We start from the raw sequence: 72,089 nt of genomic DNA, 5'->3' as shown, positions 1-72,089 counted from the left end.
TAAATATACTGATCCCAAGGATATTGCCAATATCCTGGCAGATCGATTCAGTGCCAACTTCACCCCCCTCTCACCCCATAAATGGCCCATCTCAATACCAGAAGATTGCCAAATTCCGGTAATAATGGCCACACAGGTAAAAAACGCACTCTCCAAAGCTAAGAATACAGCGTCCATGGGACCAGATGACATCCCAGGCTGTGTACTACATGAACTACAATATGAACTGGCACCTCACCTAAGTGTCATGTTTAATCATAGTCTCACCTCAGGTTTCGTGCCCACTGAGTGGCGCAGAGCTACAGTTATCCCACTCCACAAGGTGGGAATCCACCTTGGATCCCGGAAACTACCGTCCCATCAGTCTGATGAGCCTTATCTGCAAGGCCATGGAGCATATTATCATGGAACTTATAAATAAAGACATTGGCAACTTTCAAACACTGGACCCCACACAGTTTGGGTTCGTGAAGGGCCGATCTTGTCTCCTGAACCTGATTGACTTCTTTGAATCAGGCTCTAGAGCCATGGACAAGTGTACAGGGGTCCATACAGCCTATCTAGACCTTGCCAAGGCCTTTGACACCACCCCCCACTCTGGAATCATAGCTAAACTTACTAAGCGGGGCATTAATCCCTATGCCACCCAATGGGTTGCTAACTGGCTTACTGATAGAATCCACACTGTAAAAGTAGCCGACTCCAAATCCAGCTCTAGACAAGTGACAAGTGGAGTACCTCAGGGTTCAGTCCTGGGACCGCTCTTGTTTGGCATCTACTTCTCTGAAGTACAGGGAAACACTAAAGGACTCTGGCTAACAAAGTTCGCAGATGACTGCAAACTGGGAGCCATTATTGAATCCCCAAATGATGTGGATACTCTACAAAAGGGCCTTACAAAAACAGATGCTTGGTGCCAGAGCCATGGGCTCAAGCTCAATGCCAAGAAATGTATAGTTATCCCCTTTGGGAAAAAACATGTATCCGTGAATTACCATATAGGTGGCAGTACACTAAACACTGAAAGTGTGATAAGAGACTTAGGGACATAGGTGGACAGTGGTCTCACCTTCGATAACCACATCACCACAACAGTCAGGAAATCCTTCTATGTGGCACACCTCATCACTAAAGACTTTCCATCCAGAAAAAAGGAGGTCATTGTCCCACTGTACTCATCCCTCATTAGACCCATTATAGAATACAATGCCCCATTTGGTAAGTACCACTCAAGACATCTGCAACAACTGGAAAAGCCACAGAAATACCTCACTAAAAGAATCACAAGCCTAAAGCAGATGCCCTATGCTGACCACCTTAAAAAACACCAGCTATACTCTGTTGCATATCGTCTACTCAGAGGCAATCTCTGCTTAACATACAAGGCCATGTCAAACCCAGAGCTGTTGGACATGCTACACTTAAAGAAATCCCAATCCCTCAGAGCCACACACTCCAAGGATCTAAACTTTGTCATCACAATAAACAAAACATGCTGGAGGGATAGGTTACTGACCCAGAGACTGACTCCCCAGCCTCTGGAATAGGTTGCCCATACATGTCAAGCAGAGTGCCTCTTTGGCCCTCTTCTAAAGGAACCTTGATGATTGGATGGGAGAAAGGAAATTCACCCCGGGGATCACATCAGTCGCCCTGCTAGACATGGGTCCAGGGAAGTAAATAGTGTGGGAAGAAATAGCCAGGGAATTGTTATGGCTAGGCTTCTATAGGCCCTAGGTCTGATAGCCTAGGACCAACCTATGAACCTATCAAGAGATGTATGCAGTACGACACAGGCACCTCTTGCAAAATATGTACAATCAGGAAACAGCATCACCAACAAGGGGCTGGACCACAGTTTCATGGACCAAAGTCAGAGCCAGCAGCAGTAGCAGCAGGTACAGATGTGTAATCTGAGTGAGAACTACAAGCATCAGATGGTACTGGCAGATGGGAGCATGCACACTATGCCCTGGCTCAAAGGATAGCACATACAGTCACTACCTAGCTCAAAGTCTAAGATCCCACCCACATACAAATAGGAAAATTGATGTCTGTCAGACACCAAAAACTTTACTTAACCATGTAATGGCTGCACTGTGACAGGATCAGACAGGGACAACCCCAAGGATGCGATTTGTACTTGCACTAATGACAAGGTATGCATGGAATCTGTAATGAAAAAAAATATATATAACTGATTATTCTCATATCGAAATATGTGTATGTTCCTAAGCAAAGCATTTTGTGTGAGGTGTAGAGTTATGTCAGTAATATCTCTTCTGCCAGATTTTTGCTATATTCACTTATATATTACAAACAATACTGTGCATCAAGCATTTCAATTGACCATCAACTATGAAAAATGTAACAGGTCAGTTATACCCTTATTTGCACAATTATACTAAGAAGCAAGACTGAGTTACCTAAAGCTCCTAATGTTGTAATGACAATACTAACTGAAATACAATGATGTTCAACAACTGAGGCAATCAGTCACAAATGAGTATGAAAAAGAAAGCAGCAATGTTTATTCTGTAATGCATACTGATAAATGCAAGCTTGTGAATAAGCAAGTATTTGTTATCGACAGTGGGTATCAGATATATATGCAACCCTAAGTTACAAAGACATGTGCAAAGGACAGGGTACAGTCATCATCATTTGCACAAGGTGGTGGGGGGATTAAGAGGGCAAGGCTGACACCAAAGAAGTGAGTGTGTGCAGGTAAGAAACACATATATCTATCATATTATACAGTGTTCAGGGCCAGTAACAACAGATGTACAGCACTCAGCAGTACTGATTACATAGTTTGCATGTGTGTGAAGTGGTATGGGCAAGTGAAATTATTTTTTCTATGTCTGTGTGTGCACATGAAAACCATCAAGCACTGTGTTAGCACTATGTCTTGGCATCTTGAACAGATGTGAGCCATGCATAGTAGAGTAGTCAGTTCAGCATCACTGCACCTGACCCAAGAACCACCTCTGCCAGGAGTTGCACTGCTACTTCTATGGACCTGGATAGAAGTCAGGGTACTACATGAATATGAGCAATGTTTGCTGGATGAGCTCTCCTCACAACTACATGCAAGATCATGACCTATGGCCTACCACATCTGAGTGTGTACATAGCAATCACTAATAAAGAAGTGCATGTGGTGTCACTACAGGAGAGGGATATTGCACAACCACATCTGCTAACACCAGAAGATGTAGCTGTTCTACGGCCACATGGATGCCCACCCTCCCCCAACAGATGTTTCATTACAGACACTGCCTGATTCAGTTTGTCATTCATCCTGTCCAAGGAGCTGCCCACATGGTTCAGGGAGTCGCTCAGGTCAGAATGAACAATGTTTAGTAATCACACTATCTCTGCCAAGGCCTTGGTGGAACATGTCTCTGCCTCCACTACAGCCCCACATATACATTTGGAAGCACCAAACACCATCATCAGTAGGAGACTGGGCAGAAGCCTCCTCCAAGTATCCTCTGGCACCATGTTCAATGATAACAATAGGAGAACAAACTGACTTTGCAACTGGAGTGACCACACTAGTCTGATCAACTGGATCACCCTCAACCTGTCCTATATCAGATGTCTTTTTGTCATGGGTATGCATAGACTGAGTCTAAAATATGGGCAGGGGATGAGGGAGCTAGAACCTACGTGTCAGATTGACCCTCTGCACCCTTCATCGCCGCCATCATCATCAGAGTCTACCAATAATCCAACAAAAAGTGGTAGGAGTTCCACAGTACCACTCTCAGGATTATCTATGATAACAAGCAATAGACACAGCAAACAGAAAAAGGGACAATAAAACTGATCACATATTTTCCTATAAAAAATGTATGTTGAACTTTAACAGATTATAAAGCAAGACAAACATTACTCTGATATAGACCTAAATATACCTTATATACAATAGTAACAATAAACAAATGTGTGCTTATCATGTACAGGTGGGCTGGTAGCCTGCAAAACACAAGTCTCTATATGTGAGGAATGAAAAAGAAAGAAGTCTGCTAAGTATCACAATGCAAATAAAACAAGGAAAAAAAGAACAATCCTCTCCACAAGTGCAGATTAAAAATGTTTTCATACAAAAATGTAGTGAACAGTTGCATCTCCCCATCCCAAAATATCCTCCACTATTTCTTTATGACTGTGGTCTGACTCACAATTATTACTTACTCTATATATGTGCATACACACACACACACACACACACACACACACACACACACACACACACACACACACACACACACACACACACACACACACACACACACACACACACACACACACACACACACACACACACACATATATATATGTGTGTGTGTGTGTGTGTGTGTGTGTGTGTGTGTGTGTGTGTGTGTGTGTCTGGAATATATATACTGTATACAGTATATATGGGTTCACTTTATAATCTCAAAATACTAAAATCCCGAATTTCAGTATTTTGAAACCATAAAGTCGAACGCCCCAAATCCAGAAACTACAAAATCAAGAAACACAAAATCACAAACAAAAACACACCATACACCACACAACACATACATCATTCAACCCACACCACAACAAACAAAACACACAAACACAAAAACACAAACAAACAAACCTACACTACATATAAGCAGCAAGCCCCCCTGCACCCCCCACACCGCCCCTACTTATATATACTAACTCTGTGATCACACAAACAGACACAGAAAGGAAACTCATACCCGCACATTCTGCAGTCCCTCGCACACACACAAACATCACACATATACAAACACCAACACATCCAGCACTAACACATCCATACTTTCACCTGCCTACCCTAACCCACACGTACAACTGTCAAACACATTCACACACTCAAACTCCCACACAAAACCCTTACAAAACACTTACTTACCTTAAATTACACCGAAATCCACACACAACACCAGACACCATCCACTCACGACACCGCATGCAACATACCGTAAAGCCACAACCACAAATTTGAGATATTCGGATAAGTGATTATGCACTTTCGCGATTTTACAGGTTCGACTTTATAATTTTGGGATACTGAAATACGGGATTTCAGTATTTCGAAATTATAAAGTGAACCCCTATAGTAATGAGATGTGCCACATAGAAGGACTTTCTGACCACAGTGGCAATGTGGTGTTCAAAAGAGAGGTCACTGTCAACCTGTGTTCCCAGATCTCTTATAACACCTACTGTGTTCAGTGGGCTACCATTGATGTGGTAATTCAAGGGACCTGGGTTTTTCCCAAGGAGGTGATGACACACTTTTTGGCATTGAGCTTAAGGCCATGGTTCTGACACCAGTCGTTGGTCTCAGTGAGGCCTTTCTGTAGGATGTCAACATCACTTGAGGAGTTAATAATAGCTCCCAACTTGCAATCATATGCGGACTTTGTCAGCCAGAGTCCCTTTCTGTTGGCCTGGACTTCAGAGAAATAGATACCAAACAGGAGAGGATCCAGGACCAAGCCCTGTGGGACTCCACTCATGACTGGTCAGCAGTCTGACTTGGAATCAGCTGCTTTCACACTGTGGGTTCTATCTGTGAGCCAGTTTGCAACCCAGCTAGTGATATAGGGGTTAATGCCTAGCTTAGTGAGATTTTCTATGATTCCTGAGTGGGGAATAGTATCAAAGGCCTTGGCCAGATCAGGATAGGCTGTATGAACCATCTTGCCTTCATCCACAGCTCTGGTGACTGACTCAAAGAAGTCTACCAAGTTGAGCAGGCATAATCTACCCTTCACAAAACCAAACTGCATTGAATCCAGGGTTTGGAGATTCCCTATATCCTTGTTTATTAGGTCCATGATGATGAATTCCATAGCTTTGCATATCAGACTAATCAGGCTAATGGAGTTATAGTTCCCAGGGTCTGTAGTCACTCCTCCTTTGTGGAGAGGGATGACTGTAGCAGTGCACCATTTGGTAGAGACAAAGCCTAATGTGAGGCTGTGATTGAACAGGGCACACAGGCGAGGTGCCAGTTCACTCTGTAGTTCATGTAGAACACAGCCAGAGATATTGTCAGTTCCCATAGAAGCTGTATTCTTGGCCTTGGACAGTGCTGTTTTAACCTGTACAGCAGTAATACTGGGTGCCTGGCAATATATTGGTATTGTGATTGGTCCTTTGGGGGGGGGTAAAGTTGGCACTGAATCTATTGGCCAGTATATTGGCAATATCTGTTGACTCAGTATAGGAGGTACCATTCTGCAGTAGCTCAGAGCAAATCTGGGTATTGCCGTGGAGATTCTTTACATAACTATAGAAGGCCTTGTGGTTGTCTTTACTATCTGCTGTAATTCTATTTTCATTACTAGCTTTAAAGGATTTGATGAGGGATCTCAACTTTTTGTTGAGGCTGATAAGGGAGTTTTTCCAGTCTTGGGACTTCACCTTATTCTGCATCAGTTTCCTCCTTCTGTTGTAGAGTTGTTTAATGGCAGGGGACCACTAGATATGTTTCCTTTTTTTGGAGGAGAGCATCTTGGTTCTATTGGGTATGGCGAGATCCATGCCTTTGTGTTGTGTTCGTACAGTGCATTGGTGTATGGTTCAGTGGTCTTGCAACTATTCTGCATTTGCATGGGTGCCATGAAGTTAGCCACCTCTGTTTTTAGGAGCCCAAAGTTAGCTTAGGAGAAGTTTTTCATGGTGGTTACCTTTGCGGGGGGGGGGGGCTGCGGATTTCCAAGGTGATTCGTTTGTTGTTGGATCTAACCAGGGAGCAGTTGACTATTAGTGTAGAGCAGTGGTCACCCTTGTTAGTAATGACCAGTTCAAGGATGTTGCTACCTCTAGTGGGGATAAGAACGAGTTGGTCTAGGGCACTGTAATTAATGAATTCCAGGAAAAGCTGGGCAAGTGTATCGGTACATGAGTATTTTTCCCAGTTAATGGAGGTGTAGTTGAAGTCACCCAGTGTGAGAGTTTTAGGTTGGACCCTAATATTCTCCAGGGTGCTGAGGAACATGGAGTGTGAGCCTTGGGACATGGTTGGGGACCTATAGCAGGAAATGACCTGAATCGCTGTATTACCCAATGTTAGCCGCACTTGAAGTATCTCAGATGGGTTATGTTGGGCTACCAGTCTGACAATGTGCGCATCCTTTATTAATATGGAAACACAACCACATTTGGAGCTTTGGTCCATGTTCTGGGGCCGAAAGCTGTGGAATGAGTTATAGCCTGGTAGTGCAGGGGTGCTTTCTGCTGCCTTGAACCAGGTCTCTGTTACAGCACAAATGTCGATGGTCTCCATTTTAAGGAGTACTTCGAGTGAGTGCATTTTGAAATTTAGACTTCTAGCACTGAGCAGCATGACCCTCAGATTGCATTTGTTTGTAGCTGTTACAGTGGTAATTTGTTCTTTGGAACATCACCTAAAAAGGTCATTGACCACCTGCTGCCATATCCTGTGTAGGGCAGATTGGTCACCTCTACCTCTACCTAACAGAAAAGCTCCATGATGATGTAAGGCCTGAAAAATTACCTCATTTTCTGCATCACTATATGGTGGCTTGTGGGGTACAGATTCCTCCTTGTGTGCCATATCCCTGTATAAAATGAAAGAAAAAACAGACACACACAATTACATATATAGTACATCGACAAGATGGCTGTGAGCTCAGTTATGTGAGACTGTGTGCATCCAACATGCACACAACAGTTTAAAAGTTAGTACTCCCTATGACTACACACAATTTAGTACAGCCCCTCCACAAAAAAAAAAAAAATTAAAATCAGATATCCAAAACAATCTATAACACTTCTGTAATGCAAGTAACACAGGTTTAAGTGTGTCATACATTTCAAATTAAAAATAAAAAAGTAGCAGCAGACATGTAAGACAATACTATTATAACTGCTACCTCCACTGCTGTGGAGGTCAGTCCAGTAGAAATCCACAAACAACACATTTTTCTTTCACTACTATTACAAGCAGAAACCCCAGAGCTTCCTACAATGCTAGAATACACTCATTTTCAATAACTGCAAATATCAAATTAAATACAAATTAAAAAGTAGGTCATATACCATGTTCTAAAGTACATTTTGTAATACAGACATGGCAATGCCAAGAGAAAGGGATAAAAGAAAAAAAAAACAACAAGATAGACCCCAGGATTCATTAAAGCCTACACTGTTGTTTTTCACTGTGTGCATGCCCCAGCACAATCCGCACACTGGCACAGAAAGTTTTAGATTCAGCAAGCACCGTGTAGCAGCGTGCACCCTCTCACAAACCAGGTAAACACTGAGGTATGCTAATTACAGCATAAGCAGCTGAATTGCATGATAAATCAACCAATCCAACATGGTGGAGCTATTCAATAAGCTGCAAAGTATCCGTGTAGACTCCCTGCTAGGTTGTCCTGTGTAGTCCAAAACGTTTGGAATACAGCCACAGAAAGGAGTCTACTTAGACAGAACAATTTCAACTGCTGCATTTACAAGGTAAGTCTTGAACCTAGAGGGGATTGTGTAATAATAGGAATGAATGGCATATCCTTGTATCAAACTAATAGAGCAACACATCCTTGTTTGTGCCATAACAGTAACTCACCTTTACTGCCCCCTACACAATAGAACAGTCTATCCTTGTTTGTGCCATAACAGTAACTCACTTTTCCCCCACAAAATAATAGTCTATTCCTGCTTGTGCCATAACAGCAATTCACCTTTGTCTCCCCCACCCATAAAAGAACAGTCTATCCTTGTTAGTGCCATAACAGTAATGCACCTTTGCTCCCCCCACCCACAGAAGAACAACCTATCCTTGTTTGTTTCATAACAGTAACTCACCTTTGCACCCCCCCCCCAAAGAACAGGAAAATGACACATTTTGCAAACAAACCATCTGTGAAATGCTAAAAGTTCTTTCAAAGGAACTATCCCTGAAACATTTGTAGACATTTATCACAATGAATTCCATTTTCCTGTATTGGCAATCATGTATAGCTCTGAAATGGCTTGGCAACCATGCCCATGCCGTCAGTACATTTCTAAGTAATGCATACAGATAAAAGTGTGAAATTGTTTGCTTCAGAATTTTCTTAAATACATTCCAGCATATGAGTATGTAGCTGAACAAATGGAAGTATACCTTCTGAAGTTCAGTCCTTCTCTGTGCAGATATATCTCAAACTAACAGCATTTCTTCACTCTTCTCCACTTAAATAAGTCTCCTCACCATCAGTTTGCCTTTTTATATGTGTAAATTCAGGCTGTCAGCACGGTGGATATGCAAATGAGTTAACTCTCAAAATTGCTGAATCCCCAAAAATTGAATCCATGTAGGGATGCAAACATAGTGCAGCACTCCTTAAGTGTTGGGGTTTAATGGATTGCAACTGTGAATGATTAATGTTTGGGAGAAGAAAAACACAACAGCACTGCTAGCTGCCTTACTTCAACTGGGTATGTCACATTAAATCTACAAAGTGTTAGATGTAAGGTTGGAAATGTAAGTAAGCAGCACAAGTCACAGGTTGTGTTCCTTAAATCCAACCTAACCTTCATTTATTGGCAACTGCATATGATATCATTTCCATTTAATAGCCTCACACATTTTAAGTCTAATTATATAGAATGGCTTATACATGGCATGTCTCAGATTACTGCTCAGATAAATGAAGAATGGCCAGCAAACACAGAAATGTAAGGCAGAGCTGCATTTTTGCAAGCAATAATAATGGCAGGTAGCATGATCACTAGGTGCACTACATCCAAAACTAATACATGTACAAATAACACTTGCAAGGTTTGATATCAGTGTAGATACTGTTGCACTCATGTGCATATTGATTTAAGTTTTTGTTCCAAAGCTGTTTGTGTGCCAAAGAGGGATAAGGCACCCATCTTGTGTTCTGAAGATGCATTGGAGTGGGAGTTCTAATCCAGACCTATATAGAAATATCTCATGTGTATTAACCTTTTCTAGTGTGTATGTCATAGATTGCTTTTCCTCATTTCAACTATTTTTTCCTTTTTTTTTTTGGGGGGGGAGGCACTGTTTCTGCGATGGTCCACATTTAGCACAAACATGGGAATCAGAAAAAAAAATGAATGTCAGATATGGCTGTGCTTACCCATTTGTGAGTAGCGGCAGCATGCAAACTGGACAACTGGCCAGACTGGACCCAGACAGTCAAAAACAGAAACTAGATGCATTCAATTAATACTATTTGGCATTGCACAAACCCGCTAAGTGAAGTTGTACAGCGGTTAACAGTGAGACCTTAAGAATGATTAATAAAAGCAGGTGTATGTGTGGGGCTGGAGTACAGATGGCTCTGAGTTCTAGTACAGGGTGTGCAACCTTTGTTTTACTGTTGTGACATTGCAGTTTATAACAATGAAATGCAAAATAGACAAGTGTTTCTCAACCTTCTTGTGACAACAGGTGTAAGTGTAGGAATAAGTGTAGGAATGCCATACACATAATCCTGGGTTGGAATACAGGATATTCCATACACTTTTACTGTTGTTCCACTTCCCAATATAGTCATTCTCACTTATAATACTTCAGATAGTGGAGCTGTTATTAATTTATATGTATGAGGACTGACACAGTAGTATTGTGTCAGTTATTTCATTATTTATCTATGTATTTATCGGTTTACAATCACATAGTCGATCACACTGTGTGGGATCAATGTATGTGTGTAAATCAGGTAGCAGAACCATTAGTGCGAGTACTATATTGTCGAACCTTACAATAGCAAACAGCTGCTATAGCAAGGTTTGACAGTGTATTGCAGATCACACTATAGTGGAGTTTGGGAAATGTACCCTTTCCTCAGTGTAGTGCGATCTCGGAGTTTGTATATATAAGTAGGGGGGGTGTGGGGGGCTGGGGAGTGCAGGGGGGCTTGCTTCCCTGGAAAACATGTTAAAATATGTTTAATGGCTAAGAGAATTCCAGTGAAGTTGAAATGTTTGACATTCGACTTCACTGAAATGCTCAGTTCGGCATTTATTGTTGTTGGTGTTGTGATTTCCGAACATTTTCTTTGGATATATGCACTTTCGGCCACAGTAGTGTCAATCATGTGATAGTAAACCATATTTATCTATGTATTATCTCATTTATTATCAGATGTATGACTGAAGATATGCTGTGTATTCTATTTTTGTAAGTATATTTCTGCTATCTGGACTGGCATGATCTTCTCATTTGCCTAACATGCATACACAACTGCCTGTATATCCAATAACCTTGAAATTGCAACTGCAATTATGTAATGCCTCACTGCTTGCCACTGTTACGCTCCACTTACCATCACACAAATACTGTGCTCAGCGGTACACACTGCAGAACACCATGTTTATGAAATGGTACAAGTGCAGCACAACAGTTTCAAACAGTACACTCCCAGTAAGCACAATAACTGGAATTAGCAGGAAAGCTTCATTCTCCATTGCTCTAGGTCTGTGGTAGACATGACAGGTGCTTATGGGGAAGGTGTCAGGTTTAGGGCACAGTGATAAGGTGTCCAGGAGTCTAAGATTTTTATTGGACTACTAGTTAAGAATATCATTGCCAAGCCTCTGCAGGGGGACTATTCTGTCTCCCAGTATAAATCAGAAGCTTGGGATAGTTTAGCTCTGGCTGTAACCAGTACCACTGGTATATCCCACTGTTGAACAATGTAGGCATCACTACAATGATCTCTGGAGGAGGAAGAGGCATACCTTTGATCATTGGATTGGGGAATTTAGGACTGTGGACTTGTAAGATTTAAAAGCTGAATATAGGCAAGACTGGTATTCATAATGGTATTCATTTTTGTTCTTTTTTTTCCACAGCTGCATATGATCGTGAGGTAAATGTCTGAACCCATGGGGCCAGATTGTCAAGGATGTGGGAAGTATGTGGTATGTATGCAGCAGAATAATAGTTATTTTAGCATTAAAAGTTAAAAATAGCCTTTTCTGGTATTTTATATAGTTGTATCAAGTTGGACATGCATATCCCAACTGTAAAAGCAAGTATGCATGCATTAGTCTGTAGCACAAGCCAAGAGTCCAGTATTACAATATAAAATTGAGCATGCATATCTCAACTGTAAAAGCAAATATGCATGTATTAGTCTGTAGCACAAACCAAGAGTACCATATTATACTTTAGTCAGAGGCTGTGAGTTCAAATAGCACACCTCCCAGCTAGCAATACTGTTACGTCTGCAATTTATATTTAAATTAAATTAAAACCTTTATACCAGTGGCACAAATGCCCTGCTGTAAATTGCAATCTATACAATTGGAACATGCATATCAAGGAGTACTTGCTGCAATCTGCAGTATAATGTGCATCTCTTATGAGCTGGTAGTCTTAAAAGTAAAAGTTAAGATAACAGAGTCAATTAATTGTATCAATGCATTGTACATCACATATGAAGATACTAATTTTATCTCTTTTTTTCCTTCTCACCCCAACTCTTATCTTCTCTTTTTTATTTTATTTTATTATTTATTTATTTTTTATTATGTGTCATCAAAATGGGTCTATGTCATTCATGTGTACCTCATCACTAAATACTCCACAGCACAGTGAGGTAGACCTGCCCACAGGAACCACCTGCCCTCCCTCAACAAGCTGCAGCACTGTTACCCAGCACATGGGAGCAAACCTGGCAGCACCACCTCTGCTGCCCCTGTACTACCTGCCCTCTCAGGTAGTCCTGCCCTGGCGGCTGGTCCAGTGGTACCCTCTGAGAGCAGTGGTGAAGGTGGTGATTTTATCACCTACGCTGTTTTGCTAGGGATGGTGTGTAGGGTTATGCGCCACACTGCTGGTGCATACCTATGCCAGCTGGAAAGACTGCTTGCCCTCATTTTACGTTATACCAGGAGGAGGAGATGCAGATGTTAGGCAATCCAGCCATCAGTGGAATGAGGTGACAGTGATGACATTCCAGTGGATGAGAACTCAGTTCTCACTGTCATCCATGGGTTCAGGATGTCCCCATCATCACTCCAATCATGGTCTCCCCCAAAATTTTGTGTCCATCACCATCCCTGTCTCTTGTCTTGTTTGTCTTGTCTGTCTGCAATTGCATCTTCCCCTACTCAACTTACCTCACACAGACATTCCTACCTGCCTTCCGCAATACACCTCTCTGTCTCAAAAAAAAAAAAAAAAATACATAGCTCTCCATTTAACACATGCATCTTCCTGACACACTTAATTTGATTCAATTGGCTATACAACTTGACTGTGTTGTGGTCACCCCCCCTCTCTGGAGTTGACAGTAAAAATTCAGTTAATATTTTGTAGATATATTCACTTTACACTGTTAAAGAAATGGATAGCTATGGTTCTTTCCTACCTCCCTCCTGCACATTCCTGCCCTGCTTTTCCTTTGTTCTTCTCCCTGCTTGTTCCCCATTTCACCACTGTTCTATCTTCCACATTTCTTTCCTTTAAGGCATTACTATGTGATGGTGTGCATCACGCACAAACGTGCAGCAATACTAATGTGAAAGTAGTTAAAAGTATTACATACAGCTGTATTTGAACCCAGTACCATCTGTTCTGAAAAGGGAATGCAGCACTACCTTAACATATGCTGCCACAGAGTCAGTTAAGTCACAGGTGTATTCCAGAGACTCAGTACTAACTGTCAGACTTTGGCCTCCCCCTGCTTGCTCCCCATTTCATCACTTTCCTATCTACTCCATTTTAACATCTTTAATATGGTAAAAAATAGAATCATACACAACACACATAATTAGCATAAAAAGCAATAGACCTCTTCAGTTTTTGGATTCCATTTTTGCATGGAGGTACACATGCTGAGGCAAAATGCTGCTGTTACCTCCCCACAATGTCATTCAACCCCAGTGCACTATGCCAAGACACAGCAACACATCTCATAAAAACAATTCATGTCCTCGCATTATCATTCTGCAATAAAAAGTATTTTAAAGGATAATGTGTTTGAACTCAGTACCAACTGGTCAAAAAAGAATGCATCAATCCATTAACACATGGTGCCAGAGAGTCAGTTAAGTAGCAGATGTATTTCAAAGACTAAGTACTAACTGTCTGGCTTTAGCAGTGTAGCTCACGTTTTCACACTGCTTACCTACGTGCAAACATGTGTATCTCACATGCATATGCACTTTGCTAACCTTAGCGCAAACCCTCTGCTCGCTATGGAAGTGTATATATTATTCTGTATTACTGCTGTTTACTGTCCATTTCCTGTGTACAACATGAAATTACATGTGTAAACATTACAAAAAGAGGGCCCTATCTAACAATATGTCATATATTTACAATACATCCATCTGTTGCCACTCCCCAAGCACTGCAACCCTGGTGTCTCAGTACTTAGGTTCATAGGTTCATAGGTAGGTACCAGGCTATTGGCCTAAGGGCCTATGTAAGCCTAGCCAACAAGGTTCCATGGCTTATGCCACCCAAGAAAGTTATTTTCTTGTGCCACTGTCGAGCAAAGACACAGAAGTGATCCCCGGGGTGTATTTCCTATTTCCCATCCACTCATCAAGATTTTTCTTGAAGAGTGCTAATGAAGAACTTTGAACATACATATACTGTATTAACCACAGTACAAAATATAACCTCAAATGTTGTGTGCTATGCAATGCACATCAGTCAGGTCACATGCATAACTACAACTATTGACCAATATGCCTAAAAACACTTATCTGCAAGTCTAGGGAATGGATCAGCATGGACCATATCCACAGGGACATAGGTGATCCTCAACACACTTGACCCTACTTATTTTGTTTTTGTCAGGGGTAGATCTTGCTTATTGAACCTTGTGGACTTCTTGAATACTGACCCCACAGACCTGGATGAGGAATAACAGAACATACTACATATGCTGACGTATCCAAAGCCTTTGACACTACCCCCCCATTCAAGTGTCATAGTGAAGATCTCCCATGTGCCTATGCAGGTCTCCCAACATTTTGTCTCCCACATGGCCTGCTGATGCCACCTACTATAAGTTCACCTGCAGTCTTGTAAAAGATGGATATGTGTCATGGTTCTTATGTAATGTACTGTGTTCTGTAGTCTGTATACTTAGATAGGTGGAGGTTCTGTTTGCAATCAAGTGTCTGTGGCTAACCAGAGGTGTAGAAGTGTGTGTCTTGTAGTTACCACTCTAATCCAATGAATTGACAGCATTTTGATACTTGCACATGCTTACAGATCCATTTCATGCAGGCCTCCAAACTTCATCTTTCCATCATGCACTGCTGATGTCATCCACTATAAGTTGATCTGCAGCCATGTTCATAGGTTCATAGGTGTATACTAGGCTAATGGCCCTGAAGCCTTTGCAAGCCTAGCCCATAGAAGTGCCCTGGCATCGTGCCACCCGACATTAGTTCCCAGTGCCTCTATCAAGTAGAGTAAACTACTGTAAATTATAAGTTGACCTGCAGTCATGTAAAAGTCAGTCCTGTGCTCTGGCACTTGTGTAAAGCACTGAGCTTTGTAGTCTGTGTACCTAGATAGGTAGGGGTTCTGTTCTTGCTGCAGTCAACTGTCTGTGTGTGTGAGAGGTGTTTCTTGAAATTATAGAGAGCATGTGGGACACTATTATATTCTATTCAACAGATACTGGTGATGTCATCAGCTATAAATTGTTGTCTGAGGCACTCCAAGTCAGACTTTTGCTGTGGCACTTGCATAAAGTACTGTGCTCTGTTGTTTACGCATTTAGATAAGTAGGTGTTCTGTTCTCACTGCAGTCAACTGGATGGGTGTGTTTGAGCACTTGTTTGAGAGTAGAGAGAACATTTTACAATGGCATGTGGGACATTGCTTTTACCATCTTCATCTCAACAGAGACTGCTGGTTTGCGTATGTGTAAAATACACATCAGGGCAAGATCAGAGATGCCCTGTTCTCCAGGCACAAGTCACCTCATCTTTCCAAATACAGATTTTAGGAACAGAGCTTTTAGTATATCCATGTATGTCATGGCATGGTTTGTAGGACCTGCATTTTCATGGTGAGAAACCCCCATGGTCTGTCCAGCTGCTGCAGGTGTCTGGTGAGGTACATGCAAAAGGCCCTTGTAGTGTCTATAGAGCCAAATCATATCTATCTAACATAGAGAGTATTAGTGTTCAAATGAGGTTTGAGTACAGTGCTTTTATATCCTCCTCAGATCTGGATACAATGGCCTGACTTCTGAGGTGCAGGCCATAGCCTTTTCAATGCACTGTGGACATTTGGTCGAAGTTCAGATTGCTATCTACATGCATTCCCAAATCTTGCACCACTGATTTCAGCATGGGGGAGTGTTGCCAGTGGTATAGAAATTTTGCTATTTTGGAATGCGGAGATGCATTTTCTTTTCTTGCTTGCTTTACCAGGAATCTATGAGCCCTCTCATTCCTAAATGACAAGGCATCAGGTAAGTTCAAGGGTTATTGTATAACCACACAGTCAAAAAGTTAACTATGTCTTCTCCCTTGTATTTTCAGTTATTCCATATATTCTTATGTTTTTGAGTCTGTTGCTTTAACACAAATTCATTTTCCATTTAATTTTCTGATATCCTTCCCTCATGATCATTTAAAGCTTCTTCTGTGTTTATTTCTATTGTTTTATTAAGTTCCTCAGATGATCAATCGTATTATTAGTTTTCTTCTTTAAAATTATTTATCTTTAGATCCACTTTGTCCATTTTACTCAGGATATCTTGCATGCTTTATATCAAAGAATAGATTTCCTTCTTTAATGTCGAATCCTGTTTATTGTTCTTTGAATAACTCATTTTACAGCCTCTCACTGCTTTATTCAAAATAAAATTTTGACAGGAAAATTGTTGTTTCTGATGAAAATATGTGAACTAATTAGCATCTCACATCTTAGCTTCATTAATAGAATCAGCACAAACAATTATGACAGCAACCTAGCATCAACCATCTTTCTTGGTCTCTCTTAAGCTTTTTGTCACAGACTCACACTCTGTTGTCTTACAAAACCTAACCCAGGCTTTGATAACCTTTCTCTCTCCTGGTTTTCCATCTACCTTATTAATTGCCACCAAACAGTGAAATGTCTGACATCTCACAGTTTCTCCACATATTTATTGAAGTTCCACAGGTATCCATACTTGGTCCTGTCCTGTTTAGCATCTTTGTTAATGACCTTTCCCTGACAAACAAGAATGCTACCCTAGTACAGTACGCAGATGAAACAACCATCATCTGCTCAGCAAAAAACATTGAATCCCTACAACAGCTGACTCAAGAATCTTTCTTCTTGGTAGAAAATTGACTGACTTCCAAATAGCTATTCATTAATCCAAACAAATCAAAATTACTTATATTCACTCAAAAACACATTGTAATAGAATAAGTCACTCTTCTGTGTTATCTACTCTAACAACACCAAATTACAACTTGTCACCCATACTAAACTACTAGGAATTCATATAGATGATGCCCTAAAATTCAATGTCTACATAGATCATGTAGTTATACAATCTAGACAAAACCTTGTACTGTCTATAGAGCCAAATCATATCTATCTAATATAATGAGATCTCATATCACTGCAACCCTCTTCCTACCCACCCTTCTCTATGCTGCACCAATATTTACAAACATCCAACAAAGTTATCTAAACAGGCATCAACAGTGCAGCAACTAGGTCACAAAGTTGTCTATCAACTTCCCCATAGATCATACCACCATCTAAAACTCACACAACCCTAGTGACTCGAACTACCCCACTAACCCATATACTCTCAACTTCCTACTGTCCATAATCTGCTATACAAACCAAATGACTGTTCATCCCTAACAAATCTAATGCAGTCATACCACACAACTAGCACTCTGTGCTTTCCAACAAAGCCCTACAACTTATATCCAAGCCTATCTGCTCATCTGGCTGATCTGTATACTCTCACATAGTGTCCAAAACCTGGAACTCCATCTGCCTAACAGTTATGCAAAAATTGCCACTAAAGTCTTTCAAGCTTCAAGTAAAAACACACTTACTCATCTCGTGGTGATGCAAATGCACTCCACCTGATTAATACATTCTTCTCTCCACTGACTGCTTTCCTTGTCAATGTCTTTATCCCTTCTAAAACAGAGTAACTGCACAAATTTATAACCTACAATATGTCTGAATACTGTATCAATAAAGTAATGAACAACTGCCATTATAAGACTACGCTTGCTTGTATATAATTCTGCTATTGATTTCTTGCTCACCATGTTGAGGTATATACTGTATAAAACTGCCACTTCACATGCTTAAGTATCTGTGTTAGTTTCATTGGATTATATAGTACTGGATCTTTTCTCCATGAGCCTCCACTGAAAATGGGTCATGAGCCCAGTTGGACTTTCTCAGTAAACAAAAGGAATAACTAACTAAACAAATAATATATATCAATAATATTAAAGCCTTAAAATAATAGATAATTTAAGTTACAAAGCTTTTTGTTTAGTTGCTACACTCACTCAGCCATCTTGACCATTCCCCAGACACATTTAACACTCTTAACGGACTTAAAGAGTATAACTCCTTTCAACCTGGAAAGTTGGCTAAGTTCCCATATTGTTTGATCCTATGCAATATAATATGTGTAGCTCTGTTAAAAAAAGAATGACAGTCTATGCATAGCACTGTCCTACAATTTACTTGTTAATAATAACAACAAAATTAAAGAGAAATGGTCTGTTTGGAAAGAGGGGAAATAGTAAGGAATAGTGTGAATTGAGCCATTGCACAATAAGATATTCCAAGTCATACAGATGTCATCACAAAAGGTTGATTCTATACCAGCATGATATCACAGTGATGCTTAGAGATGGCTAATGGTTTACCTGTGAAAGGTTGAAAATTTACCTGCCGAACAGCCCTTTGTACAAACTGAAATGCCGAAGCCGGCATTTCTGAACGGCACTGAAGTTTGAAACTCAGCAAATCGAAAAGCAGATTCGCTGAGTTTCGAACTCAGATATCAAAAACACACTGTAATGAAGGGGGCAAGTCCCTGTGCCCCGCACACCCCCCTACTTTAATATTCTAACTCTGAGGACGCACTACAGTGGGGAAGGGATCCATTTCCCGATCCCCAGTATAGTGCACACCGCACCCACAATGCCAAATCTGCGATGAGAGAATGTCAATGTGCATTCCCCCACTGCACATTCGATGCATTTGTATTCCACTGAGATCTTGAAAACATCCTTTTGTGCAACTGTCTTTCGACAAGCTGCACTTCAACCTTTCAAAGGTAAACCATGGCTAACATCTCATCCCCATATAGACTGTTACTGAGACAGAAGACAATAATGTAACAATGTTGTGTATTACCATGGCCTGTGTTTCCTTAGGTGATAAATAGAATATGACTGGAGGCCTGGAATACGTATGATTCTATAAAACTTTGTCCTTTAAATTGGGGGAACTGCACAGACTAGAAAGAACTCAACACCTTGAAAAGGAAGCACAGACATTGCATCCCAAAAAGTGGTAGAGTACGTGATTAAAGTACAGCCCCTGTAGGCAACAATCATAGTGGAGCACTGGCCAGGTATATGTTCTCTGGCATATATCGCCACTCAACGTCTATATATACATACATACATATATATATATATATATATATATATATATATATATTTATATCTATAACCCTTTCTCCTAATAGCAAAAAATTTGAGCTTGGTTATATAAAGTAAAAAGACAACATAATAAACCAGCGGCAAGACAGCCAAGGGCAGATATTTCAGCTATTCATCAGTTCTGGGCATGAAATGGTTAAACTGCCTGAATGTAGTTATAAAGGGTTAAACTGCCTGAATGTAGTTATTACTTTAAAAGCTAAAAAATAGCTGGAGTCTGGGTGTGATATACCCACCTCCACCAAGGAATACATATGAGTTTATATGGCATATGAGAACAGATGATGAGACTCTGCGTTGCAATTTATTTTAGAGGATTTGCTTCCAGGAAGTTCGAGTTAAGTTTACCAGGTGAAAAATGCTGTGGGCAGCAGAAAACATTTATGTCTTCTTGGAGCTTGGAAACTAGAGGATTATGTATGTGCCTGGTGAAATCTGAAAACTTAAGAGCATCTGTGTCTCTATTTCAGAGGTTTGTAGAGTGAAGAAACCCTTGCCAACTGTCAGAAGTGGATATCCATGACATTAAGAGTTATCTGCTGCAGTGAAAAACATAGGTGCAATTTGGGTCTGTTCATTAGTACAAATTGTCACAGTTGGTAAGTCTGAAGACTGGTTAATGCTCTTGTTTTAATAGCTTCTCTAAGAACTACAGATTTGTAATTTTGTTTTGTTGTCTTTAATCACATACTTTGGAACTGAGAGCAAATATTGTGCAAGCAGGGGGGCTGGTGCAGACCTGTTTTGTTTACTTGTCAAAATGCAGAGTGGCTTTATTGTTTAGACTGATTTAAGACTAAAGTAACTGCATCTTATCTAGGTTCTTGAAAGTTTCTTTTGTTTAATAAAGTAGTAAAAGCTATTTAATTTTGTTATAGGACTCATGTCTGTTAGCAATGTTTCAAAAAAAAAGCAAAAATTAAAACATTTGTCAATACTGATATATATGTCTATAACCCTTTCTCCTAATAGCAAAACATTTGAGCTTGGTTATATAAAGTAAAAAGAGTAAGGAGAGTTCAGGTTCACAAACCTTCAGCAATTGCCAGTGCGGAAACAAACATGACGTACGCTGATTTTTGACAAACTGTTTATATTCACATAGTTCTGTACATAGACACACACACACACACACACACACACACACACACACACACACACACACACACACACACACACACACACACACACACACACACACACACACACACACGCATGAATACATAAAATATGTTTAATGCAGTGTTTTGTATTTCAGCAAATGTTGTTTAATTAAACAGAAGAGAAACAACTTTATCTCCAGGTATGTATATTGTGTGTTATACATACATACTCTTGAGGTAGATAGGCTACCTAGTGCTTACTTGGGAGTGGTAAGCACTAGGTAGCCTATCTATCACAAGAGGAGTGGTTTCTGGCCCAGAAAATGTGGTTTATTGGCTGTTTGGGCAGTTTTTCCATCTCTTTCAACTTTCCAGTTTAAAAGTCCACATTTGTGCTTGTTTCCTGCCTTTCCTGTAACTAGTCTAGTCCAGATACAGATGTGCTGTATCCAGGACTGTTTGTAAGCTTCTAAGCCCCCAAACCTTTCTGTGTTAGAGGGAAGCCTTCTAGCTTGGCAGTGGGAGTGGTAAGCACTAGGTAGCCTATCTACCACAAGAGGAGTGGTTTCTGGCCCAGAAATTGTAGTTTATTGGCTGTTTGGGCAGTTTTCCATCTCTTTCAGCTTTCTGGTTTAAAAGCCTGCATTTGCGCTTTCCTGCCTTTCCTGTAAGTAGTCTAGTCCAGATACAGATTTGCTGTATCCAGGACTATATGTAAGCTTCTGAGCTCCCAAGCCTTTCTGTATTGGAGGGAAGCCTTCTAACTTATCAGTGGGAGTGGTAAGCACTAGGGAGCCTATCTACCATAAGAGGAGTGGTTTCTGGCCCAGAAATTGTAGTTTATTGGCCGTTTGGGCAGTTTTTCCATCTCTCTCAACTTTCTGGTTTAAAAGCCTGCGTTTGCGCTTCTTTCCCACCTTTCCTGTAACTTGTCTAGTTCAGATACAGACTTGCTGTATCCAGGACTGTTTGTAAGCATCTGAGCAGTGCCAAATTCTGCTCTTCAATTTTTCTTTAGATGTACTAGTTCTCTCATCTCCTGCACTTTTAATAGCTTATTAGTCTAGCACTTTATCAGACTTCTTGTAGCAATTATTGTAGCACACAAAAGTACTACCAGCACTAAACTTTCTACAAGGAAACACATCCCATACTTAATTTTAATGCCCACCCCTCCAGGTGTATCTAAAGGTTAGTGCTCTGTGCTTTCTCCTATTAATCTGGTGAACTTGGGCATCCTGAGGCAATGTAGCAACTGCCTCATGTACACCAACAACCCTCTCCTCTTACCTCCCAACACTCAGACTTGTAATAGATGCACTTATATATCCAAACTGGAAGCCACGCACTCTCCAGCCAAGACCAGAATTGCTGGTGAGGAGGAGAAGGTCAACACTTGCACCACACCACATGGAACACATAGCCCTCCAGAACACACACACCAGCACTGCCTTTACTTAAAACACAGACCATACACCCACTTTCACGGAGGCTATCAATAAAAATCTACCCAAATTGCAGAGATCTCCAAGGCAAAAATGCATTTGACCACCACAACACAATACTAATCACGAGACACATAACACTCCTAAACAGTGTGCCACTCAACCAAAGCCCCTAAGGCAAAACAGCATGCCCAACACATTAGTCATAGGTGACCTGATAGTGAGGCACACTGATGTCCCACTCACTAGGTTGAATAAGGGGAAAGTAACAGTCAGCTGCCTGTCAGGTGCCAGGATCTGCCACATAACACACTCACTCAGGTCTCTCAACAACAGGTACAAATATGACTCAGTCATTGTACATGTGGGTGTGAATGACCTGAGACGTACCTCCCTGGACTACATAAAAAGAGACATGGAGGAGCTCTCGGATTATGTCGCCCAAGTGGGTATGACTTTAGCCCTGAGCAGCATCCTACCATCACCCAGAATGATACCACAGTATAAGCAGAAAATGAGTGATTGGCTAAGTTTCTGGTGTCATACTAAGGGGATCCAGTATCTGTCTGACTGGGATGACATGATTGATGGACCTTGATGCTTTGCCAGAGATGGCCTGCATCTGTCACCCCTGGGCTTCTGGATACTGGCCAAGGCTCTTACCACCCCTATAGTGCCTTTTTTAGGTGGTGTTCCAAAGACCAAATTACCACTGTAACAGATACAAATAAGTGCAGTCTGAGGGTCTTGCTGCTCAACGCTAGAAGGCTAAGTCTCAAAATGCACTTGCATGAAGCACTCCGTAAAATGAAGAACATCGACATGGCACCAGTGGAAATGGAGAATAGTTGCATGACCATCGAATCATACACCAATGCGTTGTACAAACACGTACACAAATCCATGGATCTCGTCATACCCAATAGAACCAAGATGCTCTCCTCCAAAAAAAGGAAGCCAATCTGGTGGTTCCCTGCCATAAACAAACTCTAAAACAGAAGGAGGAAACTGATGCAGAATAAGGTGAAGTCCCAAGACTGGAAAAACTCCCTTATCAGCCTCAATAAAAATTTGAGATCCCTCATCAAATCCTCTAAAGCTAGCTATGAAAACAGAATTGCAGCAGATAATAAGTCTATAGTTATGTAAAGAATCTCCACAGCAATGCCAAGATTTGCTCTGAGCTACTGCACAATGGTACCTCCTATGCTGAGCCAACAGATTTTGCCAATATGCTGGCCAACAGATTCAGTGCCAACTTTACCCCTTCACCCCCCAAAAGGACCAATCACAATACCAATATATTGCCAGGTACCCAGTATTACTGCTGCACCAGTTAAAACAGCACTGTCCAAGGACAAGAATACAGCTTCTATGAGACCTGACAATATCCCTGGCTGTGTTCTACATGAACTGCAGAGTGAACTGGCACCTCACTTGAGTGCCCTGTTCAATCACAGCCTCACCTCAGGCTTTGTCCCTACTGAATGGTGCACTGCCACAGTCATCACTCTCATAGGTTCATGGTTTCATAGGTTAGTACTAGGTTATTGGCCCTAGGGCCTATACAAGCCTAGCCATAACAATTCCCTGGCTATTTCTTCCCACAATATTTACTTCCCTGGACCCCTAACTAGCAGGGTAACTGACATAATCCCTGGGGTGAATTTCCTATCTCCCAGCCATTCATCAAGGTTCCTTTTGAAGAGGGCCAAAGAGGTGCTCTGCTTGACATGTATGGGCAGTCTATTCCAGAGTCTGGGGAGTCTCTGCATCAGGAACCTATCCATCCAGCATGTTTTGTTCATTGTGATAACAAGGTTTAGATCCCTGGAGCGTGCGGCTCTGAGGGACTGGGATTTCTTTAAGTGTAGCATGTCCAACAGCTCTGGGATTGACATGGCCTTGTATGTTAAGCAGAGATCACCTCTGAGTAGATAATATGTGACAGAGTATAGCTGGAGTTTTTTAGGGCATAGGGCATCTGCTTTAGGCCTGTGATTCTTTTAGTGAGGTATTTCTGCAGCCTTTCCAGCTGTGGCAGATGTCTTGAGAGGTACATACCAGTTGGGGCATTGTATTCTATAATGGGTCTAATGAGGGATGAGTACAGTGGAACAATGACCTCCTTTTTTCTGGATGAAAAGCCCTTAGTGATGAGGTGTGCCACATAGAAGGATTTACTGACTGTTGTGGTGATGTGGTTATCAAAGGTGAGACCACTGTCCATCTGTATCCCTAAGTCTCATCACACTTTTAATGTTTAGTGTACTGCAACCTATGTGGTATTTCACAGGTACATGTTTTTTCCCAAAGGGGATAACTATACATTTCTTGGCATTGAGCTTGAGCCCATGGCTCTGGCACCAAGCATTTGTTTCTGTAAGGCCCTTTTGTAGAATATCCACATCATTTCGGGATTCAATAATGGCTCCCAATTTGCAGTCATTTGCAAATTTTGTTAGTCCCTTAGTGTTAGCCTGTACTTCAGAGAAGTAGATGCCAAACAAGAGCAGTCCCAGGACTGAACCCTGAGGTACTCCACTTGTCACTTGTCTGGAGCTGGATTTGGAGTCAGCTACTTTTACAGTGTGGGTTCTGTCAGCAAGCCAGTTGGCAACCCATCAAGTTATGTAGGGATTAATGTCCAGCTTAGTAAGTTTATCTATGATTCCAGAGTGGGGGATGGTGTCAAAGGCCTTGGCGAGGTCGAGATAGGCTGTGTGGACTGCCTTACCCTCGTCCACAGCTCTGGAGACTGATTCAAAGAAGTCAATCAGGTTCAGGAGACAAGATCGGCCCTTCACAAACCCAAACTGGGTGGGGTCCAGTGTTTGAAGGTTGCCATTGTCTTTGTTTATAAGTTCCATGATAATATGTTCCATGGCCTTGCAGATCTGGCTCATCAGACTGATGGGGTAGTAGTTCCCAGGATCCAAGCTGGATCCCCCCTTGTGGAATGGGATAACTGTAGCTGTGTGCCATTCAGTGGGCACAAAGCCTGTGGTGAGGCTATGATTAAACATGACACTTAAGTGAGGTGCCAGTTTATTTTGTAGTTCATGTAGTACACAGCCCGGGATGTCATCTGGTCCCATGGATACTGTATTCTTAGCTTTGGAGAGTGCGTTTTTTACCTGTGTGGCTGTTATTGCCAGAATTTGGCAATCTTTTGGTATTGAGATGGGCCCTTTAGGGGGAGACAGGTGGGTGAAGTTGGCAATGAATCAATCTGCCAGGATATTGGCAATATCCTTAGGATCAGTATATTTAATGCCATTCTGTTGTAGCTCAGAGCAGATCTGAGCACTGCCATTTAGATTTTTGGCATAGCTATAGAATGCCTTGTGGTTGTCTTTGGAATCTTTGGCAATTTTATTTTCATAACTAGCTTTGAAGGATTTTATGAGGGATCTCAGCTTCTTACTGAGGCTGGTAAGGGAGTTTTCTGCATCCTGGGATTTTCCTCTTTTCTGCAACAGTTTCTTCCTTTTGTTGTAAAGTTTTTTTATAGCAGGGAGCCACCAGATTGGCTTCCATTTTTTGGAGGAGATCTTCTTGGTTCTATTTTGGATGGCACAATTCATGCATGAGTGGATGTGCTCATACAGTGCCTTAGTCTAGGATTCAACTATCAAACTTTCAGTTCCCATCTGCATGGGTGTCATGAAGTTTTGACACTTCTGACTTGAGTAGCATGAAGTTGGCTTTGGAGAAGTTTTTTACAGAGGTTTCCTTACTGGGGACTGGGGGAGGGATGTGGATGTCAAGGGTGATTAGCTTATGGTCAGACCTGACCAATGAGGTGGCGACCATAAGTGTGGAGCATTAATTTCCCTTGTTGGCAATGACCAGGTCTAGGATATTGGAGCCCCTGGTGGGACTATGGATTAGCTGATCCAGGGTATTGGAATTTATGAATCCCAAAAACCGTTGGGCAAAGGTGTTGGTACATGAGTAGTTTTCCCAGTTAATTGCAGAGTAGTTGAAATCACCCAGTATTAGGGTGTTTGGTTGTATCTTAATATTTTCCAGTATGTTTAGAAAAGTGTAGTGAGAATCTTGGGGCATGCTGGGGAATCTGTACCAAGCTACAATTTGGATTGCAGTCTTAGTATTGTTAGTTGCACCTGGAGAATTTCAGATGCATTGTGTTGGGCAACTTGCCTGGTGGTGTGAATATCCTTGGTGAATATGGACACTCCTCCACTTTTAGTATTTCAGTCCTGGTTTGTTGGCCAAAAAGTGTGGTAAGAGTTGTAGCCTGGCATTGCAAGCCTTGAACCAGGTCTCAGTTACTACACAGATATCGATGTTCTCCATTTTTAAGAGTACCTCGAGAGAGTGCATTTTGAGGTTTAGACTTCTAGCACTGAGTAGCATTACCTTCAGATTTTGCATGCTTGTACCTGTTAGGGTGGTGGTTTTGTCCTTTGAACTTTGCCTAAAAAAGGCACTATAGGGGTGGCAAGAGCCTTAGCCAGTAACCTGAATCCCAGGGGCAACAGGGGCAACAGGTGCAGACCATCTCTGGCAAAGCATCATGGTCTGTCGATCATGTCATCCCAGGCAGACAGATACTGGATCCTCTTTGAATGACCAGAAGCTTAGCCAATTGTTGATGTCAATCATTTTTGTCCTTATACTGTGGTATCATTCTGGGTGAAGGCAGGATGCTACTCAGGGCTAGGGTCATATAGGGCCACATCATCTGAGAGCTCTTCCATGTCTCTTTTCATGTAGTCCTGGGAGGTGCATCTCAAGTCATTCACTCCAACATGGACCTGAGTGTTTATTTTACATTTGTTGACCGGGATAGTGTGACTGGATACATGTCCATTTTCAGAGGGGAGGGAGAAAGCTCCACAGAGTGAAAAAGTTACACTTTCATTTACATGCAGATAAATAACGCTACCTAATATAATCAAAATTTACACAAAAAATACTTCCCAATTGTTTTAGATGCACTTGGCTACCATGTGAATAAATAGCAGGATAAAAATACAGTGTAGTTGATATTCTGTTACTATTACCCATCCCTTTGTAGAGTAGAGTCTAGCAGTGGGGCAGCTTGACTGACTTCATAACAGTGGAGGTGGAATTTAGTGGGTGTGAGTTTACAAATTCTTTTTTAAACTAAGAAGAAAAAGTGTCAGAGAGAACTAACTAGTCTTTTACAGAGCACAGCCAATGTTTTTAAAAAATTGTTTTTGGGGAGGAATTCCAGACTTTTCTATAGAGTTGGCAAAAAGGGCTTCTCCAGCAACTCTGAAGGCGGCGAAGACAGCTTAGATTAGAGTATGGAATCAGAATAGAGAAGATTAGGAGTTTAGGGGGTTGCTTAATAATTTTAAATTTTAAAGTGAGTTGGTTGAGTTAGTTTGAGAAGATTGAAGATTGGGTAGTTCTAGCCAGTCAGTTAGTTAAATGATGTGATGAGTTCTGTAAGACCTCCTACTACTCATCTGCTATGTGGATTGTAGGCAGCAGAGAGTTGGAATGAAAGCACGGGAGAGTGCATGCATTATGTGGTGGATCCTGGCACCCGACAGGCAGCTGACTGTAATTTCCTCCTTGTTTAGCTTGGTGAGTGGGATATCACTGTGCCTGACTATAAAGGCACCAATGACTAAAGTGTTGGGTATGTTGTCTTGCCATAGGGCTATTGTTTGGTGGTGCACTTGTGAGCTATATGACACTTTGGTTGCCATTGGTGTTTGCATTTCAGCTTCAGAGGTCCTTGTTGCTTGGGCAGGTTACTGTTAAGGGGCTCTGCATATGAGGGTTTAGTGTTGCTATGTGAGGGTGTTGGTGATCTGGGTTTAGAAGGGCTATGTGTTGCTTGAGGTGTAGTGCAGGTGTTAACCTTCTCCTCTTGACTGTCTAACACAATCTTGGGTGGAGAGAGCTTTGCTTCCTGTTTGGCTATGTAAGTGCATCTCTCACAGGTTGTAGTGTTGGGTGGTTGGAGGAGATGGTTGTCTGTGTACATGAGGCAATTTCTGCATTGCCCCAGTATACCCAGATTCACCAGTTGGACAGGAGAAATCACCAGAAGCTCACCCTTGGACATGCCTGGTTTGGTGCTGTTTTTTGTAAAGTACAAGAGCTGTTTTCCCTTACCTTAGCAAGTACTTTGCAATTATAGGCTATTTAGTGACTACTATTAATTTCTCCTTATTAACATGGAGACTTGAGTGCTTGTATCAGTTTAAGGCTTCCTAGTGCTTTCCAGCAGGTTTTAGAGCAAGTGCTAGTTACAGGGATGCTTAAAGGTAAGATGAAAAAATATGGTTTATCCTAAACACTGCAGTGTGCACTAGAGAAGTTAGATGTGAAAGTAGGTAACTTAAGTTTTACCTGTCTAAAAAGATTTAGTGGGGAGTCACTATTTTTAAAACAGCAAGATAGATTGAAAGGGGTTGTTCACTTTTGCTTTCTGGTACTATGGAATACAGTAGGATGGCCAATAAATTTAAATAGATGAAGGGGAGTGATTTCACAAAATGATAATTTTGCACTTACACAAGCCAGTAAAAGCAGAGAGGAAATGAGATATATGGTCCAATTAACATAAAGAGCAGGCAACTAGAAGACAGTGGTGTTTAAGAACACACCAGTAACCAAGTGGGGAAAATATTTGTGCCTGACTCACAAGAGACAGAGCTGTAGTCTCTTTTCATGTTTTAATATGCAGTTAAAAGCAAAATACAAGTAAAACACAAGGTAAAGAAAACAAATCACAGTATTCAAAATAGAAAAAGGCAATAAAGTAATACAAAATACAACAAATAAAAAGCAAACAAACCTTTCCCTCACAGCAAAGTTTAGCAGAGTCTGGGTGAGCCTTCACAAAGGAGGAGCAACTACAGACCCTGGGAACTATTGCCCCATTAGCCTGATGAGTCTGATATGCAAAGCCTTGTAATGCATCATCATGGTCCTAATAAACAAGGATACAGGGAATCTCTCTCTGGATTCTACACAGTTTGACTTTGTGAAGGGTAGATCATGCCTGCTCAACTTGGTCGACTTCTTTGACTCAGTCACCAGAGCTGTGGATGAAGGGAAGGTGGTTCATGCAGCCTTCCTTGATCTGGCCAATACCTTTAATACCATTTCCCACTAAGGAATTATAGAAAAACTCACCAAGCTGGGCATCAACCCCTATATCACTAGGTGGGTTTCAAACTGGCTCACAGATAGAACCCACAGTGTGAATGTAGCTAACTCCAAGTCAGACTGCTGACTAGTCACAAGTGGAGTCCCACAGGGTTTGGTCCTGGTCCTCTCTTGTTTGATATCTACTTCTCTGAAGTCCAGGCCAACACAAAGGGACTCTGCTTGACAAACTTCATAGATGATTGCAAGTTGGGTGCTATTATTAACTTCCCAAGTGATGTTGACATCCTACAAAATGGCCTCACTGAGACCAACGACTGGTGTCAGAACCATGGCCTTAAGCTCAATGCCAAAAACTGTGTCGTCATCCCCTTTAGGAAAAACTAAGTTCCCATGAATTACCATATTGATAGTAGTTCACTGAACACAGAAGGCATTATAAGAGATCTGGGAACGCAGGTTGACAGCAACCTCTCTTTTGATCACCACATTGCCAGTGTGGTCAGAAAGCCCTTCTATGTGGCACATCTCATTACTAAGGGTTTTGCATCCAGGAAGAAGGAAGTCATTGTCACCCTCTACTCTTCCCTCATTAGGCCAATCATCGAGTACAATGCCGCATTTGGCATGTACCTCACTAGACACCTGCAACAACTGGAGTGGCCACAAAAGTACCTCACAAAGAGGATACTAGGCCTTAAACACTTGTTCTATATGGACAGACTCAAAAAACTCCAACTATTCTCTGTTCTCTGTCTCATATCGCTACTTAGAGGTGATCTCTGCTTGACTTACAAAGCCGTGTCTGACCCAGCTCTCTTAGAAATGCTACATCTAAAGAAATGCCAATCCCTCTTCCCCGCATGCTCCAGAGACCTCAACCTCATTACCACAATCAACAGAACATACTGGAGGGACAGGTTCATAACCCAGAGACTGCCCATGCTATGCAAAAGACTTCCCATACATGTCAATTAGAGCACCTCACTGACACTCTTCAAGAGAAACCTTGATGAATGGATGGAAAATAGAAAATTCACCCTGGGGATAACTCAAGTGGCTCTACTCGACAGAGGCACTGGGAACTAAGGTCGAGTGGCACGATGCCAGGGTAATCCTATGGCTAGGCTTATAAAGGCCCCAGGGCCATTAGCCTAGTACACACCTATGAACCTACAAATACTGAAACTGTGTATATCAGACATATTAAAAAGCATTATTATAAGGTTGTTAAACTTGTGAAAGTATTAACAACCTTTGCTAAAATTTGCAGAGGTATACTGACTTTATTTGTTTGCTTGTTTAGTAATTTATTTATTTGCTTAGTTTCTTAATTTTTGGTAATGCACTATAAACTTATTTTAAAAGGAGGCCTGGGGAGAAAGCATAAATTTATATATAATGTTAAGCAGCCCCATGGTACAGAGGATTTTTTATTGCAGGTAGAAGGAGAAGGGAAAATCTGGACAACATCTCAGATGTAGCACAGGGGATGGTGATAAGATATTATTTCCACAGCTAGGGTAATTCACCAGCTGCTGCAGTATAACAGCTCTCAGGTGCTGTGCTCACTGCTCATTACCATATCCCCTGCTCCCCTGACCTAACAATGAGCATCACTGAGACCGACTTCCTAAGGCATTGGGAGAGCACCTGACAAAGGGTCACATCTGGGGTAACCTAAAAGGATTAACTGGGGGGATTCAGAGCATAGAATCTACAAAGAACAGTCTGAAGCTAGGGCATGCCAGGGGAGTACATCCAGAATTAGAAATAATGCCAGATTATTATATATATATATATTACAAAAAATGTATGCAGTTGCATGGCACATATTGAAACCTGGAATTTGTCATACAGTACTCCTTAGGCAAAATACTAATTGGCTTCTTTATATAATGCTAATTACACTATTAAAAATCTGGATAATATGCGTTTTGGACAAACATAGTAATTTGTAAAATACATTATAAATGAAGATATGTCAGCAAAGTGGAATTAAACAAAAAGTTAACATATATTGATACTTTGTAACTTACTTAACTTACTTTGAAAACAGGATGTGTCTTCTTATAAGAGAGAATTTATCAATGGAACTGCAATCATAGGTTCATAAGAGTATACCATGCTAACTGCCAAGCCTAGCCCACAACCCATGGTCAGAACCAAATCCTGTACCTTGTGCCTATGAGTTGAAGACCTTAACCACTATACTTAACCGACCACCCACAGTGATGAACTGTTCAGTAGGACATTAGTAAGCTCAGAACAGACATTGAATCACTGTAATGACAAATCTAGAGGAAGAATACTTGGCTATATCAAGACTGGGGGATAGGCAGTTGGATGAGCTGGTGTGATATCTGTTTGTCCTATGTTACATGGAGGGTCTTTGTGCAGGAGTGATCACATAAGGAGGTCCCTGCAGATTAAGAGTGTCTATAATGAGTTAGGTGACACTTTGCAAATAAAGTGACTAATTTAGTTTAGGTAATGATCTGGAAATCTGGTTGTTGAAATCTTTTTGATAGCTAAGACTCTTTAACATTTTGTATAGACACTCAAAAGATGAATTGCAAAGATTAATTGTAGGTGATGTATACTCTTCCATGGATGGGGAGTCATATACGGTTTTATAATAACCATAAGGCATTTCTTAGAATGGGCATACTCAACTCAGAAACAGTTAGGGAAGTGAATTAATAGACTGCAGTGATCTGCATACTTTATTTTGCTGATTATGGAAAATAGGTATTTTTGGCTTTAGATACCTTTAATGACAAACTTAAGAATTGCAACCAAGCTTCTGTTTTTTAAAAAAACATGTCATGACTTTCTGTTTCCCTCTGGAGGGAATGTCTATTACATAAACAATGGCTGAGAAATTTGGAGGCTTTGTTTTACTGCAATGGGCCCCAGCTTTATCACAAGAGATCAGATGACTTTGCAGCTTCTCATCATTCAATGTGGTTGTTCTTTTATGTCATGTAAGTCTTAGTAAGAGACAATTCATTCTTTATTTAGATACATACTTTTTTATTTATTTTACATTTGTTTACCAGGAAAGTCTGACTTGGAACGAAGACAATTTTCAGATGAGGCCCAGGGTAGAACATTGCAGACACGTGTCTTTGTATCATGGGAGAAAACCGGAGCACCCAGAGGAAACCCACACAAATGCAGGGAAGACATGCAGATTCTGCACAGAAGGCACCCCAGCTGAGAATCGAACCAGAGAACCTCTTGCTGTGAGGCGACAACACTACTGCTGCACCACTGCACCATACTTACTTGCTATTTGTTAACCTAGTAAGAGGAGAATAAATTATGCACACATCTGTACACTATATACAGTAGAACAGCATAAATGTGCATACACCATTTACAGTAGGTGAGTGAAAGCACACATTTATGTATAATATGCAGTAGAATAGCCAGATTTGTACATACTGTATACAGTGTTATATGGGTTGGAGACAGTGGCATTGACAAAAAGGCAGGAGTTAGAGCTGGATGTGGCAGAGTTAAAGATGTTAAGATTTGCACTGGGTGTGATGAGGGTGGACAGGATTAGGAATAAGTATATTAGAGGGTCAGCCCAGGTTGGAAGGTTTGGAGACAAAGCCAGAGATGCAAGATTATGTTGGTTTGGACATGTGCTGAGGAGGGATGCTGAGTATATTGGGAAAAAGATGCTAAGAATGAAGCTACCAGGTAACAGGAAAAGAGGAAGGCCTAAGATAAGGTTTATGGATGTGGTGAGACAGGACATGCAGGTGGTTGGTGTGACAGAGCAAGATGCAGAGGACAGGAAGAAATGGAAACAGATGATCCGCTGTGGTGACTCCTAATGGAAGCAGCTGAAAGAAGATGATGAAGATGATGATGATGATGATGTGTATACTGTATACAGTCAGTGAGCATTTCAGGCAGATTATGCTAACATTTATAGTTCTGTTGTACTTGATCATTGTCTCTGAAACATTTACATATGGCTTCACTATGAAGATGAATTTTTTTATGTTTTTTTAATCATTCTTTGTCTATACTGCTTTTATTTCATTTAGAAAACAATTCCACATGGCAGGTTGGAGAAAGGTTTTTTTACCTGCTAGTGTTTTAAAAGGAGGTTGTATAAGGGTTAAACTGTTGATCTAACTGACTTTGAGGGAGCACATTTGTTCCTTTATTTGCTGATATTTGATTGGGGGGGCAATAACATATCTTTAAGAAATGTAACAGTAAAGAGCAGAAGAGGCCTGTAGCTCTGAGTGTGACAGGGAGCCATTGAGTGTCCTTCTTTAGTTGCCAGTGATGGCTATGGGGAATGGCTAGAAGAGCAAATCTGAAAATTTTGTTGTCTGTGATGTGTATTGTCTGAATGTTGTATGTTGAATGCAGGGTAATTACTAGTAAAGAATACACAAGTTTAGGTAGGAATATATTCAGCATGTTTAATACACTATTGATTAGAGTTAATGCTTGATCTAAATTCCCTGATACTACTGAACAGAGTTAGTGTTTCATCTAAATCCTCTAACACAAAACTAAATTGGTGATTGACATTAGAATGTATGAGCCAGGCATTCACATTTACCTGCTGATTGTATAAAGATCAGCCTTCTAATTACATCTGACCTTGAAAAAGGTGTATGCATTCATAGAATTTTGTTATTATTCTGTATGACTCAACAAGAAAATAATAGCTTATGGAGGTCAGTAAGCAATTCTGAAGCTGTATTTTGAAAGAGTGTAAAACCAAAATCCAGTCAAGGAAACTTGCTCTTCTAGTTTTTATCTATCCTTGACTTTTAACTGATATCGTCTGTTTTAAGTTCAGTTAAGAACCAATACATTATAACCTTAACAATGAAAATTTGGAGCCAATTGTATTATGGTACAAACTGCCAGTTTGAAGTGATTCTGCACATAATAGATACTCACCTTAATGCAGCACACAATCTGCTTTAGGACAATGATGTGTTAATGAAAAGTGAATATGCTACAGATCAAATATTCTTGATTCAGACTTATGGAAACCATGGCGCACTGGGGTTAGCTATATACCATACTAGGTTGTCAAACAAATCCTAGGTGCAGCCCCACAAGCAATGCTGTTCTCTTCCAGAGAAAGGCATATTCCTCATCAGTGTCACAACCTGTTCAGTATGTCGCAGCAGAGCTTTAAACTACATTATTTTTTCTCTCTGCATGCTGCACTGAGCAACATGAAAGTAAATAAATCCTCCTACATATGCCATGGCTACATTTCTCTACAGAGCAGTATGTATTACCCATCCACTGTGATGGTGTCCCAGTTAAATATAAATTAACTGCACAAACTGCCTCTAACTGAACTGGAATGAGCTTGGTACGCTATACAATCATAAAGGCTATTATGTAATGCTTTACAGGACCACAAGCACAGGGTGTGAATTGAATTAATTTATACAAGCAATTTTACATATTACTGGACCAAGCAATATCATGCTATGTAATCCAGTCCTCCACTATCAACATGGAAATGTTCATGAATCCAGGCTATGTTTTTCAGCCTGAAAAAAGTTTTTAAAGATGCATTTTATTTCATTACAAATATTGTTTTATAAGTTTGTAACTTCTTTTTGTGAAGTTTTCACACTATTGTTACTCATTGCTAGAGATGACAAATACTGTATTATAACATTCAAACCATATAATAAAGCTGTGCCAATGTTATTTATTAACCGAAACTCAAGGAATCACTAAATAACTATATTTTTTCACTGTGCCTTACTTGGTAAAAAAATTATCTTTCAAGCCGCATTTTGCTAATCATAAATGACAAAATGCACAGAGGAAGCACTAACTGGTGTTGACATTTGTTATGGTATTATATAATCACATTTTGGGACTTCATAGCTCAGACAGAAAGTGGTTAGATTATCACAAGGTCATTCCTGAGAAGTATTTCAACAAATCTAGTGCTGAGGAATACAGTTCTTTGAAAATGCTATTTCTCTGTCTCTCACACGCAAACACACACACATACACACACACACACACACACACACAAAATAATATGTTTAGAAGAACCATTATAAGCAGTATATTTGTTTCTCTGTGGATCAAAGCCCACTACATCCTCAGTGAAGGAGTTTAACTTGTTTACACTCCTGTTTCTTAATATAATCCCATTAGAGATTACCTCAGAGGGAAAAAAAAAACATTCATTTCAAACGTTGTACTGATCTAAGAGGGGAAAATGCAGCTTTTGAGCAAAACAGCTGTTTTGGAATTGTTGGGCAGCTTTGTTCATGGAATTCAGATTTACTGAGTTTCAGTTTGAGAACTAAGTGATAACTTGGCTGCACACAAAAGGATCATAGCGAGACATTCAATTCTTTTCAAGAATCACAATATTTCTAATGCTGCAGCAATTTGTTACATACCAGATATCTATAAGTTCAATGCATGTAAATTACAGTTGTCTAAGAAAGCATCTATCAATGTTCTTTATGTACTGAATTTCCAAATGATTCGATAATGGGCAGTTTTGTACATGACTTCATTATCCTTCACATAATGGTGGCAGTGGTGGTGGCAGTTAATTGATTTCCCAAAATAAAGCTTGCCTAGAAAATGGTACACTTTGTGAAGAAAACCTGGTTGTACAAAGGTACACTTTGCAAAGAAAACATGGTTATACAAAATGGTGTTTAGGTGAAAGTGAAAGACCTATGTAAACTGACAACCTTGTGGAAGTCGGCCATCAACAAATTACATTTTAAGCAGGAACTCCACACATTAAATTTTCTTTTGGTGGAACTGTTACTGCACACCAGTTGTGACACTGAAAACAAGCCTTCAAAATGAGCATGAATTGCTGCATTAGGGATTAAAGGAGTCTTAGTGTCATAGAATATGTTAACCCTCTATTCTCAAATATGAATACCAGAAGCAAGATATGGTATCAGAAGACAAATTTACCTAACTGCAGCTCATCAGCTAATGCAATCAAAGGAATTTTATTGACCCTGACAGATAAGTATAACTCAGCAGAAGTGCCAGTGGTTTGCTGTGGCAAGACTTCAACTGTGTGAAAGAAGCATTTATTCATTTATAACAGAAGAAAACACTAAACTATACAAGAAGGCCTAAAGGGAAAAAGTGCTATTTAGGGACTTTATTGTTCGGTTCTATGATGCTTTATTGAAGAGTATTAGTTTAATGGTGAACTGGATCAATTAAAACTCAAAACAAAAAGGAAGTCATATTTATGGACCCTGCTTAGCAATTTGGAATGTATGTGTGTGTGTGTGTGTGTGTTTGGGGGGGGGGGTATAAAGCATGCCAAAAACTATGCTTTTATTTATGACCATCTATTCTATGTCAATGAAATAAACAAATAAACCAAAGTGAATCATTCCTAAAGAGCTGATAAAGTTCTTTGTATAATAATCTAAAGTTTGCTGCTTGAAATATATCATAATGAATCAACAGCTGACACCAAGGAGCTGCTGTCTAAAAACAATGGTAAAGAAAATGAAACTTCATATGACGGCAGGTATGCTGCCATGGTCATGGTCATGGAAACACGTAGCGACCCGCATACTTAAAAGGATACATCTTTAATGATTTAGTAAACCCTGAGTATTTTCTGAATGGTCTAATGGTCTAACATACAGACAAGAGTAGAATTTGCAAATAAAACAAACTTCTGACTTCTGTTGATCCCCAAACTTATTTAGCCTCAATCACTAGATCTGTCTAAAATTCAGCAATTAAAGGTTTTGCGGTCAAGATAAATAAACTGAAAACAGATAATCATGTCTAGTATCTGATATGGAAAAAGCAGAAGAGGAGCATGCTTTTTGTCTAAGCACTGTCTAATGCATTCATATAAATGGTTAAACATGTTTTTTTAAATGTTTGCATTGAATATATGACTCAGCAGAATAGTTTCTTGCTTATATTTACTGCCTTACAGTTTGAGAGTCAAGTGTTCAGCCGTAAACTTCTTTTGCAATCTGAATGGAGTTTGAATCTTTTGACATATTGGTATGGGTTTTCTGTACCACCCTCCTACCTCAAAAAAAAAATCACATTGATTGACCTGACTATTCCAAAGTGAGCATTTGGTGTATATATAACTCTCTGCCTCACTCACCTTTCTGTATCTCCCTACATCCATTTATCTATCTATCTATCTATCTATCTATCTATCTATCTATCTATCTATCTATCTATCTATATCTATATACATATATAGCTGTAGACAGATAAATATATACACATATATATGGGTACAGGTAACTTTGTCAAATGTGCTTGTATCAACAAAGTTAACTGATGTGTTTTTTGATAAAGGCCAGTTGTATTGGACAAGAAGAAATGCCAATGTTGGGAACATCAAGTTTTCCTACATTGTATGAGGTCTGCTTGGATAAAGGTAAGTCATTTTTTTCTTAATGCTGAAGCTTTTGGATATACCAAACATTTTGGCATTGGGGTAAGATAATGTATGAAAGTTTGCAGGTTAAGGTTAAAGTAAAGGCTTGGTAAGGGGAGAGATTTAATGTTGTGTGCATGTGTTTATGTGAAGTGTGAGTGACTTTCTTGAATAGTGGCATTGTTATGCAAAGGGTTTTTCATGAAGTAATGTATAATGTTGGGGTTTAGGGCAGCAGCAGTAGTGTTAGGTTTAGGATACATGAGTAAGGTGGGAAGGGGTAAAATCTTTAACTTTGAACAGCATCACGGATAATGATGTTCAATATATTTTGTTTACAGCATACTGTGACTTTAAAATTCTGCTGGAAAGCTAAGAATTATTGCAGTGCCTGGTAAGAGGAAAAGACGAAGGCCTAAGATAAGGTTTATGGATATGGTGAGAGAGGACATGCAGGTGGCTGATATGACATAGCAAGATACAAAGGACAGGAAGAAATGAAAACAGATGATCCGCTGTGGTGACCCCTAATGGGAACAGCTGAAAGAAGAAGAAGAAGATTATTTTGTTTTTAGTGAGTTATATCTTTGCAGTCTGCTATATGTTAACACTGATTTTTGTAATTGATAAACATTTTAATATAACTTAATTACTTTACCTGGCTATTTACCTAATTATTTAGTGAAACTGATTCCAATCAGAGTTTTAAATTAAAATAAGAAGAACTTGGTGGCAATCAAGTCTGGATTTACACAAATCAAAGTGATTATAGTATACATTTCATGAAAGCTGCTTGCAGAGTTGTATAGAGAATTAGAGTTATCCAAGTAGTTGTCCATATTTAAGAATAGGTACACAACCTATGTTGTAGCAAAAATACAAGTGTCATTATCTATGAGAAATTAACTGCACATTACATGCATACATAAAAAGTGCTGAAAACTAAAAAGGTAAATATTAATGTACTGTTCTGTCTGCTTATATGTTTGATTCTTGATATTCAAAGAATACCAATAATTAAATGGTAGACACATTTAAAAAATAAGAAAGATTATAGCTAACATTGAACAATTAAACATGTTTTTATAAAGTTGTATAGTGAAAGTACCCTTACAATAAGTGTTAGAGATTTATATGAATAACTGTTACAGATTGAAGTGTAAAGCCCTTAAAGTAAAATTACTTGAGTGAGTGTCTAGTTGGTGCTAAATAAGAAAAGACCACGAAAAGTGAGTCACGATGTCACAGAAAGGGAACTTAGCTGATGAATAAGTGAGGACACGAGCAAAGAGAATAAGAATATAATATTGCGAAATAAAATAAAAAAAATAATATGCAAAAAGAAGGGGCGAAAACTCAGAGATGAGTGGCATCAGGAATGTACATATCGGCAGATATGAAGGAAAAGAGTGGAATGATGAGAAGGATTTAAAGCAGTAGGAAGCGAACAATGTATTTTGGTGACAATTAAATCATAATGAGACCTTAAGAAGAATACAACTAAAATCACATAATTCAATGTGATTGTTTGATGACTCCATTCAAAAGAAGTGCAAATGTCAAAGACTCCTAAATCCAAGTTTGGAATAAGGATATTTTACAGGAGAAAAGCCACAGATCAGGCATCCACTGTGCATTCAATTTAATACTGAAGGAGGAATTGTAAGAAGGGTAGAAGTAGTCTGGACAATGATAAAACAATAGGAAACAAATGAAGAGAGCCACTTCATAAGTACTTACCTGGCTGGCAGTCAATAGGACCATTTTGGAGACAAGCCCAAATTCCCCATTTCCCCAATCACTGTCTCTTTAAATAACTTGTTCAAGGTCGCACAGTACGCAAATGAGGGCAAAGAGAATTTATCCCTGTACCACAAGGATTACAGTTCATAGCATTAACCCTATGATCAAACAACCAGACTTATAATTGCTTATCATATTATGAAGGACAGTTGTTTTAAGATTTAATGAAAAAGATTAAGGAGCAAAAAGAAAGCAAATATCGTCCAGATGGTGCAAACTGTTATAGCCAAAAACATCATGAATGACATAAAAGTACAAATGCTGAATGAAAAAATGAGAGAATCAGAAATTAAACTACCAAAACTGTATTAGAAGTACCACATCATGGGGCATTCCAAGATGGTGATGGAGTAAAACTATTTTGAAAAAACTCATCTGGAAATCGTTTGTTCTGACAGGATTATTTAAGTAAAATCAAGTAAAAGTGAACTAAATCGGTACATAAATTATTAAAATATCATATCCTGACTAAACTGTATTTAATGAAGAAAGGTAATTTAAGAAAAACAACATTATTCTGAGTTTGTGAAGAAACCAAGGAAACTGCCTGACAGAATGAGCTTGAATAAACTGTCACAAAAAAGAATCTGCCTTAAGAAAATATGTGCAACTATTACTTACATCTGTACAAGTGAAACATAAAAATAGATTATTTGAAAATAAATGGACAATTTTCTCCTAAACTATATAAAATAAAAGGAAACATTAAGAATTATAATACCTTAGCATGACACTCAGATAAAAGAAATAGAAAATGTGTTAAGGAAGAAGAACATCAATTGGATTGTCAATTTAAACAAAATATATGGCTAATGGAGGAGGCAAAAGACTTAGAAAATAGAAAGAGACAAAATATCATCAAAATATTTACCTGTATACAAAACCAATACTGCTGATAGTCTATTTTCATGAAAATGTTGTTGCGGCTAGGTCCAACCTACTGTCTTAGCCCTCACTGTGCTCGGACTCACTCTTCTCCCCTGACCTAACCCCAGTTCCCACCCACCCCCACATCAGTCACACTTATGCTATCCTAGCCCCCACCAGCTAACACTTAAAACCATTCACATCACTACCAAATACCTCACTCTCCCTCTCCATCTCAAGGTTTAACCTTGACTTTTTTTATACTATTCTCCACTAGCCAAACCACATTTGCAACATATGAATCCACCACATGCCCATAATACTCCCCTCTAACCCTACTCACGTATGTAACATGCTACCATGCAGTGGCACAACATGTCTACCACCCCAGCTCCACACAGCCTTTCTATAAGTCAACATGCTCTTGCCAAGCTATCTCACCCAGACTTCACCCTATCATTCCCATGTCATGCATGAAATACTCACATATATATAAAGCACATCAACCCAACATTAGTGATCATAAGAGAAAAGACAAATTCAAAAAATGATCATACCACAAGCACTCTTCTACCATTCTTGCCCTCGGATGTGATGTTCACCCCAACCCTGGACCCTCTCAACAAGCCATACATCAATATATCACTCCTACCCAATCCACGCAAACCGGTCTCCCTCCCACTAAGCAACACAACAACCTACATTTCATAAACATTAACCTACATAATGTCTACAACAAGACACCAGAAATACATTCATGCATAGAAAAACACACTCCAGATGTACATGTAACAACTGAAACCTGATTAAAACCTAACACCAAAGGTGAGGAAAGTCTTTCCCCATGTTATAATACACTAAGAAATGAAAGTAACTAAAGAAAGTAGGAGGTCTGACCATCTTCTGTAATACCCTAAAACCTACCAGGCACCACTATCCACACCCCAATTTCCACAACAATGAAATAATTATCTTACTTCTTCAACTTAGCATTTGTATCACAACAATTTACATTCCCCTAGATAATAACACCCTTATTCTGGAAGATATCCTAGAGTGGATCTCTCACAATATAAAAAAATGAAGCTATTATACTGTGAGACTTTAATATTGACTACTCACTGATTAAGTCCAACCCTCTCTCTTTATCCGTTAATCTCTTAGGCTTCTCCCAACTAATCAGCTCTTCAACCAGAACCAACAAATACAATAACAAGAAGTCAGTCTTAGACTGAATCCTTGCTAAGTCTCCCTCCAAAATCCATATTGCTAATGTCTTGCAGAGACAGTCAGTGACCACCTACCTACTTTTGCTGCCAGACAAATCAAACACAACCTTAAGCACATAGTCTTTAAACACGTACATAAAGACATCTTCATGGACTACCTCCATATGTACCACTGGAGTTCTTTAAGAAAGTTACCATTAGACAATGCCATTAGCCATTTCACTTTCCTTATCATCTTAAATGAACCCGCCCTTATTAGAAATAAAAGAGCCAAAAACAAACCTGCCCCCTGACTCTCAAAAGATACCATGCTACTCATGAAAATCAGATGGAAGGACTGAAAATCATGAATCAGTAATAAAACACAACAAAACTGGCAAAATATTAGGCAACCTGTAAATCACAGTAAGCATAAATCAAATCTGACAAGGTCAATTACTTCCAAAACCTCCCAAACAAGTACCAACAAAATCCTAAACAATTACGATCAATCCCAAATAGACTCATCTACCTTGGTCAAACCAGCACCCCATTATCTATCACAAACAGAATCAATTCTATTCCCACTCAGTTCAACACCCATTTCACTAAGTCTTTCCTCTGTCTTCCAAATAGTAAGTCATCTTTTTCCCTTACTGTACCACTCTGCCTCACTCAAAACCTGTGTTCCTTCTCCCTGCAGCCAGTACCTACTTCCACTATCAAAAAACTTCTCTATAAACTTAAAATATCTACTGCCACTGCTGATAAATTACCTCCTGAACACCCGAAGCTTGCATTGGATGCAACTGCATATTCGGTTTCCATATTAATAAATAGGTCTATTACTGAGTGCTACAGCCAATCAATCTGAAAAAAAAAATCTCATATAATTCCACTACATACAAGCAGAAATAAAACTGATCTCTCCATCTAGTAACCAGTTGCAATTCTACCCCCACAGGTTCTAGTGAAATGTATACTTTCTGAACTACTAAACTACCTCAACAACAACAATCTCCTGTCTTCCACACAATACAACTTCCTCCCACACCACAACACAGCTACTATCTTGCTCAACTTCACAGAAAACATAAATTCAGAAGGAAATAACAGCAACCTAGTATGGTCCCACTATCTCCCACCAACTCCTATTACACAAACTATCTTCCTGTCTCTATTACAGTCTGTCCTTCCCTGGATTCACAACTATCGTTCTAACAGACAACAAGCTCTAAAATAGAAATGTGATCTCTCATCCTTCTTACCTGTCTCAGTCAGTGTACCACATGGCTCTATTTCATGCCCACTTCTTTTTAAAATCTTTACCTCATCATCAACAGAGCCAGCAAACATACCTCCTTAGTCCAATATGCCAACAATGCTACTCTTATTTGTTCTGCCTCAAACCTCACACAACTCCAACAGATAACTCAAGAGTCTTTCTCATCATATGAAACATGGATAACTGACCAACATCTACTCTTAAATGACAAAAAAAAAAAACAAGCTAATGATGTTCACACCAAAGTCCTTAAATTCATTTAAGCAGTCATCCCCTTTGTAAACAATATCATAATAGAAACCTTGGACTGGATTAATACATGGCTACTCTCCCCTCTGCTATTGTGTAAGCATTGCAGTGAGATGGCACATGATAGCTCACTATTTTGTATTCATTAAATAGCTCTACATGTTGTGTAGAGCCACAAAATAAAGGTAAATGGCAGGTTATGCTAATGAAAATATAATTAGCTGAATTACATGCTAGTTAATCAATCCAAGATGGCTGAGCCATTCAGGAAGCTTTAAAGTAATAGAGTAGACTTGGTATAGCGCTTTTCCATGAACTCATATACTTACTGGAATACATCCACCATCACACTTAGTGGGATCTGGCTCAGCCACATCAACTAACACTTGAGGATGGTTGCAGCTGTATGGACCTTCCCCCCACAGACATTACATCACAAACACTGCTAAATCCAATGTGTCATTTAAACTATATATTGAGTCACTCACATGGTTGTGGCAGCTGTGAACATCAGAGTACACCACATTTAGAACTTATGCTATCTCTTCCAAGGATCTGGTGGAATGTGCCTGCACCTGCATGATGGATCTGTACTTATATCTGGTGGCATGTAATGACACACCAGCATCAGGATGAAGGTAGATATTAGGGCTCCTCTGAGCACTTCTCGCAATCCTCTTGTGTGGTACCACATCCATATGATGGCTATGGATAGACTCAGCTAGTTCTGCAGCTGGAGTAACCACACTACACCGCTCAACCATGTCACCATCAACCTGACCTTTATCTGAGGGTTCAGTGGAATGGGTATTCGCAGGAATACTGAGTGAGTCAAAAATAAGGCCAGTGGATGTATGAGTCACAATCTCAGTGTCATACTGAACCTCTGCACTCCCTGACTGTGCCTCCATATCGCCAGCATCATTATTAGAGACTACCAATACTCTGCAATCATATCAGTGTCAGAGTGCCACACCTGATTATAGTTTCTGGCACATCCACCTACTATGTCAGCGACCACCTGCCACCATACGCTTTTTCTGGCAAACATCTCATCTCTGTCTCTGTTAAGCAGGAAGGATCCATGGTGGTGTAAGTCTTCAATGATGACCACATTCTCTGCATCATTGAAGTATCCATGGTGGTGTAAGTCTTCAATGATGACCTCATTCTCTGCATCATTGAAGCATCCATGGTGGTGTAAGCCTTCAATGATGACCTCATTCTCTGCATCATTGAAGGATTCATGGTGGTGTAAGGCTTCATTGATGACTTCATTCTCTGCATCATTGAATGGTGGCTTGTGTGGAACACATGGTCTGGGTGACATAATACTATATGGCATAAAAAAAACACATTTGTAGGACATACATAAAGCAAATAAATTCTGTACACCCATCCTCAACACAAAACACTTAAAAAAACAATACTCATTTTGGACTACACGCAAGCCAAGGGAGCCACCCTAGAAAGAAACATTTTTATACATTAGCAGTGCCTCCACTCTGTTAGCATTTCTGTAATGAGCACAGCAGTTGTGTAACTGACTACTGGATGGCAGGAGTATCAATAACTAGGTACTAATTCAAAGTGAAAATGCCCAGACAATTTCCTTTGGTCACTCCACTGATGTGGAGGTTGCCATGGGACATTTGAGAAGCCTAATACCTCTGTTGACTAAACATGAACAACCCCTTGAGGTTGATAATAAACACAATACACTTGTCTGCACTAACTGGTGAAATTCCAAGAGCAAATGATAACACAACACTTTGATGTAACAGTACCATTTACTGACAAACTTGGAAAGCACAGCAAGAACTGAGATGTCTGCAGTACACCAGCAGTAAGTAAAAAAATGGTTTACCTTCATATTGTCGGAAATGACAATATTAATTACGCTTTTGTGAAAACCAAAAGCGCAAATTTTAAACTGTGAAAGTCTCCATAATTCAAAGATCAGCAAATCAAACAGCAGATTCACTGACTTTCAAACTACAATGTCGAAGACACATCATAATGCCCCCCCACACCCTCCTACTTTTATATACTAACTGCGAGATCGCATTACATTGGGGAAAGGGTTAATTTCCCAGTCCCCACTATAGTGCACTCCGCACCCAGCATATTGAATCTGCAATGAGCAAATGCCAATGTGCATTTGCTCATTGCACATTCAGACAATTTTTTTTGAGGTATTGCCATTTTGGGAACCTCCTTTTGCACATAATGGATTTGCCCAAGTGCATAACGCACTTGTAAAGGTAAACCAAAAAAATGCATACAAATAAAATATTTTTGTATTACATATTGAAATTCATTCAAAATATGAAAATGTAAGCAGCTTAGGAACAGGCCAAAGACAGAGATGAGATGCATTAATTTGTAGAAAAATCTACTCCAAGTAAATAGCAGTAGCAGTCTGTCTCTATCCAATCAGTCTCTCCTTCTTCCACTTCCATAGCTACACCATTACCTTTATATACAGTAGAATCAGCATGAGCACTGTGAAGATGCAAATGAGGGGTTAAATCCTTATCATTACTGAATACTAAAAAATCACTTAGTAGCGGATATAAACATAGTGTAGGTACCTACATGATTGCATGCACACACCCTAGGACTCAGAGAGGAGCAATGACAACTGTTAACTGCTAATGGCTTGCAAAGTTAATGATTACTCTGACTGCAAAAGCAAGCGATACTGAAGAGATTCTTGTCTTTGAAGTATGTGTATCATGCAGAAAAGACTTGGAAGCACTGTGAAGAGCTATGAAAAAAACCTTAACAACATTGATATTCTTGTACCAATAGCACACTGTCCATCCTCTGCTTAAAATCTTTCTGAAATGCTGATCGGCTATATTACACATTGCAACAAAGATGCAAATAAATGGTGATGACATTGCATTTCCGACAGTTAAAGTGAGAGAAGAGGAAGATGCTCAGGAAAATAAATAGAAGAAATAGCTGGCAGCATTGGCAACCTTACATGAATATATTGTGGGCTATTATAAGCCTGAAGTATTTGGCAATATTACATTCATCTATACATGTTCAAGCAAATGAGAAAGGAACATTTTCTGATTGTTCTACTGCTGGATCTATAATTTGGTGGTCTTTAAAATCAGATCTGTATGTTATGTACATTTTTTGATTACTACACAAAGTCTGTGTTGGGGCAAATGTGGAAAGGAAATACAAAATGAGTGTGTGATGTTATTGCACTGAGTTGAGGTTTCAAATCCAGATATTGTGCTGTTTGAGAAAGTTAATGCATATTGTCTGAGCATATGATCAGGTTGTAACACACACAGGTTTAGGAAACATCACCATCCTGCATTTTCATTATTCTCTGATACTACTAATAATTTTTCTTTTATTGTGCTCATCATTTGTGCACTTTTTGGCAAAGCGTACTTTGGACTGACAGTGTTTCATAACAGTGAACAAGAGTTCACTGCCCAAGGTACAAAATGAGAAATTTAATTTGGCATGACATCATTAGCTCATTTTAGCCTGCCACATGTGAGGTTTGCTACAGTACTCTGAACAGCAGTAAGAGAAAAACATTCTACATCTCACCTAAGTATCACTGCAGCATACAGTGTAAATGAAATGAGTTCAAAGAAAAAGGAAAGAGGATGCAGGGCGTAAATACATCTCAAAATGACATACTGTTTGCAATGTTTGCAGCAAATATGAAAATGTAGCATGTGTCTTTTAATGGTATAACTGTTGATGAACAAAAATACAAGTCGTTTTCATTTGTAATTTCCTTGCTGCTTAGCAGAGCACGAATAGGACTCACAGGTGAAGAAAAGAGTGAGCAATTTCATTTCTGTAATCTTAATTACTGCAATCACTGTTGTCACTACTGCATGGTATTTGTAATGAGTGAGTGATGCGCACATGATATATACCTCTTTCTGTAGCACAAGCATTAAATGGAGTGACTTTAGACCCATAACAGAGCTGCTCAGGGGTTCAAATCCATACTGTGTGAAGAGAATACAAAAATTAACAAAAAAGTAGAACAAGTGCCAAAAAATCCAAAGGTCCCAATTGAATTGACCAAGGTTTTTATTGCCTCCACACACTGGACCACGCTAAAACACCACAATAAACAACCAATAAATCCAAATCCACATGAACGCTATTCAGGTACTGCGTTTTCGTATTCTCCACTCCACTTCCTCAGATAAAGTTATACATTCTCCAAACTATTTATATACCTTTCTTAATAGCATAATTGACTTAATTAATTAATTACATCACGTTGATTGAATTTTAAAAGGGCAATACTTGTGTACTAAAATGTCTCTAGAATATAAATGAATTATTTAAAAAAATGTTAATACATCTCTATTACTCCTCATTATTAAAAACTTGTGTGCATAGACAATATTAATTTTAAAAAATGCATTCTTTATAACATAAAACAATAAAAATTTTTATTAAAATAATATTGATTTCCCCATTATAAAAAAAGTTAAAAATCAATGTCTGTTGAGAGACTGTGGTCTACATTGCCATCAAGTGGTTATTTCAGAATATTGCAGCTCTTCTTTTTAAAAAAATGTTTTCCATGTAATAATAAATAAAATAAAATACTTTTTATTAGTAAATTGATAAAATTGAGTATAAAATTTCATGTGTTATATACAGAACCCCCATTTAAATATATTACGTGTATGAATAAATAAGTAAGTATGTATGAATATGTGTGCATATGAATTTAATTACAATTTAGCTGCTCTTAGCTTCAATAGAGGTAGGATACTGGTATGTTCATTCAATCCTGGTGTATTTGCCACCAGAGTTCCCTATATTCCAATTTTTCTTCCCAAGGTCCTCCCCAAATGTCCCTTTCAGTGTGTTCAATCACAGAAAATATGTAACTAGCCTCTTTACATAGTAAACTGTGCTTATAAAGTGCATTACTTTCCTTACAATTTTTGATATCATTTAGATGTTCAAAAATTCTCCTTCTCAATTTCCTTTCAGTTTTTCCTATATAAAAGGACTGGCAAACCTTACAAGAAACAAAATAAACTATTCCCATTGAATCACAATTGTAGTGATACTTGTCGTTCACTATTAGTCTATTTCTACTTTTTATGTTAATGACATTATTATTGGAAATAGCTGTGCATTGGGAACATCTACCACATTTATATGTCCCCTTTTTCCTTTTATCTTCAAAATTAGCTGTTCTTTTATTTTCTTGTAGGTTCCTAATGCTTTTTGAATTTCTATATACTGTCTTAGTTGTATATATATTCTCCTTTTTCAGATCCATCAATTCAATGAATTTGTTCCATTCATTGTTAAATATAGTTCTTATTCTGTTGTTAATACTGTTGAATTCAAGCGTAAGAGCTAGCTCAAACTTCCCCTTATTGTTACTATTATTAGTCATATTTTCTACATTGTTCTTCATATTACCCCCTTTCACTATAGGTAAAAATCTGTCATTTCTACCTTTGACTACTTCTTGCCTAATATTATGAATAAAATCATCTGGGTATCCTCTATCTCTGAACATATTTTCCAGCAGGTCACATTCTATCAAAAATGCTTCATCGTCACTAGTCATTCTACATCCCCTTACAAACTGCCCTTTTACAATATTCCTTTTTACATGAAGGGGATGTGAACTGTCAAAATGTAAGTAAGAATTACAATAGGTTGGCTTTCTATAAATTTTGGACTCTAGTTTATCTCCTTTTTTAAAAATTTCCACATCCAAGTATTGTAAAACATCATAAGAAATGTGATAGGTAAATTTCAAAAAATTACTGGAATGTTGGAGATATTCAAGGAAAACTTTTAGTGTATTCTCATCCCCCGTCCAAAGAATCACTATGTCATCTAGGAACCTGCGATATATAGCCCACGAGGAACTGAATTCACTATTCAAAATATTTTTTTCCCTCCCAATGGGCTAATACTAAATTTGCATAGGAGGGGGCACAAGCTGCCCCCATAGCTACACCTTGTATTTGTTTAAAAAATTCTCCATTAAAATATAAAAAATTGTTCTGTAATACTAAATCCATTAGCCATACACAAAGGAGTTTCTCATTAAGAGTTAGGTTCCTATTCTCATAAATGATTTCTTCAAACATATTACTTCCTTCATTGTAAGGGATAGAGGAAAACAAATCAATGACATCGATGGTAACAAAAATTAGGCTATCAATGTTGTTAAAACCAGCAATAGTATTTAATAAATCCCAGGAATCTTTAAGTATGTGTTCCTTGTCCATCCATATTTTCTTAATCTTGTTATCCACAAATTTGGCAAGAGAATGAGTTTTAGACCCTTCCGCACTAACTATGGGTATAAAGGGTAGATTATCCATGTTTTTATGTATTTTGGGTATACCAAATATTGTTGGAATTTTTGGTTTCTCTGTTTTCAAAAAAATATAAGTATCATAGTTTATTAGCTCATCCGTTAACATCTCATTTAAAGAAATATCGATTTTATTATAAGCTATATTGATCTCATTTCTAGATACTACTTGGTATTTACTTCCATCCCATAAAATATCACTCATTCTACTCTCGTATTCAATATTATCCATAACAGCTATACCCCCTCCTTTATCCGGTTTCATTATTCTTAAATTAACATCCGTTCTTAATTCTGTCAGGATTTGTTTTTCTTCTTTACTCAGGTTGTTATAAGCTCTATTTCCTGTTAATACTTCTTTTCTAATTTCCTTTTCCAGGATCTTCTCCAAATTTTTAAGATAGGGGTTTAAAGGGGGATTATAGGTGGACTTCCGTTTCAATTTGCCACTATCACTATTCGTAGAATTATTGGGTAATAACATTTTTAGGTTGATTTTCCTGATAAATAGTTTTATTTCAATTAAGCTTTTAGCTATATCACCTTTAGTGGAAGGTATAAATTTGAGTCCTTTGGATAACAATTTAAAATGTCCCTTTTCCAACTCTAAGGAACTAAAATTGTAAATGTGAAATTTATTGTATGTCCATTTATTTCCTACTCTAGTAATATGTTGTAAGTCAGGGGGGGGTGGTATTGGTTAAATCAGAGGGTAAGTTTAATATTTCCCTCTTTCCCTTCTCCCCCCCCACTCCAGTAAAAATTCCCTTCTCTTCCACCTTGTTTGTTCATAATTCTCTCAGATCTCCTCAGTGGGGGAAATTCCTCATCATATGCATTACTTATTTCCTGATTTTCACCAATATCACTAGCATCAACATTAACATGGTTATACATATTATTATTGTAATGTTGAACCTCTTCTTTGTATTTTTTATGTGGGGGGTTGGGATAACTAGTTTTATTCTTATATTCATATATATCCCTTTCCATCTTTTTAGTTTTCCTCTCTAATAAAACTTCCATACTATTATCTATATCTTTCCTCATATTAAAATACTTGGCCTTTTCTTCCACCATGGAAAACATAAGATCATTAGTTATCACTTTGTCAAGGACTTCTATGTCCTTCATAATATCATGCTGTATTCTGCTGTTTTCCCTAACCATAAGCTGCAACATATCTATACCACATTTGTTAAAAATTTCCAAAAGTCCCAAATGAAAATCTGATCCAGGTATTACATTATTAGGGTATTCAAATACCCTTAGCCCTTTAGGAACTATGTTTTTTGCAATACATTCATTTAAATACATATTCTCCACATTCAACATTCTATATTTATGCATAAGTTTGTACAACTTATTTAAATTGTCTTTATAAGTATAATTATGGTGCTTGACCGGTGCACCACTAGATATATCCTTGAAGACAAACTTTTGGTGCAACCAGTCATTTAAATCAGGACCAGAAGTAACAGTACCTTTGTCCAAGCCCAAGTTGTTATTGTGTGTGTTCCGTTTGTCATAAGAAGGTCCTCCATTAGCTTCCCCCCTTGACAAATCTTTTAAAACTCTTGGTGTTGTCGCTGGGTTGAATGTTTCCATAGGTAAATCCTTTTCGAAGCTGGCATTTCCATTCCCACCAATAAGCTCCGTTCCAGTTCCTTCCTGCAAAATAGCAGCCGCTGTTTCCGACCTTTCGGTCACTATGGGTCTATTGGCAACGTTCTTACCGTGAACAGTTAATAGGGAGGAAGCAACAGGAGTGAGTAGGTTGATCAGTTCGGTTAACTGACCAATCAATTTACGAGCCAAACCAAGGTCTTCCTGCTGACTGGCAGGAACTTCCTGTTTCTCCATAGCCACCGTAACCACAAATAACAAAAAAGTAGAACAAGTACCAAAAATCCAAAAATGTGAAGAAAACAGGTCCCAATTGAATTGACCAAGGTTTTTATTGCCTCCACATACCTGACCATGCTAAAACACCACAATAAACAACCAATAAATCCAAATCCACATGAACGCTATTCAGGCACTGCGTTTTTGTATTCTCCACTCCACTTCCTCAGATAAAGTTATACATTCTCCAAACTATTTATATACCTTTCTTAATAGCATAATTGACTTAATTAATTAATTACATAACGTTGATTGAATTTTAAAAGGGCAATATTTGTGTACTAAAATGTCTCTAGAATATAAATGAATTATTTAAAAAAATGTTAATACATCTCTATTACTCCTCATTATTAAAAACTTGTGTGCATAGACAATATTAATTTTAAAAAATGCATTCTTTATAACATAAAACAATAAAATTTTTTATTAAAATAATATTGATTTCCCCATTATAAAAAAAGTTAAAATCAATGTCTGTTGAGAGACTGTGGTCTACATTGCCATCAAGTGGTTATTTCAGAATATTGCAGCTCTTCTTTTTAAAAAATGTTTCCATGTAATAATAAATAAAATAAAATACTTTTTATTAGTAAATTGATAAAATTGAGTATAAAATTTCATGTGTTATATACAGAACCCCCATTTAAATATATTACGTGTATGAATAAATAAGTAAGTATGTATGAATATGTGTGCATATGAATTTAATTACAATTTAACTGCTCTTAGCTTCAATAGGGGTAGGATACTGGTATGTTCATTCAATCCTGGTGTATTATACGATTCTAAAGTCATTTGCCACCAGAGTTCCCTATATTCCAATTTTTCTTCCCAAGGTCCTTCCCTAATGTCCCTTTCAGTGTGTTCAATCACAGAAAATATGTAACTAGCCTCTTTACATAGTAAACTGTGCTTATAAAGTGCATTACTTTCCTTACAATTTTTGATATCATTTAGATTTTCAAAAATTCTCCTTCTCAATTTCCTTTCAGTTTTTCCTATATAAAAGGACTGGCAAACCTTACAAAAAACAAAATAAACTATTCCCATTTAATCACAATTGTAGTGATACTTGTCATTCACTATTAGTCTATTTCTACTTTTTATGTTAATGACATTATTATTGGAAATAGCTGTACATTGGGAACATCTACCACATTTATATGTCCCCTTTTTCCTTTTATCTTCAAAATTTGCTGTTCTTTTATTTTCTAGTAGGTTCCTAATGCTTTTTGAATTTCTATATACTGTCTTAGTTGTATATATATTCTCCTTTTTCAGATCCATCAATTCAATGAATTTGTTCCATTCATTGTTAAATATAGTTCTTATTCTGTTGTTAATACTGTTGAATTCAAGCGTAAGAGCTAGCTCAAACTTCCCCTTATTGTTACTATTATTAGTCATATTTTCTACATTGTTCTTCATATTACCCCCTTTCACTATAGGTAAAAACCTGTCATTTCTACCTTTGACTACTTCTTGCCTAATATTATGAATAAAATCATCTGGGTATCCTCTATCTCTGAACATATTTTCCAGCAGGTAACATTCTATCAAAAATGCTTCATCATCACTAGTCATTCTACATCCCCTTACAAACTGCCCTTTTACAATATTCCTTTTTACATGAAGGGGATGTGAACTGTCAAAATGTAAGTAAGAATTACAATAGGTTGGCTTTCTATAAATTTTGGACTCTAGTTTATCTCCTTTTTTAAAAATTTCCACATCCAAGTATTGTAAAACATCATAAGAAATGTGATAGGTAAATTTCAAAAAATTACTGGAATCTTGGAGATATTCAAGGAAAACTTTTAGTGTATTCTCATCCCCCGTCCAAAGAATCACTATGTCATCTAGGAACCTGCGATATATAGCCCATGAGGAACTGAATTCACTATTCAAAATATTTTTTTCCTCCCAATGGGCTAATACTAAATTTGCATAGGAGGGGGCACAAGCTGCCCCCATAGCTACACCTTGATTTTGAAGATAAAAGGAAAAAGGGGACATATAAATGTGGTAGATGTTCCCAATGCACAGCTATTTCCAATAATAATGTCATTAGCATAAAAAGTAGAAATAGACTAATAGTGAACGACAAGTATCACTACAATTGTGATTCAATGGGAATAGTTTATGTTGTTTCTTGTAAGGTTTGCCAGTCCTTTTATATAGGAAAAATTGAAAGGAAATTGAGAAGGAGAATTTTTGAACATCTAAATGATATCAAAAATTGTAAGGAAAGTAATGCACTTTATAAGCACAGTTTACTATGTAAAGAGGCTAGTTACATATTTTCTGTGATTGAACACACTGAAAGGGACATTAGGGAAGGACCTTGGGAAGAAAAATTGGAATATAGGGAACTCTGGTGGCAAATGACTTTAGAATCATATATAATACACCAGGGATTGAATGAACATACCAGTATCCTACCCCTATTGAAGCTAAGAGCAGCTAAATTGTAATTAAATTCATATGCACACATATTCATACATACTTACTTATTTATTCATACATGTAATATATTTAAATGGGGGTTCTGTATATAACACATGAAATTTTATACTCAATTTTATCAATTTACTAATAAAAAGTATTTTATTTTATTTATTATTACATGGAAAACATTTTTTAAAAAGAAGAGCTGCAATATTCTGAAATAACCACTTGATGGCAATGTAGACCACAGTCTCTCAACAGACATTGATTTTAACTTTTTTTATAATGGGGAAATCAATATTATTTTAATAAAAAATTGTATTGTTTTATGTTATAAAGAATGCATTTTTTAAAATTAATATTGTCTATGCACACAAGTTTTTAATAATGAGGAGTAATAGAGATGTATTAACATTTTTTTTAAATAATTCATTTATATTCTAGAGACATTTTAGTACACAAGTATTGCCCTTTTAAAATTCAATCAACGTGATGTAATTAATTAATTAAGTCAATTATGCTATTAAGAAAGGTATATAAATAGTTTGGAAAATGTATAACTTTATCTGAGGAAGTGGAGTGGAGAATACAAAAACGCAGTACCTGAATAGCGTTCATGTGGATTTGGATTTATTGGTTGTTTGTTGTGGTGTTTTAGCGTGGTCCAGTGTGTGGAGGCAATAAAAACCTTGGTCAATTCAATTGGGACCTGTTTTCTTCACATTTTTAGAATACAAAAATTGTTACTCAAGATTTATAATTTGCTGGGGGCGTGGCCAAGGATGAACACAGGATAGCAGCAGATTTCTTCAGCTCCACCAACTTAACTACACTGACAGGAAATAATTACTTTAAAAATCAACTAATGAAATAATTTTCTTTCTAAATATGTTTGGAATATCAGTTTCTTGAATAATATCTAAAAAAGAAAGAAAATTTCAATAATTTTCCTGTCAGAAATCATCTTGGAAATTTCTCTTTCATCACCTCTTTTCAAAATGAGTTCCAGTAAGGCAAACAGTCAGGATTCCAGCATCAAAAAAGAGCTTCAGTCTCTGATATCTACTATTCAGCAACTAACAACCAAAATGGACAAACTGGATACTAAAATTGATAACTTCATAGAAAAAACTACAAAACAAATGGATTTGTTACATCAAGACTTGCAACAACAGAAGGCTCAGATTACAGGCATAGAAGAGGCTGTTAATGATATGGAGAACAGAATCCAGGAAGAAGAAATTAACATTGAGTTTTTGCTGAAGCAGAACACACACCTACAATCCAAACTTGATGACCTGGAAAACAGATCTAGACGCAATAATATTAGGATTTTTGGACTGCCAGAAAATATAGAAGGTAACAACATTACTTCCTTATTAAATACTTGGCTGCCCAAAACTTTAGACTTGTCAGAAGCATTTTCTTTTGGTACTGAAAGAGCCCATAGGTCCTTATCTAATTTTAACTCTAACAAAAAGTATCCTAGATCAGTTATAGTAAGATTTTTATCATCTTATGACAAGGAGATGGTATTAAAATCTGCATGGGCTAAAGCACCTATTAAAATTAATGAGGCAACTGTGCGTTTTGACAATGGCTATTCTTCCTTGGTAATAACTAAAAGAAAAGTTTTTCTGCCATTAATAAGAGAGCTTAAGAAAGCACAGTTCAAAACTTACCTTTTATTTCCTGCCAAACTAAAAATCTTTTACCTGATGGCCCTAGAATTTTTGAAGACTTGGACTCAGCTTTGCTGTATATTAAAAAAAAATAAGATATTAGATAAAATAGAAGATATGGAATGGGCAAGTCCTTCGTTAAAGAGGATGGCAACAGGAACTTCTTGGAAGACTTCATAGAAGCAAAAAGACTATAAAACAAATGACATGTTCTATATTTTTTTCCTTCTCTCTTAATCTCTTCAAATACAGTTACTGCATCTCCAGAAAGCCACAAATATTTTAAAGATTTATTCAGAGTTATTTTTCTGTGTGCAAAGAACTGTTTTTGTTTCATAAATAGTCAAACTCTCTGAGGAACAAATTACATGCTATCAATCAACTTGTTTCTCTTTGTGATAAAGAGACCTAAGGTTAGTAATTTGATACATTTTCTTTCTCTTCTTGTTTTAAATAATGGCATTCTTTTTAAACTATGCATTTAGTGAGGGGTGGGGGAGGGCAAGGAGAGAAGTATGATGTAAAATATGGAAAAAGTGAAATAATAACTTATTAGTTCTTTAAAACTATATATGCTGTTTAAACACTGTTGCTAAATATTATACCATGACTTTATTGCTTATACATGATTACAAATAATATGTCATGATATAATTGCAAATAATTAGAACTAAAATAGTTGTAAGTAATATGTTTCATGTTTAACTTTATTAATACAAACAGCAAGTAATATTTCTTTGTATATACTCTTTGTAGCTTCCTTTTTCTTTCTTCTCTCTCTCTCTTTCTTTTTTCTACTCTCTTCCTTTTCTTTTTTTTCTCTCTCTTTCTCTCTTATAAGTACAGTTATATGCTTCTGATCATACTGATATATGTATATAATAAGATTTGTATGAGAAAATGAAATGGGGCATATAAAAATAAGTTGTATAATATGTTAAATAACTGTAGGCTTGGTTTCACTGTCATAGAGACTGTAATGACTTGTAAAATACTTTGCGAAGGTTTTGCACTGTTTAGTTTCATTTGTATTACTAAATGAATGTCAGTCACTTGCATTTACTAAAATTCCTGCCAGAATGTTAAGGGAGACAATTTGGGATGTGGGTTACCTCGTGAATAGTGTCCTCGAGTTGTTTTAAAAGCTTCAACACTCAGAATACACGCAGAGAAGCTGAATGCAGTCATTTTGAACTTTGACCCCTGATTTCACACTGACACATCGCAGATTCAAGAAGAACACTGTTCCAGGAAGTAGAACTGCTGTAAATGCGACTTTGTGATGAAAAACGAACTTTATGACATCTAAATGTGAGTTATTGTTTATAACAACTTACTTATTTAAGATGTAATTTATAAAATATGAAAGTTATAATGATTTTAAATGATTCAGTATGCCATAGTAAGCAAGTGAGATATTTTAGAAGGCATAGAAGGTAAAACATATATACACATGTTTTTGAAAGCTTACATGACTGCAACATATTATTGTATATAAATACTTATGATTTAAACATATATAATGTTATAAATCATTTGATTTATCTAATTGACAAGCACAAGTATCATTTTGATTATATCTTAGAAGAAACTGTCATGTGACATATTTTAAAGCAGCAGTTCAGATATATAAAATACAGATGGCTTTCTTCACAATGATTTATGTATAACTAGGAATTTACATTGCTGTGCAGTATGATTTGTAAACATATCTATGAGTATAAATATTTTATTTAACTGGCAATAATAAGTATGAGAAGAAAGCTTTGGTGCAAGTAATTTAAAGTTTTTAAAACTGTTAACTGCATTTCTATGGCAGAAAGTAGGAATACCCTAATATATGTAATGTCTGAACCATAATAGCCTAAGTTATTGAATCCAAATGAACATAAGAACTTATTTTTACAAACTTTTAATAAACTAATATATAGATATGCCCCCTTTTTTCTCTCTCTCTCTCTCTCTCTCTCTCTTCCTTTCTCTCTCTCTCTCTTCTCAGTTCCCATTATCAAGTTTATTAGAATGCTATTTTGATTATGAGTGTATTTTACAAAATAGATGTACATAGTAATATGAGCTGTTTCTAAATGTTCTTATTTGTTTATATGAAGCTGATTTATAAATTGTTTAGCTTTGTCTTACTAGATAATCTAATTAAATGAGGTTAACTTTAGTTAATAATAGTATTGAATTGATATGGTGGCAGCTGAGGTACTGCTGCTTAGGATAGGGGGATAACTTGAGTGGTATGTGCTACTCAAAGTTGGAGTTCTTAACTCCAGGCTGGGTGCAATGTTTAATCCTAATATTATTTTCACCTGTTTATTGTTGTTTGTATATAGTTTTGACATCCACAACACATTTTATAAACTCATTGTCACTACAAATAAAAGTGAAGCTTATACAAAATCCCATAAGATTTTCAATAAATACAGCTATAATTAATGATACACCTAAAGGAGGAGGTATAATATCATTTATTTTGTTAATTGGTATTCTGATTATATGTTTTATATGTTTATAAAAGCTAAATGATTTCTCTAAAAGGAATTTCTTTAAACATTAATGGACTGAATAACCCATGTAAAAGGGCAAGTTTAATGAGATACATTAATTTGCATAGGGCCAACTTAGTATTCCTTCAAGAAACACATCTCCTGAAAAGGATATTGATAAATTAGCCACTAATAAATATACAGTCTTGGTTAGTTCAGAACACACTCAGAAAAAAAGAGTGGCTATTTTATGGAATAAAAGTATGCCCATACCTAAAACTATTAAGTCTTATAAAGATGATAAAGGAATGTTTTGCATGGTTACAATACAGATTAATGGAAAGACATATACATTAATCAATGTATATTGGATACCAGGAATTGGCATTAATACAGTGAAACACCATCTCAATAAGATCATATCATTTTCTATAGAAGATATTATTTTAGCAGGTGACTTTAATTGTATCCTACATGAAAAGATACTACTACTATAGGAAAAGGAAAATTACATCTAATGCAAAACATTTAAAAGATTTTGTTAATTTATATCATTTGAATGATATTAATAATCAGATAGATTCAAAATCATTACCATACACGTTTGTTTCTAACAGATATAAAACTTATTCAAAAATAGATAGAGTCTTTATTTCTAACCAGATGGTAACAGACTTAATTAATTCTAAAATCATTTCATGTCCTATATCAGATCATAATTCAATTGTCTTTGAGTTTATGATAAAAAGTACTTACAATGTTCAGATCAAAGGGATACCAGCATACTTAACTCAACTAAAAGACTATAAAGATTATATACTTTCAGAAGTGCAACATTTTTTAGACTTAAACAATACACCTGAAGTCTCCATTGTTTATGTTTGGGATGCTTTAAAATCATATTTATATGGACAAAGTATCAGATGGTATAATAATAAAAGGAAATATTGGGACAAGGAATTACTAGATATTCAAAGCAAATTAGACTCATACAAACATAATAATAAAGAAAATATTATGGACAAAAAAGTAATTGAGGAAATAAATAAATTAAATGAGAAATACAAAGAAATTTTAACTCATAAAGTTAAAATAACATTAGAGAAATATAAGTTTTTGTCTTACTCAATAAGTCCCAAATACTTACATAGACTTAAAAATAAAACAAAAAGGTTGAATAAACAAAATCATATCAAAGAAATTTTCTCCAAGGAAAAAGAAGAATGTTTCTAGTTTACCAGAAATATTAGATGAATTTAGAAATCACTTTCACAAAATGAATCATAATAACCTTAACATGGAGCCTAAAGATAAAATAAAGAAATGTATAACTACAAACATGAACAAAAAACTTAATAAACAACAGACTAAGCTAATGGATAAAAATATTTCATATACAGAGGTTATTACACAAATAAACAAGCTTAAATCAAACAAAGCACCAGGTAATGATGGTATTATACCAGAGATCTATAAAATTCTTCCCAAAAGTACTTACTCATTAATGCATAAGGTTTTTATTTTGGCCCAAAATGAGTTAGCAACTCCCCCATCTTGACAATACACATTTATTTCACCAATTTTAAAACCCAATAAAGACCCAACCAGATGCACTTCATATAGACCTATCTCATTACTTAATGTTGACTATAAAATGTTTATGAGTATTTTTGCTGATAGATTAAAGACAATCATCCCAGGCATTATAGATATAGACCAGACAGGCTTTATTGTAAATAGAAATACTTTTGATAATATAAGGAGAACTTTAACATTAATTGATTTTGCAAATAGGAACAAGAAAGATTTAACACTTATTAGTCTCGATATAAGTTCAGCATTTGATTCAGTAAGTTGGGACTACTTGTTTATCTTACTGAAGTGCACAAACCTCTCAGATGCATTTGTAAATCTAATTGAACATCTATATAAAGGAGCATTGGCTTACATTAAGATAGGAACATATGTCTCACAAAAAATACCCATTTTAAAAGGTACAAAACAAGGGTGTCCACTCTCTCCACTATTATTTACTTTAATAATGGAGCCTTGGGCTAATTTGATCAGAAACAGTACTGATATAGAAGGATTTGATATAGATGAAAATACAATATCTAAAATTCAACTTTTTGCAAATGATGTTCTAATTACATCAGCTGGATCTAACTCTTCTATGCAGTCCTTATTTGATAAAATGATGGATTTTAAAAATATCTCTGGTTTAATATTCAATGAAGAAAAACTAAAATATTACCAATATACACACGAAAAAATGTCCTCATTAATGATTTTAACAAATATATACCCAACTCAGGTCAGATAACTTACTTAGGTATAATATTAACTAAAGATATCAAATCTATTATACATAATAATTATAGTACCTGTCTTCTTAATATACAAAATCTTTTCAATAGCTGGAATAATATGTTTTTACCGTGGAAGAGAGACTCACAATTATTAAAATGATAATATTTCCTAAGATATTATACTTAATACAATCAATAATACTCCCACCTACAAAAATAATTATTAAGAAATTGAATTCACTAATGTTAAATTTCTTATGGGCACCTAATAGACCTAGGATTGCATTAAAGAAACATACTAATAGCTGGTCTCATGGGGCATTTCATTTCCAGACTTTAATTTATATACTATCTCTTCTATTATAAAAGTTATTACTTTGTTAATAGATCAGTCATATGTTGCAAGATGGAAAGATTACTGGGAACTAATTAGCATTCACTTCATGAAAATCTCTTTAATACATAAACATATTATTGTAAATAACCCCATGTTATGGTTACTAAAAGAATTTTGTACTTCATCCATTACACCAAAATATATAGTTAGTTACCCATTAAACATTATTATCAGTTATCGTAATTTTATATTCATGCATCCTAAGTATAAGGAATGGAATTTTATTCTATTCCCTATAATGTATACACAAGGTATGCTTTTGTCAATCACCTCTGAAAGAACTCTTTTAGTCACAGAGAATGATCTAAAGTATTGGTATCAGTTGCTGTCTGATAATAAAGTAAAACATTTAGACTTCTTAAAGCAATAATTTGATTTGAGAGAAACATGTTGGTTAGAAATTCAGACTTTTAGACAACATCTTATTAATAAAATTGATTTAATGTCTTTAACAGTTAAAGAATCTGTTCCAATACTGATTGATTACTTGATATTAAATTTACAACATAGAGTTTCTAATAAAGGTAAGCTCTCATACATACATAAAATTATCAGAGAAGAAACTCATTACAGTTCAGATACCTATTGGAATTATTTCATTTCCATTAATGGTGAATCACCAAAACAACAAGATAAACAATATATATCGCAATCTGCTTATAAAACTACTTCTTCCATTAATTGGAGACTTTTTACTTGGAAATTTTTACATAGATCCTTCTATACACCTTTAATGATGAATAAAATAAATAATAAAGACAACTTATGTAAAAGATGTAATGTAGAAATAAATGCTGATTGGGCACATATGTTTTATGACTGTATAAAATTGAAGGAATATTGGAAGTTAATCAATGATTTTTTGCAGGCCCTTTTCACAGATAATTTCATTGTTTCTAAATCACTTATATTATTTAACACACCTGTTCCTAAAAGTGTTAAAAAAGTTAAACTTCCCTTATTGTGGTCTATTCTAGCAGTGGCTAGAAAAATAATAACTAGAAATTGGATTTCAGATACCCCTCCTTCATTTAATGAATTTAAAAATGTTATGACTGAAGTGTGTCATATGGAATTGATGACAATTAAATCAAGAACTACTAGAAAAACATCTTATTATATTATATGGGATACTTTACAGAACCTGTTAAAAAAATCTTAGTCTCAAGAGCATGACATTATAGTTTAATCAATTGATTTGATTTGTAGTGGATGTTTTTGTAAATACTTTGGTTATTTTATTGAATGTTATAACTATTTCTATTTGAATTGCTTGTATAAAATTGTTATGATATTTATTTTGTATGTTAAAAACAATAAACTTGTTTTAAAAAAAAAAAGATTTATAATTTGCTTTCATCACAACTTGATATGCTTCTTTTTTTCTGCTTCTTGCCTTCTGCACTTACTCGCTACTGAGCAATGCACAATCAAGCCTACCTGCTAAGAAAAAAGTGAAAAAATTAATTTGGGCAGCGTTTATGCTTTGGAAGGCTGCCCAAATGAATTTTTTTCACTTTCAGCAAGTTCTGTTGATGTCACATACCAGGTTAATGTCCTTTGAGCAAGTGACCCATGTGCCATTTGACTTGCGAATGTATAGCATTTCTATCAAAGCTGCATCAGAGATTGTTCTATATGCAAGGCACAGGTCGCCTCTGAGCAGTCTGTATGACACAGAGTAAAGAGAGAATGATTTTGGTTTGTCCGCATAAGACAGATCTTGAAGACCCTGAATTTTCTTCATAATGAACTTTTGTCGTCTATCCAATTGCTGTAGGTGCTTGGAAAGGAACATACCAAAGGGAGCATTGTACTCTATTATTGGTCTAAGGAGGGAAGAGTACAGGGGGTTATAACCTCTTTTTTCTGGAGGCAATGCCCTTACTCATGAGATGAGCAAAATTAATTCTTACTACTGTGAAGACATGGTGTTTGAAGTTAAGGTTGCTGTCAACCCGTGTGTCAAGATTTCTCACCACTGACTGTATGCTTAAGGTATTGTTATTGATATGGTAGTTTGCAGGAACATTAACCTTGCTGAAGGGGATGATTATGCATTTTTTTTGCATTAAGTTTAAGATCATGACTTTGGCACCAGTCTTTAGTCTGTGTAAGATCTTCTTACAGGATATTGACATTGCTAGTGATTTCAATGATCACTCGCAGTTTGCAGTCATCAGCAAATTTGTCAGCCAGTCCTTTAGTTGTAGTCTGTACTTTGGAAAAGTAGATTCCGATCAGTAGGGATCCCAGACATGATCCCTGTGGAACATCACTGTTTACAGGTCTGCTGGAGGAGATGGAGTCCCCTATTTTGACTGTATGAGTTCTGTCAGTGAGCCAGTTTGCAACCCACCTAACAATATATGGGTTGATACCCAGCTGGGTGAGTTTATCAATGATGCTTGAGCTGGGGATTGTGTCAAAGGCCTTGGCTGAGTCTAGGTAGGCTGTATGCACAGATTTGCCCTCTTCTAGAGTTTTGGTGACTGTCTCGAAGTCCACCAAGTTTAACAGTCATGATCTCCCCTTGATAAAGCCAAACTGGGTTAAGTCAAGCATTTGAAGATTTTCTATGTCTTTGTCAATAAGGTCCATGCTGATTCATTCCATGGCCTTGCAGATAAAGCTGGTCAGGCTAATGGATCTATACTTCCCAGGGCCCATGGATACACCCCCTTTGTGCAAATGGATGACAGTAGCTGTTTTCCATTCCCCTGGGATGAAGCCAGTGCTTAGGCTGTGATTGAAAAGTGTGCTCAGTGGTGATGCTAATTTCTGTTTAACCCATGTAGGACATGGCCCAGGAAGTTGTTTGGTCCCATAGAGTCTGTGATTTTGGTCTTGGAGAGGGCATTTAACACCTGCTCCTTGGAGATACTAGGTGGGGGACAGGTGTTTGGGATGCTTTGGGGTATATGTGGAGGAGACAGGGGAGTGAAGTTTTCACTGAACCTGTCAGACAGCATGTTTCTTTATATGTAGTACAATTAACTATGAGTTCAGTGCAAATTTGGGCCTTACCTTTAAGGTTACAAATGTAACTAAAGAATGCCTTGTGGTTATCCTTAGTTAGGGAAGATAATTTGGATTCATAGTTAGCTCTTGAGGACTTCATTTGGAGTCTAATTTGCTTGTTTAAGTTGAGGAGGGAGTAGTTCCAGTTTTGAGACCATTTCTTTCTGCTCCTAGACAGCAATTTCTTTCTCCTGTTGTATAGCCTGTTAATGGCAGTTATCCACCAGGAAGGTTAGTTTTTCCTTGAAGGTCTTGCTTTGGTTCTATCAGGTACGGCAGAGTCAATACAATTGTACAGGTGCTTGTACAAAGCATTGGTGTATCACTCTGCATAGGTGTCTGTTCCATCAGTGGAGGGAGGGGCTAAGAAACTGTTTATACCATCATGTAAGAGGTTGTACTTGGCCTTGGAGAACCTGTTGCTAAGGGGGGGGGGGTTAGTGTTATAGTTACTTCTAGTGAGACTGATTTGTCATCAGATCTCACCAGGGATGGCCACACATGGGAGATGGTGCAACAGTCTTCCATGTTGGTGAGCACCAGGTCCAGGATATTTGAGCCCATTGTGGGTGTGTTAACCAGCTGGTCCAGGGCACTGGAGTTAATAAAGTCTAGGAACCTTTGTGCAAGTGAGTTAGAACACATATAATTTCCCAGTCTATGGATGGGTAAGTAAAGTCACCCAAAACCCGGGTGTTTAGTTGCGTCTTGATTGACTACAGTAGACCCAAGTAGGCTGAGTGGATGTCCTGATTCATGGAGGTGATCCTATAGCTGCCAATGACCTGAAGAGGGGTCTTACTTACAGTCAATTGCACCTGAAGTAATTTAAGGGAATCATGTTGTTTAACCAATCTAGAGGTGCATTTATCTTTAATGAATATTGATACACCACCTCCTTTAGTTCACATGCCTTCAGTTTGTGGTCTGAACTTGTGGAAGGAAATGTAACCTGGTATAGCTGGGGTGCTCTCCAGAGCCTTAAACCAGGTCTCAGTGACTGCACAAATGTCAGCATCTGCCCGGGTGAGGACTGCTTCCAGTGAACGCAGTTTCTGATTTAGCCTGCTAGTGTTTAGCAGCATAACCTTGAGGTTGTTCCCATCTGTTTAGTTAGCTGTTTCTGTAGCACGAGTTGTAAATGCATTGACCGTAAAGACAGGACATGGCTGATACAGGTTTAAAATCCAGGTAACATTTATTTTTACAAAGGGTGTCAGAATGTCATTTCTAACAACACTTTAATTAGGAAGGTAACACTAAATACAAGTGTTTGTCATAATTAGGCTGATTGCAAGAAATGTCTCATTAACTGCATTTTTCTAGATAACATATCTCATTAATGAGTTACATATGAAACCCAGATGAATATGTTTGCAATTGTTTATGCAGGATAATTATGAACAGTTAAAAATGCACTTGCGTATCTATGCTGGGCAGAATACTTAAGTTAAAATCATCTTACATAGCCCAGCTCTGTGTTTAGGACAGTTTGTTGTGAAATATGCATGTATCATATCCCAACCTGTATTATTCAACTCATGTCTATGTATCTGACATAAATTTACAAACAGTAATGCTGCCTCTTTCACTGGAATCTATTTCACAGGAATTTTTAAAGTCACACACATGCATGCCTAAGTATATCCACATTCACACTGAATGCAGTATGTTTGTAATGAACATGGTTGAAAGGGAGTTCTGCTGTAGTGGTGACAATAACTTTGGTTGAAATGTATGCATTATTTATTTTATAGGTTTGATTCGAACATCGTAGAACTAATGTTTTACAGTGTGCAATTCCCAAAGGATATCTGCCAAGTTATCCTATTTAACTGGCCAGACACCAAGGATAACAAGCCAAGCCATTAAACACTTATGACCATCTGAAATAGTGTGAACCAGATGAGTATCACACGTGTAAAATCTCATTGCCATGTTTCACACCTTCATTGCTGTTTCATAAAATACCTTCCTCTTTGTTTGCCAAAGTCTTTCTCTGCTTTCTAGCATGCAAATGTGGTTGGAGTGGTTGTTCTTGTTTGCGTGCTAGCTGTTAAACACGACACTGGAATTTGGTGCCAGTTCAGACATAGAGTTGTTGCTTGACTTAGAGCTGTTGCTTGACTTCTGCAGACATGGCTGGTGAGGGAGACGATATTGTTAAATTTAGAGCACATATGTAGGATGTTGAGGAGTCTAGGATTTTTGTGCCACTTCTCGTGAAGCACTATAGCTGTAGGCAGCTGCATGGGGCCTATACTGGGTCTAAGTATAAGAGTGAGGCTAGAACAGATTAGCCAAGGTTGTCTCCAGTGCAACTGTCATCCCACACACTGGGAAGAATTGTTATCGCCACTATAATGACCTGAAACTGTACAAGAAGGACCTCCTTAGCCAATGGAAGAATGAGTTTAAAACTGCTGACACTCCTCAGTTGTGTAAGTATACTTACACATCAGTATTAAATTATACAGACTGCAGTAGACAGCCAAGACTGATATTCATTATGCTTTTATGTATCTTCTTCTATATTGCATAGCTGATGTAGCAAACAGGGAGGTAAACCAAGATTGGTTAAAACACCTCAGACAGGCACTGGTACACATGTGTCAGGTCTTACTGTAAGCCTAATAATTATTGTAATTCTTTGTAATATGGCAGTACTGAAATAAATAGCTGTATATTGATATCATTGCAGTGAAATTGATTAATGGTACATCTGAATAAGACCTTCTCATCATATCTGAATGTGGCAAAGATATATAGCCTGGATAATCATAAATGTGCATTTTCTGAAATTATATAGTCATGTGACATGCCAAGTATCTAATTCTGTCTCTTTTTTGTCTCACCCCACCCCTTCTGTGTTACTTTTTGCGGGTAGGGAATATATTATATGGCTTAAAAATGTTCTTCTGTTATACATATCTGCATACAAAAGCTGGCATACAGCACAGAGAGTTATACCGACCACTGTGGGTCAGTCAGCCATCCCTCCACAGATTGCAGCATTGACACCCAGCACTTCAAGGTCCCAAGTTGTCAGTGCTGCCTTCAAAATGCCTGCCCTACCTGATCCATCTGCATCAGGTAGTGCTACCCTGGCCTTCAGGTGCACTAGATCTGTATGGGAGTGGTAGTAGTGGGTGGGGGGGGGGATTGTTCCCTGGCAAGAGCTGATAGGATTGGTGGAGGGTATCAAGGTCCTCAGTACCTGAATCAGCCATGCAGAATAGGTGCTTCTTCATATCGCCAAGACAATGCCACATTAAGCAGAGACACAGAAAATTGAGACAAGAGACAGTGATGACAGTTCTGAGGGAGAGAACCAGATTCTCACTCATGGCGTCCAAATCTTTTCTGTCTATCACCATCCCTGACTGTCATACAGGGTTTCTGTGTATGCCACTACATAGGCTTCTGAATTTCCTGGACTTGAGGGTGCTTGGAAACTAGCTATGCCATCACATTTAGTAGGTAGTTTGCCTTTGAAAAGTTCTTGAAGTTTTTCAGGGTTTGGCGGATTCTAAATTTCACCATTATTATATGGGAGACCACTTTGTGATCTGATATTACCAGACTTCCCTTGAAGCTTATCTGATATATAGTAGGTATAAAAGAGTATTTCAGTAGGCATTACAGGCACATTTTGAGCAATCAATATATTTAGGATAGTCATGCCTTTGTAGTCTTACAGTCTTGATCAAAATTAATTATGATAATGACATTCTTATACCCTTTGTAAAATTACCTGTATACTGGACTCAAACCCTGCTTCAATTTTACTTTTTCATGTAGCTAACTAAGCTTACACCTTTTGCTACAGAGAAAGTTAGGTGACAGGTGAGTTTTCTCCACCAGTACTGCCCTGAGTACTGATAGCTGAGCATCATCACTAAGCTCAGAACACTCACCCAGTTACAGTTTTCACATTTTTCCTTCAACAGTTAACCCTGTTTGCTCACTGCCTAATTTCACGCAGGCAGGAAAGGTCAGCACAACAATTCATTTTTTTAATTAAGCTTTGGCTGTAAAAAGGAAAGGTATACTACAACAACCAAATTGTATATATGCAACATGTTGTGCTAAAACAAATCTTTCTCCCATGCAGTTAGCATCACAAAATTTCCTCTCAGTTCCTTATTTGTGCAAAATTTGGTAGGGGAGTATCACTGAACACCACTGAACATGTTAATTTACAGTCTGAGTTCATCACATCAAAGAATAATTACACATGCGCTAACATTTTGTCAACATCTGCACAAATACGTTTCTCAGCATTGCATTTCAGGAAGAAATTTTGAACAAAAATAATTATTGTAACTGGATTATATTACTTTATTACATGGAAACAGCTTAATGTACTCATATGAAATGCAGTGGACTATGTGGTTAACTGACCACTTCATTCTGGACAGTTAGGTCTGCACTGCAGCAGTGACACATGCAAATGATATACAACCACATACAGCTTCGGCACACATACATCATCATTATTTAGCCCTTCTGCATTGGAACATTAAGTACTGTTTGGTATTGACAGTGCACATTTCCCATGCATGAACACATACCATTACTAATATCTGTACCATTCATTAAGCTTTATGTGCCATCATCATAACCTGCTGGTCCATGACTGCTTTGTTGTCCATCCTGTGTTTCACAAGTGTGTGGGTCTCATGTACAGAACTCACGTACATGTCAGTCTCACTTCGGCAATATACATTAATGACAGAATAGCAGACCTAAGTCAGCAGTGTGCATTTATTATTTATCATAAGATTGCATTTACTACTTCATATCAGCAAATATGGATTTGCACAAAACCTTCAACTTCGCAATATCCCTGACACGGAATGAGAAACTAATCCTATCTATATTGCATTGTCACACTGTAGAAGTCAAGCTTCTGTGGTGGTGCTTGTGTTAAGTACTGTGTTCTCTTGATTACATAACTAGAGAGGTAGGGACTTTTTGCATGCAAGCATGTATATATAGTTCTGTCAGTATGACATTATGTACTGCTGTCTTCACTAAAATATTTGCCTGGAGAAACTTTAATACTGCAGGGTGAGTCTACATCAATGTCAGACCCTTCTCCCAACATCATCTTCTGTGCAACACAATGGTGATATCATCATCATCATCATCATCATCATCAGTGTAAAGTGTACTCTCACAGTGTAGATGTCAGACTTCTGCAGTGATGCTTGCATTATGTACTGTGTCCTCTAGATAGGTAGGGAACTCTAATCTCATGACATATCAACTTGTGTGCATGTGATGGTGGGTCCATAGCATCACTGGATGATTAATTCAAACACTGTGCTCATTTGACTCCCACTCATGAAAAGTATTTACATTGTCAAATCAATCCCACATTTTTTTTACTCTCTCCAGAAATGTATACTGTCTACAATACATTGATTAGATCATCATTTCAATAATGCACTCTCACACCACTGAAGTCCGACATCCCCTGTGGTGTGTGCCTCTATTACACTTGTGTGTAGATTATGTCAGTAGATAGATAGGGAGTTTGAATACAGCAGTGAGACTCTCCTGTTTGTGTGTCTGTGTTGAGTGAATGTGAAGGTAAATAGATGTGGGAGTGTCTTACACCTCTTAGTTTTAACAACATTTAGAATATCACACAGCAGTAGAAGTCATTTTTGCACTCATATCTTCTTTGCATGACACTGCTGAAGTCATACCTTCAACGATGCAGTGTGATTCACTTTCAGCCAGACCTCTCCTGTGGTGCACTCATATATTACCTTTGCATGTAGATTGTGTCAGTAGATAGGTAGGGAGTTCTAATACAGCAGTGAGACTCTCCTGACTGTGTGTGTGTGTGTGTGTGTGTGTGTGTGTGTGTGTGTGTGTGTGTGTGTGTGTGTGAATGTACATGGATGAAAGAGTGTCTTATACCTCTTAGTAATGACAGCTTTTATAATCTCACATAGCTGTAGAAGTCATTTCTGCATCCACATCTCCTTTGCATTGCACAGCTGACATCATCCCTTCAAAGATGCAGTGTGGCTCACATGCAGAGTAATCCTGTGGCGCGTGTGTCTAATAAACTTATGTACAGAGTGCTTTAAAAGGTAGACAGGGAATTCAAATACAGGAATGACTGTCTGCTGTGAGTGAGTGTTTCAGACTGCAAATACATATGTGAGTTATAGCTATACAGTGTGCTTGTGCTGTGCAACCACTTTTTAGTGGAAACATCAAGATAACACACAGAATGGTGATGTCATCCATTGAAATGTACAGTGTCATTTTTCAGCTGTAGATGTTGTTTTCTCTTAAAATAGTTTATTCTACATTTCCTTTGGAAAGGCTGTATTGAAGACTGATACTTTCATTTGAATAGATTGCCATACCATAAAGGTTGTGGTAAGACACCTTCTCTGGACTGAGGGCATGGGATGGTGTAATGTATGTTGTTTCCTAAATAAGGCATGTGTTTCCAAATGGTATTATATTCACATTGTACATAATTGCTGTTCTACCATCACAGTCACAACAGCAAGGGGCTATAGGTGTGTTTAGGTACACCGTGCATAAGGCAATGTTGTCTGACATACAGCAAGATTCTTTTTAAATAATTACAGGGACACATACTCCTTGATTCATGCACATGATGTAATGCTTTCACATAACCACTCATATGACAATTGGCAATCCACTTACACCGTGGCATATTTATTGAACCTACTATAGTGCTGATTTTATCAAAGCTTAGGCAAGTGTTCCAAAAAAGCATTCAGTAACTGGAAGCATTTCTGTCCTTAACTGTTCTGCAGGAAAGACATCACCCACAATACTGCTGCATAAGTATAGCATGGCAGAGGCATCCCCCATTAATGTTAGCAGATAAAAAATATGGGCAAATAAAATACAGCTGATTGAATGACTTCACAGAGACAGAGTTCAACACCTATCATAACAATTCCACTGTGGCACATTTGATTAATAGTCATATTGTTATTTGGAGGAGTTGTACAACTTGATGTCCAGTTCTAGCATAAGGATTACTTTTGTGTGAAAGTACTGATGTCACGCAATAACCATTACATCACAATAGTCTTATCCCTTAATATGTTGCACAGACACATGTGAACATAGCTTTGGATTTCATGGCAGTAAAACATTCATTGAGTACTGCGGTGTACACTAGTGTACAAACAAACAGAGAAACCTTCCTTGACCAGAACATTGATACAGGACTGATCACAACTGTGCGCATATGAGCATGCTCATTTAATTGCCATCAATCTGACATGCTGATCTGACAATCAATATCAGGGATCCTTTCTTAATTCACACATTAATTTCAGTTGTTTGTGACAATATCCATTGCTTCCTTTTGTGGCAGATGATGATTATATACAGTTCTGAGGAATACATTGCATTGTCATGTGATGTTTGCATCTCTCCTTATCTGTAATAACTGTGTCAGATAGGAGTGCCTTATACAAGGCTATTAGGTAGGTCACACTCTGCTGACATATTTGTAACGCCACACACACACATATCTATGGGATGCATAACCATTAGAATATTGAAGTGCCCTTCAGGGGTGACTCACTTCATACATGTATTACACCTATTTCTGTGGCATACTCAGTTAATACAGAGATCAGTGGTAACATTGATTTCATAGGTTAGATTCTTGCAAAAAGAATTGTGACTTTTGAGACATTTGTATTTTACAATATGTGATATTGACGAAATGCATGTTATGCAAATATCCCATTATGCATGTACTGCCTTACTGTCATTTCAACTCAGCATGTCAGTGACTTTCATATGTCATGTAATCCCCTCTGTTACAATGTTAATTTGTGTAAATGTCAGATCCTATAATATCAAGCCTGCTTTTTTACCTATAATTACTAGGGAAATGTAACAACTATTATTTATGACACACTTATTTTACAATTTTATTATTACAAAATTATCTTTGTGATATAAGCACCTTTAAATCAATTATCTTAGTACAACTTGAATATTTTCCTCTCCTCTTACACATTTCTGCATACAACTTTTTGATTTCTGTGCACATTGTCCTCAGTACACTTTCCCTGCCATGTAAACCATCTATTGCAGTTGCCCTTGCCAATTACCCTCCCCCTTACTATTTCTGTATTCATATATTTCATTTATGCACACATTGCACTCAGTACATTTTCCATGCCTTGTACAGCTTGCATTATTTGCCATACGTAGCACTTTGTGCTGTCCAGGCAAGCACACT

Source organism: Protopterus annectens, chromosome 2.part1, assembly GCF_019279795.1.
Source record: "Protopterus annectens isolate FY-2018-M chromosome 2.part1, PAN1.0, whole genome shotgun sequence".
Lineage (NCBI taxonomy): Eukaryota > Metazoa > Chordata > Ceratodontiformes > Protopteridae > Protopterus > Protopterus annectens.
Note: the sequence above shows the minus strand (reverse complement) of the source record.